Below are 72,089 nucleotides of genomic sequence, written 5' to 3' on the forward strand. Positions count from 1 at the left end.
AAACAAAGCATAGGATAGCAAAACAAAACTTAGCATAGCATAACAAAACATTGCATAACATGACAAAACATAGCATAACAAAACACAACAACACATAGCATAACAAAACATAGCAAAACATAACAAAACATAGCATAGCTTAACAAAACACAACAAAACACAGCCCAGCAAAACAAAACATATAATAGCATATCAAACACAACAAAACATAGCAGAGCATAGCATAAAAAAACTTAGCATAGCAAAACAAAGCATGGCATAATAAAACACAACATATAGCTTAGCATAACAAAACATAGCATAGCATAACAAAGCATAGCATAACAAAACATAGCATAGCATAACAAAACATAGCATAACAAAAAATAGCGCAGCAAAACAAAGCATAGCATAGCAAAACACAACAAAACATAGCATAGCATAACAAAGCATAGCATAGCATAACAAACACAACAAAACATAGCATAACCTAACAAAACAAAGCATAGGATAGCAAAACATAGCATAGCATAATAAAACAAAGCATGTCAAAACATTTCATAGCATAACAAAACATAGCATAACATAACAAAACATAGCATAGCAAAACAAAACACAACAACACATAGCATAACTAAACAGCAAAAAGCAACAAAACATAGCATAGCTTAACAAAAAACAACAAAGCATTGCATAGCATAACAAAACAAAGCATAGGATAGCAAAAAAACATAGCATAGCATAACAAAACAAAGCATAGAATAACAAAACAAAACATAGCATAGCATAACAAAACACAACAACACATAGCATAAAGAAACATAGCAAAACACAACAAAACATAGCATAGCTTAACAAAACACAACAAAACATAGCATAACAAAACAAAACATATCATAGCCTAGCAAAACATAGCATAGCATACCAAACACAACAAAACATAGCATAGCATAACAAAACATAGCATAGCAAAACAAAGCATAACACACACAACCACACACACAACTATCTATCTATCTATCTATCTATCTATCTATCTATCTATCTATCTATCTATCTATCTATCTATCTATCTATCTATCTATCTATCTATCTATCTATCTATCGCCCTCACTCTATCTATCTATCTATCAATCTATCTATCTATCTATCTATCTATCTATCTATCTATCTATCTATCTATCTATCTATCTATCTATCTATCTATCTATCTATCTATCTATCTATCTATCTATCTATCGCCCTCACTCTATCTATCTATCTATCTATCTATCTATCTATCTATCTATCTATCTATCTATCTATCTATCTATCTATCTATCTATCTATCTATCTATCTATCTATCTATCTCCCTCACTCTATCTGTCTATCGATCTATCTCCCTCACTCTCACTCTATCTGTCTATCGATCTATCGCCCTCACTCTATCTGTCTATCTATCTATCACCCTCACTCTATCTGTCTATCTATCGCCCTCACTCTATCTGTCTATCTATCGCCCTCACTCTATCTGTCTATCTATCGCCCTCACTCTATCTATCTATCGCTCTCACTCTATCTATCTATCGCCCTCACTCTAGCTATCTATTGGCCTCACTCTAGCTATCGCCCGCACTCTATCTATCTATTGCCCTCACTCTATCTTGCTATTGCCCTCACTCTATCTATCTATCGCCCTCACTCTATCTATCTATCGCCCTCACTCTATCTATCTATCTATCTATCTATCTATCTATCTATCTATCTATCTATCTATCTATCTATCTATCTATCTATCTATCTATCTATCTATCTATCTAGCGCCCTCACTCTATCTATCTATCTATCTATCTATCTATCTATCTATCTATCTATCTATCTATCTATCTATCTATCTATCTATCTATCTATCTATCTATCTATCTATCTATCTATCTATCTATCTATCTATCTATCTCCCTCACTCTATCTATCTATCTATCTATCTATCTATCTATCTATCTATCTATCTATCTATCTATCTATCTATCTATCTATCTATCTATCTATCTCACTCTATCTGTCGATCTATCGCCCTCACTCTATCTATCGATCTATCTATCGCCCTCACACTATCTGTCTATCTATCGCCCTCACTCTATCGGTCTATCTATCGTCCTCACTCTATCTATTGCCCTCACTCTATCTATCTATCACCCTCACTCTATCTATCGCCCTCACTCTATCTTGCTATTGCCCTCACTCTATCTATTGCCCTCACTATCTATCGCCCTCACTCTATCTATCTATCTATCTATCTATCTATCTATCTATCTATCTATCTATCTATCTATCTATCTATCTATCTATCTATCTATCTATCTATCTATCTATCTATCTATCTATATATCTTTCTATCTATCTGTCTATCTATCTACCTTTCTATCTATCTATCGATCTATCTATCACCTTCACTCTATCTATCGCCCTCAATCTATCTATCTATCGGCCTCACTCTATCTATCTATCGCCCTCACTCTATCTATCTACTGCCCTCACTATCTATCTATCTCCCTCGATCTATCTATCTATCTATCTATCTATCTATCTATCTATCTATCTATCTATCTATCTATCTATCTATCTATCTATCTATCTATCTATCTATCTATCTATCTATCTATCTATCTATCTATCTATCTATCTATCTATCTATCTATCACCTTCACTCTATCTTTCGCCCTCACTCTATCTATCTATCCCACTCACTCTATCTATCGCATCACCACAGCATCACTCAGCACCACCACAGCATCACTAAGGGGCACAACAACATCACTATGCGCTACCACAGGATCATTGAACGCCACAGCATCACTCGTCGCAACCACAACATCACTCAGCGCCACCACAGCATCAATCTGTGCAACCATTCAACAACAACTCGGTCAAATATGGTCTCTCAATGTTTCAAGCTTTATTACAAATGTCACAAAAAGAGGTTAGTATTTCACTTCTGTTCTTGGATTTTCGTCACAATAAAATACACTGAACATATTCTTCACAAAAGTTATTTACAAAAGTTTAAGCTATTGCCATTATAAATTACAATAACTTTTATTTAAGTATTAATTATTAAAAAAATTTAAAGCCATTGTTATTTGTAATATCAATACATCTAAGTCACGTGAATACAACACATATTGCATTACAAATGCTATAGGTGTCACAAGTTGTAACTATTGGCATTGTAAATGACAAAGCTATTATTTTTGCTATTTTCAAAACCAACACATAAATAAAAAATGTGTCATTTACAATACCAATAGCTCAAACTTTCCTAAAGCGAGACCTTATGCATTGCAAATGCTTGTTTCAATAGATATTGGCTTACCGGCGATCCAAACGTGGCGGCTGAGAAATCAAAGCTCTGTAGACTACTGAGATCTGAAAATCGGGCTGCTTGAGGCTTGGTTTTGCTCTTGATGAGCGGGTGATGTCTGTGGCTGTGCTGGTGCCATTATAGAAGCCGCGACGCGCCACGGCAGAGGACCGAGGACCCTGCGGGCCGAAGATGGCGGTGCGGAGCGATTGGTGGAGAGCATGATCTCATTTCCCCCTTTATGGAGCTGCTCTTGAGGGAAGCTGGGAGCTGTGACAGACGGGGCTATGTGTTGCGGAGCTGTGCCGGACCTGGACTTGGCCCAAAATGGCAGAGGTGCGGTAGGCTCCAGCTCCCGCCAGGTGCTGATGGTGAGGAGGACGAGCGTGAATCAGAGACATGGTGCACCCCTTACTTGGTTCATTGTAGGGTGGAAGGCCAAGAAATTCCACGGAGACTGGCATGGACTGAAAGTTGCCGGCAATCGGACTGCCCTGGGAGTGTGATGTGCTGCGAACACAGGGGAAAACCAGAGGACGTATGTTACTGCACAGTGGCTATACACAAAACACTGAGTAACTGTAGGTCTAAACGTAGAGTGTGGAGGGAAGTCTGACCACTGACCTAATCTTTACTCAAAGCATGGTGAAAAAGAATCAATAACAACAGTGCATGATACTTCTTCAGTTGAAAAAATGCCAATCAGTCATCTCTCGGTTCTGCCCTTGTCGTCATCTGGGACTCCTTTCACCAAGGAGAGAGCTCCTGCATTAGTTGTAAATGCACAGTATGGACATGGATGAACCAATGTAACTAAATGTATGGGTGGTGTAACCTTCTGGAGGTGACTGAAAAGCAATGTGTGAAAATATGGATGAAAAAGTGAAATAGGTGAAGGAACATACAAATTGGATATTAGAGAGCTAAATAGCTTTATTAGGTGTCTCTCATATTTCAAAATCTAAAAAACCAGTGCGGGATCATAGCAGTTTCAAACAAATGTCTGCAATATTGCTGAAAAAGGTCAACATGTTTCTGCAGCTGGTGGACCTCAAATAGTGTCCGCTGCTTTCTTCAGGACCGTGACTTCGCTACTGCATAGTGGTTCAAGGAATTAGTTAGGTGTTTTTGAATCATTACATGAACAAAAAAGATGTCACCTGGGCGTCTTTGTATAATAATCGTCCTTTTAAAGGAGATGGCGTCCATGTAGAACAGGTCAGTGTATTGGACAAACACAACAACACATAAAAAGAAGAAACAAAGACACATTGGTAATTGTAAGGCAACTTCACATTGAGTGGTAGGTACATGTATGAATCTTTCAGTACCTTCAGTACCCAGCAATAGTTTACTATGCCTCACTCTAAGGCTATCGTACACTTACCTTATTGGTGGGATGTAAGAACTGTGCCTCACCTGGCTGCGGCTCAGGTAGCTAGAGCACCGCTCTATTAAAAACAAGCAATATTAATCAGGACAGTTAGTTTCTGATCAATTGTCCCTATTCAGCGTTGTTCAAATCTTTAGTGAATCAGGTGGAAACACCTAGCCGGTGGCACCGGCCGTTGTACCTCCGTATCAGTATCATCTCTTATGGCCACCAATCAATTGGACTGCCCCTTTGATCTAGTTAGGGCTCATCTATCTCATTATTACCATGCAGTTGAGCCACAGTATTCCGTAATCTCTTAACAAAAGTTACATATCTAACATTAACGTCCCACAGTACTTAGGGATGTCCTTAATACGATGTTGGGTGGATATAACTCAGTCAAATCCGTACCTTTCAACATATTGTTTGTCTAAGGCAAAGAGGGCTGCGGCTAACATCATACGTCATGCGCGATCACTCATTCGCAGGCGATAGTATCACCACCCAGTCACACTGATGGCCTTCTTTATAGATGTCTGAGATGGTGGTGACTCTGGCCACAGCGTCCGCATGCGTAAATCATTCGGACAATCGTGCCATGTTCCTCCAATTTTTTATAAAGTAAGTAAATAGAGTTCACTGTCTCGACTTATATGTCTCGACTTGAGCAAGCAAGGACAAGTCACAGGTACTTTTGTCCAGGCGTTGGCAAAACCATAGTTATCAGCTTTCTTACGTGCCTATGGCGGTTACCATCTCCTTTAGAAGGACAATTATTTTACAAAGACATCCAGGTGACATCTTTTTTGTTCATGTAACGATTTAAATACACCTAATTCCTTTAACCACTATGCAGTAGCGAAGTCACAGTCCTGAAGAAAGCAGCAGACACTATTTGAGGTCCACCAACTGCAGAAACATGTTGACCTTTTTCATCAATATAGCAGGTATTTGTTGGAAACTACTATGATCCTGCACTGGCCTTTTAGATTTGGAAATATGAGAGACACCTAATAAAGCTATTTAGCTCTCTATTATCCAATTTTTATATTCCTTCACCTATTTCACTTTTTCACCCATATTTTCACGCACTGCTTTTCAGTCACCTCCAGAAGGTTACACCACCCATACATTTAGTTACATTGGGTCATCCATGTCAATACTGTGCATTTACAACTAATGCAGGAGCTCTCTCCTTGGTGAAAGGAGTCCCAGATGACGACAAGGGCAGAACCGAGAGATGACTGATGGGCATTTTTTCAACTGAAGAAGTATCATGCACTGTTGTTATTGATTCTTTTTCACCATGCTTTGATTAAAGATTGGTTCAGTGGTCAGACTTCCCTCCACACTCTACGTTTAGACCTACAGTTACTCAGTGTTTTGTGTATAGTATTAACAGGGAATGTAACTGTCTATGGTCTTTAAATACTTTCCCTAGAACCTTCTTCTTATCGGTTTCTTTATAGCTGCCCGTGGCTGCCATAACTGTAGTAAGTGAGCTATACAAGGCGACCTGGGGAGGGTGAATGGCCTGGGGCTACATGTGAAGGAAGAGGCTGGCAGCATGTTGGTTGCGCCTATGATAACACGCTGGACACCGGGACTTAACTTACTGGGCTCGAAAACAACCAACAGTGACTGGGAGGGTGCCACACAGGCGGACTAGTGGGTTCAGCGCCCTCAGGTACATAACAGCAGGCACTCTGGCATTTTCTTTTGAGGTTGTTCGCACACCTCTATCTGTGTGGCTGCCGGCCCATGGGTGCATTGGGTTGTAGTGAGGAGCCGGACAGGGCGAAGCTGTAGCCTGGATCTTACCTGCGTGTGGTGAGCCTGTGCCATTCTCCGACTGAGGGGAAAGTAGACTATGCCTATGTAGGAAGAGGCTGAACGCCAGAGATAGCAGAAAGTTTTGATGTGCTGGCAGTAAGGTGGGCCCAATATTGAGACGGTGCATACCACGTGATACCACTCAGTGGCATTACTGTGGGTTTTCTACTAACATACTACAAGTGGTGCTGGGAGGTGAGAGGTGAGAATTGAGCTGTACACTATTTCTGACCCCATTAAGGATATGGGGCGTCCCAGGATTAAACAATCGGAACCCCCACCCCCGTTGTCCCACCGGAAACAGTACCAAACATACAGATGGGTGGTCCGGTCCTAGATGTGGTTCCGCCCACGGAGCCCACTAGTACTGAAGGCAAGCTGGACTTAATATTGTGAGAAATACGAGACTCCAGGGCCGTTATGGAAACGCAAACAAGCACACTGACTACTAGTTTTACTCTACTGAACACTGATTACTCAAAATTGGCGGATAAAGGGAAAAATAACAGACTTGCACTAGATGATCTCATACCTCAACAGACTACACACTCATCCCAAATAGAACAACTACAGTGCCAACTGAAAGTTCTACAGGACAGGGTGGATGACGCAGAGGAACGTTCTAGGCGCAATAATGTGCACATTTTGGGAATGCCAGAGAGAAGTGAGGGGCCCACCCAACCCAATTTGTCAAGCAGTGGCTTCAAGAGTAGGTGGCTACGATGGGGCTTACGGACCATTTTAGAGTGAAACGCACTCACAGAGTCCCGCGCAGGCCTCCTCTTCCTGGGGCCCCAGCCCGGCCAATAATAGCGCGGATTCTGAATTACAAAGATAGAGACACGATTTTGTGTGTGGCAAGGGAGAAGACCCCGATAACATTTGAGAACAAAACAATTTCTCTTTACCTGGATTTTACTTTGGCAGTACAAAGAACAAGAGCTACTTTCTAAGACGTCAAAAAGAAACTTAGCTTGCACCAACTGAAGTACGCCTTATTGTTCCCGGCTCGCCTCAAGGTGCTCCCCAAAGACAGCAACCAAAATCATAGCAGATGAGAAGAGATAGATATGACAAAGGCAAATGCACTGAAACCAGTAGAGGAGGAAACCCCTCACAAGAACAGATATCAGACAACCAAAAGGACGCAATCCTGACGGGGGTAGCACTGGCGGCACATGATGCAAGATCAGTGGCGGAAACTCTGGACTCTTCGGAAGATGTGCATGCACAATCTGACTCTGAGTCTAGCATGGCACTGTTCCCCCTTGTCACCCCTCAGACTGCCAATGATTAACTGGTGTGACAGACGTGCTTATATCCTGCTGCTGAAGACAACTGTCAGATGAGTATATATATGTATACGATTTATGCTGAATATGCCAATTATGTAATTATCTATGTACTATGGACATGCTGCTTAATTTGAGATGTTTATAATAATGCTTAACAACGTAAAATAGGGTGTTAATGGGGACTTTAAGGTCCCTGACTTTTGTGTGGTCCGGAAAAGGTGTTAACTGCACTTAGTTATGGAAATTATGGAGCTCTTCTTGAGTTTGTTCTGTTGGCTTGGTTCTCTTTTGTTGTGTGGGGAAACCTAGTATTGGGAAGTTTAATGGGGTTAACTGGCTCGGCTTCATGTGCTATGTGGGGCGCTCATTGTACAGGGAACTACATGATGATCAGCTTGTATGTTTGGAAACCTGATGGCGCAACCTAATAGATATAAATATATGTCCTGGAACGTGCGAGGTATGGGGTTGATACACAAATGACATAGAGTTCTGGCACAATTAAATCGTAGGAAGGCACAAATATTCTTTTTACAAGAAACACATCTAATACAGGCAGAAGCCCCTAGGCTCCTTAAGAAATGGAGGGGTCAGCTGTTTACTACTTCTTATTCAGCATTTTCCCAAAGGGCGGCCGTATGGTCCAGGAATGGCACCCCCTTCTAGCTTCTAGAACAAAGGACAGACTTGAATGGGCGAAATGTGCTCTTACATGGCTTGTTGGAGGGAGAGCAAATAGTGACAGGAAGTTTCTATACAACGAACATGGAACAGGACAAATTTCTGGCAATTCTCAGTACGGCGTTGGTGGGATGGGAAGGGTACCCATGGATACTGGGAGGTGATTTTAATGCAGTGTTCGGCTTAGAACTGGACAGATCAAACCCTCCCCTACAGGGCGCAAGGTGTAGGAAGCAAACAGACGTGCTTCAGGCATAGGCTGGAGGATGGGGAGTGGGAGATATTTGGAGGGAGAAACACCCCATAGACAGAGAATACTCCTTCTTCTCTGCACCGCATAGCCTACACACTCTTATAGATAGGATATTCTGTTCACAGAGGCTTTTGGACACTGTTATGGACATCACACACTTGGGCAAAACGTATGAAGACCATAACCTAGTGAGGCCACATTACTCTGGGGGAAGGTCCCGACGCTGATCCCATCATGGAGATTAAACCCATCGTTACTGGAAGACTCTTGCTACGCAATGCTCTTTCCATGGCCATAATCCAATATTTCACTGAGAACACAAATACAGCGAGCACTCGTCAGATTGAGTGGGACGTCTTTAAAATGGTGATACGGGGTGGTGATTAGTACTAAAGTGGGTGTGCGTGTGACGCTTCTTGACAAACTCACAGATGTAGAAGACAGACTGGGCCAGCTGGAACAGGAAGCAGTAGCAAATAACACGAGCAAACCAGAGTTACAAGAACTACATATAACACACGTGGAGCTGCTGGAAGAACTCCGAGTCCTAGATCATAGATTATATACACAGAAACAGCACGTGAATGTGGATAGGATGGGCCCCTTACTTTCTAGGATTATCAAAGATACACCGCCAGTGTCTCCCATTCTGGAAATAGATGCCGCCGGAGGTGAGGTGAAGAGCACCCAGTTGGAAATTAACGCTGATTTTCGGCAGTACTATGAGCAACTGTATATGTCCCCGGACAGGGTAGAGGGGGAGGAATACGAGGCATTTTTTGAAGGATTGCAGATTCTTACACTAAGCGATGACCAAGCAGCAGACTTAAAGAGGCCAATCACACACATGGAACTCAAAACAGCAATAAATGCCCTCCCCCGTAAAATTGCCATTGTCCATTGTATTTTATGCGGTGTATTCTGAGTTGTTGATTCTCTGATTGATGGAACTCCATCGGGTAGCACTGGAGGATGGCTCACTCCCTCACACTACTGTGCAGGTGATGGTGATCTCTTTGCTGAAACCGGGTAGAGACAACAGAGACATGGTGAGTTATAGACCCCTATTGGTCCCTAATACGGATTACAAGATTTTGAGTAAACTATTAGCAAATAGATTACTACAATATTCTCCCAGATTGATACAAACTGATCAGTGTGGATTTGTACCGAACAGGAGTAGGGCGCTTAACATCCGGAGGCTCCATAGGGTGATGTCACAGGTACCTACAGATGCTGCTCCGCGTTGCTGCACTTCTTTGGATTTGCGGCAAGCGTTTGATTCACTACACTAGGAATATACGCTGACTGCGTTAACTCGTTTTGGGATCCGCCATAATACATGAACTGGGTGAGACTGTTATACACGAATCCAATGGCAAGGGCTCGCACAGGGACCCACATTTCAAGCCAATACCAGGTAGAGAGGGGTACTAGACAGGGTTGCCCGCTCTCGCCCTTATTATTTATTTTAGCGCTGGAACCTCTCCTGCAAAAGCTGCGTGTAATGGCAGGCCACAAGGGTATACGTATAAATGAGGAGCTGCATGTGGTTTCGGCATATGCAGATGATATCATTTTATTTATTAAAAATCTAGACGTTTATGTGACCCTCTGCCTGAGCTTTTTTCGACGTTCCAAAAACTTTCATGACTTACAATAAATGAGAACAAGTCTTAGGCCTTCTTTTTTATTGACGTAGCGAGGACTGAACCAATTCACTTTGGTTGTTGGAAGTTCCAGACCGTGCCAATTACTTTTAAATATCTAGGTACTCATATATATAGAGACGTGGAGGATATTTTAGATGGTAATTTGACTCGCTCTATAACATCACTTCGAAAGCAGATACATTTTTGGACTTCCTTACTGATATCGGTGGCTGGGCGAGTAGCCTTAACTAAAAGGGTGATGCTATCAAGACTGTTATATTATTTTGTTAATCCGTCCTTCCTTACACGACTGCAAAGGTTTAAATTACTGGACAACCTGCTAATTGAATTAATATGGGGATCGGGACGTAGGCATATAGGGCTTGCTAAACAACAATTAGCCACAAACCAAGGGGGTATGGGAGTCCTCGACATGAGAGCTTATTGCTATGCAGACCAACTGCAGTGGCTGGCATACTGGATAACATGCCTGGTGCAAAGCTAGACAAAGGAAATGGGTGTAGCCACCCCTCTTTCCAGACCCTCCCACAGGTGGGTCCCCATGGTAAGTCCAACCCCTTCCTTGGGTATAAGAAAGGAACCCCTGTCTACAGGACGTTAGATTATACCTGGATGAAACTCTGCTCCAGAAATCACGGAACTTCGACGATCTACATGACTAGATGACTGAATAATCTCTCTTGGAGTAAAGGAGTTACTCCCCTGCTTGGCGGGCACCAAAGACGCATCTGACCGGTTTGCATCTCCGCAGCTCCCACCGGACTCTGCAGTATTTGCAACCCAGGAGGTGGATTGCAGACTTCCCCGAGGCCGACCTGAGTCCCCAGCAAAGCTGAGACCCGTAGCCATTGTAGGTACAGTGGAACAGGAACCCCTGGACATTTGCAAGTGCATTAACTTGTCAGCGTTCCTTGATGCTTTGCATTGGGTTACTAGTAGCCAAAACCCGAGCACCTTTTCCACCGAAGATTGCTGGCCTACACTCCACGAGTGTTCCGTGAGCCAGCCCTTTGTGTTTTCGGTCGAGGTACCTTTACGATCCCTGGTCTGTTGACTGTGGGTCCCTGAGAAGGCAACTTTAAATTTCCTTTCCATTTCCCTTGTTGCTCCAGATGTGCCCTGACTCTTCACCACTTGGTGAGTCCCTCGGACCTTGCTGGTCCGCACCGAAGCATCTTTTTTTTCCTGCATGGGTTGCTGTTGCCAAGGTTTGTTGGGTCCAATTCGGGCACCAACACCACAGCACTCGACATCCTTTGTGGGACAGCTCAAATCCAGCTCTAGGTCCTCGTGGCTGCAGAGTCAAGCTTCACCTCTTCACACCTGAAACACCCGACATCGGTGGGCATTCATCTATCATGGCCCTGGTCACTGGCAAGTGACCCAGACTCTGTCCCCTCTGCTTTCAGGTTTCTCACATCTTCGATCCAGGCTTGGATCACACCAGACACTTCTCTTCTCGACGGCATCAGCACTTTGCAGCAGATCGCCATTGAAATCAACAACAAATCCCGACACCAAAAGACACTTATGCACCCGGTTTCCCAGGGGAGGGAACTCAAGTACTCCGATGCTCCCATGGGTGTTGGCCCTAGAACCCCTTAAGTCTAAAGGGGTTTGCTCAAAGTCCTCTCCTAAGTGTTCTTAATCTTTAAATTTCCAACCACGACTTTCCCCCATAGAAGCTAACAGCGTTTCGCGGTTGTGTTCTCATACTGCACGCTTCCCCCGTGGGTCCCCTTTGTCACTACAAAGGGGACCCACGTGGAGAAGTGTGGCTCAATGATTAGAGCGGCAGACCCTGATGCAGAGGTCTAGCCCGGGACCAGGGTTCAATTCCCCGCCACGGCGGGTCTTGGGCTTAAAATTCCACGAACCTGATCATTCTCGCCTCGGTGCCTTATCCAATCATGGAGTCCCACTCTGCAACTCTGGGCAATAGCTTGCTTAATCTACACAACGGCCCCACAACGCTAAGGATGCCTGGCCTCCACCTTGAGTGGACGCCTCACAGGGAAAGCCAGGATGGGTTCCACAGCGGTATTTGTACAAGCACCTTGAGACCCTTGCGGGTGAGTAGTGCGCTATACAAGTATCAATTTTTACTACCTTGGGTGGTTCCTTGTGGTCCCAGCGATTCTACAGGCTCTAGGCCTTGTGTCTAGTCAAGTCATGGTTCTTTAAACCCTTAATATATGGTTTGGTATGCCCCTAGGGCTCAACGTATATTGTGCTAATGTACTGTGATACATTAAGTGTAAAGTATGTGATTTGACCTCTAGCCTCATAAATAGACAAGTAGGGTGCATTTAGAATACATACATATATTTTATATATATATATATATATTCAATGAAAAAACCATAGGTTATAGAGAATATATAATTAGGAATTAGCATTTACAAAACCTTGAAAATTCACTGAAAAAACCATAGGTTATAGACCATATATAGTTAGGGATTAGCATTTACAAAACCTTATTTTACTCGCATAAAACCATTGAAATTCCATATATAGTTAGTTGCACTAACTATATATCGCGCACCCGCAATCCACTGCTGATGATGTCACATATTACATCATTCATGACATGGTCAGTGACATCACTGATGACATCACTGATGACATCTCAAATGACATCACTGATGACATCACTGATGTCAACATCCAGTGACTGTATGTTTCTGTAAAGTTAAAATATGTCTTACATATTGAAGAATGAGTGGATGTATAAGTGTCTGGATGAAGGATTTAGTAGGTGCATGACTGACTGTATTAGTGAGTGATTAAATGTGTCTCACTGAGTGCATGGGTTAGTGACTAAACTGTCTTAATTTGTGCATCATTATGTCTGTTGTTCTGTAAACTGCTGCATGTGTTAATCAGTAGCTATATGAGTAACTATATGGGTTATTGATTGGTTGTCCAAGTATTTGTATGGGAGACTGAGTATGTGTGTGGGTGGCTGGGAGGGGTATGACTCTGTGCATAGATGTGTGAGCAGTTGATTCACTAGATGTATGAGTTCAAAAGTGCATGTGGAAACAGCTGTATGGGCAGTTGACTGTGTGCATGAGTGTATTGGTTAGTGAATGGATATCTCAGTGCTACATGTCAAAGTAAGTACATATGTAAAACACAGTACATGTGAGAGTTGACATATATAAATAACTGTGCATAAGAGCCAGTGAATGTGTTAGTGGCTGTATGGATCATTGTGAACTTCAATCAAGGATTGTATAAAAGAGTAAATATGTGTTAGAATATGTTTGAATAAGTTAGGTGTGTATAACTGTATAGTTGAGGAAATGGAGGTGTGATTGATTCTTTGCATGACTGACTAGGTGTGTGAGTAACTCCATGGATGAGTGACAGTCTGTGAGTGTCTGTTTACACTGAGTGTATGTAAGGTTATATTAGAGTCTGAAGAGGTTCATCGTATTATCACATGAATGATATCATCAGTGATGTAATCAGTAATGTCAAATGAGATGTCATCAGTGATGTCATCAGTGATGTCATTTGAGATGTCATCAGTGATGTCATCAGTGATGTCACTGACCATGTCATGAATGATGTAATATGTGACATCATCAGCAGTGGATTGCGGGTGCGCGATATATAGTTAGTGCAACTAACTATATATGGAATTTCAATGGTTTTATGCGAGTAAAATAAGGTTTTGTAAATGCTAATCTCTAACTATATATGGTCTATAATCTATGGTTTTTTCAGTGAATTTTCAAGGTTTTGTAAATGCTAATTCCTAACTATATATTCTCTATAACCTATGGTTTTTTCATTGAATTTCAATGGTTTTTTGAAAGCTAATATCTGTAGCTGTAAAATGTATTCTTCTTTAAATCTTAAAATATATTTTACATGTTTTTATACATTTTTTTAAAAAATATTTTTTTGTTTCGCTCCCAGTCCGCGAACCGGTCAGCTTCCCGTTAGCTCAATTTAAAGCCGCGGCTCGGTCCGCGAACCGGTAAACGTTCCTTTAGCGTAACTGTTACGTTAGCATGACGTTTTGCGTTGTCGCGTAATACGTCATTGGACGCGCCAAGTTAGCGGACCCGGAAGCGGACCGGAAAGCGGAGCAAAGCGCGAAATTGAAACACAGCAGGTCATGTGACTTGGTAATAACACTTTTCATTGGTTCAGTTCACTTTTGGTTTCCTAATGATGTAATACTAGGTCATGTGATCTAAAATTAACACTTTTCATTGGTTTAGAACTTTTGCTTATCCCAAATGATGAAAACCCCTCCTTCTTTCCTCACTCTGACTTTCATCTTGGTGAGAGAAAGACCCTTTTACATTCTAGAGAAATGGCTTCAATTGTTGCTTCTGCTAGTGTTCCCCCACCACCACCTCCACCTCCTCATGGGAAGAAAGGACCACCTGCTCAACCAATCTTTGAAGAAGAGGAAGATCAAGAAGAGGAGGAAGAGGAGGAAGAGCCTGAGTTTTTACCAGAGGAGCCCAGGAGGTACAACAGAAAGGAAAACTTCATCTGGCAATTTTTTACATTTCCAGCAGGGCAAAAGAAAGTCAATGCCAGATATGTCTTTTGCCGTATTTGCGACGATCGACTTTCAAGGGGGACGGACAAAAAATATAGTTTTGGAAATTATACGATGCACAGGCACATGAGTAGGTGGCACCCAAAAAATTATAGTGCTGCCCAAATTCGTGATGAGCAGCAAAATCCCCCGGCAATGGCGAGAAGATCTGTCGTCCCAGAAGTATCGGGACCAGAGGCGAGGGAGGTCATCCCGAACATTCAAATGGACATGGGGGAAGTAAAACAAGTGTGCGTGTGGTGCAACCAATTAATATGCTACCGAGAAAGTAGCATTACTCTTATAATAAAAGCTATCAAAAATCATGTTTGCCCGAAACGCCCCAAAAAATAAATTCTTCTTTTTTTCGTTGCTCCTGTTGAGCCCTCTTCAATGAATCATTTTTGTTTCCCCCCTCCCCCCCAAAAAGCAAAAAAATTAAAAAATGTTCAGAAAAAACAAAAAAATATAAAAAATGTTCAGAAAAATAATAAAAAAAATTTAAAACAACAAAAACCAAAAAAAAAGTTCTTTTCAGAACTACCTCCCCATTATAAAAAAAATTGGTAGAATTTTTGAAACTCTGCCAACCTCTATTTCTTTTAGTTCGCTCCCAGTTCGCACTCCGGATACGCGAACCAGGAGCGAACCAACATTTTTTTTTTAAAAAAAAGAACAGTAAGTATAAGGAAAGGAAACAGACAGTTATGTTACAAGAAAGACAGCTATAGGGAGTAAAGAAAAGATACTGTTACCCGCAATTCACTTCTGATCATGTCACATATTACATCATTCTTGACATGGTCAGTGACATCATCAGCAGTGGATTGCGAGTAACAGTATGTTTTGTTTACTTCCTATAGCTGTCTTTCTTGTAACATAAATGTCTGTTTCCTATCCTTATACTTACTGTTCTTGTTTTAAAAAAATTTTGAGATCATTCAGAAACAGTAACATTAATAGAGACTAAATGAGTGAATAATAATGAAGAAGTATGAGAAGAGAGGGACTGAGAAAAATACTGGAAGGAGTAGAATAATTAAGTAATAGAGAAAGGAATAAGGGAAGTAGCAAACGCAGGAAAGTAAGGATTAAAGAAATGAAGCAGTAGAACTAATAGATGTTAAATGTGATAGATTAAATGATTGATTCAGGATGACGATAAGGTGTGTCCTCTCCAAAAGTTTGTTTACGGTGAGGCCTACTCAGGGTTGCATATCAAATTTATGCTTGTTGAAGAATACAGAGGAGATAATACATGTGAAGGCCTACCATTGAAGTAAAACATGTCTACTTCACTCTTGAACAACGGCCAGACCTCTTCTGTGTCCATAGACAGACCTAAAGTTCATCTGCACAATGTCATTCGTAAACTTAGAAAACACAAGTAATGTAATTTGAAAAACGTGGAGTTTCTTTTGCTCATTTCACAATCACATCACCTGTGTTGCCTTTGCTTAGGTATCTCATAGTGCAGATGTAGTTCAGCATATGAAACAGTATGCAGAAGTGCAGCAGTGTATGCATTAATACATGTGAAGGCCTACCAATGAAGTAAGTCATGTCCACTTATTACATCATTCATGACATAGTCAGTGACATCATCAGCAGTGGATTGCGGGTTAAAAGAGTAGAAAACATTTACCTTATAATTCTTGTTAATTTTTTCAAATATTTTTTCATACTTTCAATCTGTAAAAGAGAGATGAAACATTTCAAAAATATTAAAACATGTATTTAAAAATGTGAAAAGACAAGGGAAAAGGTTCAAGAAGAAACAGTTTTTCAATAACTTTGACATTTACAGAAGCCTCTGCTGCTATACGTCCCCTACACAATCTTAAAGATATATATTTTAAACAAACAGTATCTTGATGCTGATGAAGTGAGGCCTATTTTGGAACATGGTGCATCTTTTGCACTGCTGATGTCTCACAATAGTGATGCAATAGCAGCGCAAAAAAGATGTAAAGCCATCATAAAATTGTGTCTAACATTTTAAATGATTCTTTCAGGATACAAATAAGATATGTCCTTTCTAGAGGTTTCTTTAAGGTGAGGTCTATTCAGTTTTCCCAAAAAAAACAGTACCCAGAAATGCAGCACTGTAAGCATTAACGTTGACACTTATAGAAGCCTCAGTTTCTCCATATCTACCTCAGATTTCTAAATGTATATCATAAGTACAAAAAGTAGAACATTAATTATACATGTTAAATGGTTTATTTTTGCTGTTCTCAGAATGTATCAAATTTCACTTAAATCAGTGACTTGAAGGTATTCATCATGTAACAGCGGGGAAAAAAAAACACAATCAAAATGATTGTGTTTAAAAAACCCATACAACCTAAGAAATCTGAATTCAAAACTCCTTAAAATTAACTTACTTTCCATAACGTCGAAGGATGTCCTATGAACAGCATCCACTCTGTTGTGCTATAAATATTTTCTGCCCGCCACTTTCTGAAAGAAAACCTCCATCGTTTTGAAAAATATGTTACATATAATAAAATACTTCTCACATTCTACCACATGTTTCCACTTGGCCAAATCATGTTGCAGGGTTTTTCAACTCTTGTAATTCTTCTAATGAAATCCCGTCATTTTCTATTTTCGCAACTTTCAAAAAGAAAACATTTAAGATTACTTTCACAATCCTGGACTACTAATATCTTACCCTTCTTGCTCACTCACGTTCTACTTTTCCTATGACACTGATACTGCTTACTATGAAGCAGACTTACTTGCATCAGGTTTATATATTTGGATTTTTAAAATGACATTATAATTAAAAGTTTTGGACCAATAATCTAGACAGCATTGCCGACTTACATTCCCTCTACTTCATGAACCTTTTGCAATTCCTCAAAGGAAATTCCGAGATTCTTCCCTTAAAATTTTGGTTTTAAAAACACCAGGTAAGAATTTTTAAGGTCAAACGGCAATTTTTTTTTGAAACTTACAACAGAATCGTTGCAGAATGACCAGCCGTTTCGAGACTTTAAATAAGCTGTGTAATGTCCTGATGTTGTTGAAGGACCATCGTGATAGATAATTGCTACAGTTACAAAAGTCCTTCCTGATATTGACAGCTGAGAAGCAACACATTTTTTTATTAAAGTTGACAATTTTGATCCATCAGGCCTACATCGTTGGATCATTAAAATGACATACTGGCCATATCTTCGAATAAATAATGTTGACATAATTTCAGATTTACATTGGCTACACTCCATGTTGTGATCCGCTGCATTTACTAGCTTATTAAAGGAGACTGATTTACTATCTGGCAAAGTTAAATATATAAATCTTTCTGAGTCTACACTAGTAGTACTTGATACCATACAGTTCTCGCAGTCATGCTGCCATTGATAAGAAAGCCCAAACAGGTGATCTACATCTCCACCCTCATCTTGTAATACATCAAGCATATACATTAAAAACTCCTGACAATCCTGCTGATTATTTTCAGAGAAGTCTGTTTGACCTGAACATTCATCTAACAGATAACGAACTTCAGACACACTTTCTACTTTTGTTCGATCAGTGCTACATTTCTCTAATACAGAATTCAACAAGCAGCATAAACTTTGTTCCGAATTGAACACAATCTGTTCTTTTAAAGTCTCTAGTGAAAAGAGAACATTAACCACTACATTTGCATAGCAGTTGACACCAGAACTGTTTTCAAATTGAAAACCGACAACATCTTGAACAGAATCCACTTTCTTTCTGCATACAATTTTCGGTTCATCGACTTTTGGGCTTTTTGCTACAACCTCCCTACTGTTACTGATATTTCTTCGTTTCCGGCCTACCACACGTTTCTCAAACAAAGGATATTGAGGCAAATGTGGCGCATACTCTTTTCTTAACCTATTGTATTCCTCAACACAATCTAGATCCGCACAAATGTTTGTGACATCACAGTCAATCAGGTACAATCCTGATAAAGTTCTAACTCGTGACAATGCCACATATGCCATACCCTCCTTGAACACAGAACTGCCAATATTCACCAATGCACTATCTACACTTAAACCTTGCGATTTATGGATTGTCACCGCATATGCCAAGCAAACAGGAAACTGTTTACGGCGAACATATAAATCTTTAACAAGCAAAAACCTAGCAGAACAACGACCAATTAGCTGTACTTCCTCAATGCCATCAAATTTAATTTTTAAAAATTCAATACCATCTCTACTTCTGTATTTCTCAAAATCAACAACATTACCCATTGATCCATTTACCAGACCTCTTTCAACATGTAAATTCCTTCTCAAAATGATTCGGCAATTTAAGCATACATTCAAAGTCTTTTCAAAACCCGCTGTTTTAGATATAGTCTTCTCTAATGAATCCAATTTTGATTTCAAATTCTCTGACAAAATAATTGTTGATCCCATATGCTCTATTTTGTCAATAGCTTCAAGTTTCACAATCTCTTGCTTTTCTAAATTCAACATTTTGTTGTTGAAGATGGCACATTCTGCAAGAGTTGGCATCAAACATATTCCGGATTTCTTCTCAGTAATTTTCTGAAAAATATTCTCAGACACAATGTCTTGTTCGGGATATAAATTTGACAGTAATCGTGCATTTAAAGCTTCTTTCCCATGCTCGGTCACTTTTCCAATTCTAATATCTTGTAGAATATTCTTGTAATCTTCATCCTTCGCCTGACGCATATTTTCATGCAGTTCAGCATAATTGAAATTTAACCATATATTAACGTTGCCAATGCTCCCTAGGCACTTCCTGGTATCTTCATGCGTGAGTATTTTGAACACAGGTTGTCCTTTCACTGGTGTCAGCTGCAGAAGATCTCTAAAAACAATGATGTGTTTGCCACCAAATAACACATCATATTCAGTTTTAAGAACTTCTTGCATTCTCAAATGCACAAAGGCAAGCATGACATTGGAAACCATGCTTACTTCATCAATGATAAGAAGTTTCATTTTCCTCAAGATTCTTGAAACTTCACAACAAGCATCTCCAGATAACTTGTGGTATTGTAATTTGTTGTCATGCTCCACCGGCAGCATCAGTAGATGATGCAAAGTAATCCCTTTAATGTTATGTGCTGCCAATCCAGTAGGAGCAGTAACAACACAAGACAACGATGTCTCAGTCCTTTCCTGCAAATAACAAGAAATTGCCTTAATGAGGAAACTTTTTCCAGTTCCCGCTTCTCCACTCACGTACAGTCGGACTGGCTTCAACGATGTACATGAGCACTCTTTCTTCTCATGACTTAATCCATGCTCAATTTCCTTGGTAACTTCATCATATATTTTCCTCTGCTCAACGTTGAGTTGTTTTTCCAAGTCTTCTAAGTTAACTGCATCCTCCTGAGCATGTGCCATGGCTCTTTCCACTTCATTCATAGCAGTGGCAGCTTCATTTTCGATAATAGGTCCTCCTAGTGGATCCTGACTCAATGAAACAGAACTCTGACTATCCTGAGAACTGTCTCTGGCAATCTCAGCTGCAATCGTCGCTTCCTGCTCAATTTCCAAAGTCAACATTTCTTGATATTTGGGAAAAGCAGGACATTCTATGGTCTCCTTAGCAGCAGTGAAAGAGTCTTCGTAACAGAGGAAATCTCCAAGCAGTTCCTCTTCTGCACGCCAAGGCTTGAAAAGTTGCAAAAGTGCTAAATAGAAAAACTCCTTTTTTTCTGGAGATTCGCCACTCAATTTTCGATGGTTTACTAATTGGCATTTTCTTTGCTTGACCAGACATCCCTCACTTCCAATTACAGCATACACTCCTTTCTCAATATCTTCTTTCATGTTCCTCTTGAATATATAATTTTGTAGAACCTCATATAGACAAACATTCTCAAGGTGACTGCTTCGATTTGGATAATATGTGTCCAACATGTTGGTCTTCAAAATGTCGGTACTGTTTGGTTCCTTTTCTGCCAAATACTCAATTTCCCGGACAGGTTTTAGAACTCGATTTCGCGTTGCAGCAAGACCAAGACTCGCCCAAACAATACTCCTGGATTTGGCATAGAGACTTGCTGAAGACAACCGGTCACAACATTCGTAAGCTCCGATTTCTCGATGCGACAACATCTTCAGACTGAAACTGTACAACTTCTTGCTGAGGCTCTTTTCATGGGAAATGTCCTCCCACATATCCTTCAATTCTGTCTTTTCTTTTTTGGTGATGTAAGATGTCACATACCGAGCCACAGCCATACAGTTGTCAGCCACAAACTGTATATCCATGTTAGCATTCCACATGGACAAAATCACTGGGTTGTAGTCGTTGATGTACTTGGACTCTTCGTTCCTTTTCAAATTGTATGTATTTTTGGGTGATTTCCTCGTCACATTATGTCGCAGAGAAGACATCAAACTGTTCACTCTTCCTTTAGAAATCACCGGTCGTGGAAAGTTGAAACGACATTTGGTGTAGAACTTGTCCTTGTTTCTGAATTTACGACGACAGTACTTTCCACAACGATGGCTTTGGAAACGTAGAACTTGTTCTCTTAGGCTTTTCTTCACCGTTGCGTTTGGAACAGCACACGTAGAATACTGTTCTATGAAATTCATCACTAAGTCATCCGGATCTGTTCCAAATTTAGGTGCATCCTTGATCCACAACAACATATGTATATGAGGAGCACCTCTTGCTTGGTACTCCTTTCTCCAGAAGAAATCCAACACCTCTCCAAGAGGTGGATTCTTCTTATTTGTGATGAAAGACATCATAGCTTCAAATCTATGATTGAAGTACCTGCATACATTCACTGGATCCAAAGAACACAGTTCTCCAGGTGTCTTGAATTCAATGTTTTCAATATTTCCATTTGCCTCTCGTAGAAATTCAAGTAAGTCTTCCCAGCCATACTCGGCACAGCTCAGAGTGAGGAACCATGTCGGAGTTCCTAAGTTCCTCAGCATACATTTTAAATCACCATGACGACGGTACCAGTACTCATTAGTACCACGCTGACACGCCATGAGATTAATTAAGTGAGAATCCAAAATACTGTCTTGGACATTGACTTTATGCATAAAATCACTTGCCGAGATGTTTCGCATCTGTATACCACTTTTTAAGATGTGGTTCACTGCATATGACAGTCCAGACAGATCGCTTTCAAACAGGAGATGAAACAAATAGGGAATGCATTGACGAAACCTAGGATCTTCTGCATACAATCGTAAAGTCCGGTATTCAGACGCAGGAATTTGATGAGGTCGCTCATCATATCTTCCTCCTCGACCTGTGGGAAATAGCTGTGGGAAACACCGAGCTTAAAAAACTTTCCTCCCAAACACTAATGGCACTCCCTTTGGCTTGTTTCATTTGAAACAACTCAATTGCATTCCCCATGACTTCCTTGGAATGCAAAGGATGAACACTATAATGTTCATATATTTCTTCACTTTTAGAGGCCTCTACTTTCTCAATTTGGCCAACACACAAATCGCTATCCTCTTCATCACTTACTTCCTCTTCTGCAACATATACATTTATATAGTACTTATTATTTTTCTTCAAATACAATGTTGCTTTTTTGACTTTCCTAACATCCACTAAATCTTGCCATATTTTCTTATTCTTTGTCGGAACACCATTAACCAAGATAACCAAAGGTTCCTCTTCCACTTTTTCTACTCCAATTGTGTTAATGTTTTTGTTCAAATCTAGAGGCAAATAAACAACTCTTCCCTTTAATCCTCTCTGTAGATCTGCTGGAGGCAACTTCCCTGTCTTTGGCTCCATTCTTACAATAGCCTGAAAGGGATGGATACTTTGAATCAAAATAGATTCATAAGTATTTAAATCCTTCAATTCAGAAGGAATCTCAACCAATTCAAGATTATTATGAACCGCCCTAGCAGGCATCTGGTTTTTGTTTAATTTGTTACAACAATAAGTACACACACGTTGATCCGATCCCAAATTAAAAGAATTTTCTACCATCAAGTATGTAGCAAAATCCTTCCATTCACTATTATTTTCCCTTTCACTTTTTGCATATAAATCCACTAACTTAGTCTGATTCTTATAATAAGTGCGTCGACAACATACACAAGTGAAATTAGGCCTCTCGCTTGATTTCATCTGAAACGTGGCAATTTCCTTCTGAAAATTATCTGTACTGGAAACCTGTACATTATCTTCAACATTACCCTCTACTTCTGGGTCAATTTGAACATTCTCATCTTTACTACCAAAGTAACAAAACTCAATTTCTTCACAAATATTCTTCACATCTATTTCAGAACCATGCAAAAGAGCAGCACATAATTGTTTAAGCATAATTGCTGGACTCTTAGCATAATACAACATTCTCACTAATTTTCTCACTTTATTATGATGCACTGCTAGCATCCTGAAATGATGAAAAACACTCTGGCATACTCTCCTGGAAAGACAAGCCAGTGAATGACCACGCAAACCTGTCATTTGTCTCACTCTGCAAGGATCTAAATCTTGCAACAACTTCATTTTCTGCTTCAAACTTTTCTTATTAAATGTCCGTATAAACTCACAAAGCAAATTGATGGAAACCTGTCGCACACTGCAAATAGAACTACACTTCCAAATGTACACAGGACCCTTAGGACGTCTTCCTAAAACCTCATCACTTAGCGCCTCTTCTGTCTCTGTTGTCACAAGTTTTTCTTTTTCAACTGGACAACCATCCTTCACTTCATAAGCTCGACCACTGGTGTCAACTGCAAACACCAAATCATTATCCTGAAAATAACTCTCCTCATTAAAAAATGCCTCACAACTTGAACTATGCATCCATTCTCCGGAAAAAACTTAACAAAAGTTACTACGATTAACTACTCTCTTCCATCTACTTTTTGTTTTGAAATCAGAAATTACCTTGCTTAGTTTCCTAATTCTATTGATTACCAAAATAAACAACTTTCGCTTAATTTCAAAAGCATGATCAATAATTTTCTCTACATTTTTCTTCTTCTTATAAAATGCCACTTTCTGTTGGCCTTTCTTAATATTTTTTAATAAATTAACTATTATCCTATTGCGGAACATTCGTTTTTGAATGTCCCTAAACTGTTCTTTCCTTCTACTATCATGCACAGAGTTATCTCTTGCTCTACCAGTAACATTTTTGATTGGTCTTTCCTTACCATTTAAATTGCTTTTCTTTTTCTGAACTGAAACATTTTTGGGATAAATACTTTTTTACTACAAATATTTCTTAAGAATGATTTTGTGCTCTTACCCGGAGCTTTCTTGGTGTTTTGAAAAGTATTTTGGGAAGAGGACTGCTGCAATAAAAGATCATCCTGCTGTCTTTGACGTTTTCTAGCCTTTCTAATTCGATTTTTCGTTGGCATTTTTCAAATTTGGAAAAGATCTGCAGTTGAATCTGTGGAAAAATATAATAAAACATTTTATTAACCACTATTACCAAACAGTAAATGAATAACAGTCATCAAAAACTTAACGCCCTACTTATTATTTAACATAGCAAATCTTTTGCACCAGCACTGCATCACAAAAATGTCACACAGTGGTACAAGACAGGCATAAAACAATCATAAATCTAATTCAGGATGACGATAAGGTGTGGCCTATCTAAAGGTTTGTTTAAGCCCAGATCTTTGGACTGGGGTGAATGTGTGTCATTGATCCACATTCGGTCCATCACCTGTTTTATTTGTTTGAGGTGAGGCCAACACATGGTTGCAGATAAGATTTTCACTGAAGAAAACAAAGGAGATAATACATGTGAAGGCCTACCAATGAAGTAAGTCATTATTTGAAATCAATTACATTTCTGGATATGTACTGCTAGAGCTTCATAGGTTGTTTATATTTATAAGGCATATGAGTGTCTATGATGTTATTTTTCCCTTTTTAAATGGAAAGCATTCCTCATGGGGCAAGTTTCTTGTAAATAGGCTCCCACCTGTGCTTGGCAAATTTAGATTTTGATTATGGGAGTTACATAGCCATGTGAATAATGTCCAAAAAATGGTGCTAGGGCATTCCAAAAAACGCTTTCATGTGTCTCAAGGACATTTTCAGTCATTTCCTCTTGAATGCAGGTATACAATTGATTTATATGCTGTGTTTAAAAACGATTATTTGAAATCAATTACATTTCTGGATATGTACTGCTAGAGCTTCATAGGTTGTTTTGGGTCATATTTATAAGGCATTTGAGTGTCTATTATGTTATTTTACCCTTTTTAAATGGAAAGCGTACCTCATGGGGCAAGTTTCTTGTAAATACGCTCCCACCTGTGGTTGGCAAATTTAGATTTTGACCCCCCTTTTTTCTCGGCCCCCCTTGCCAAACCCCCCCCAAATTTTCAGGGGCTGCTCAGAAACGAAATGTGCCATTTTCCTGAAAATTTCAGCCGATTCCGTCCACAAACGCCAAAGTTATTAGACATAGAATTTTCAAAAATCCCATAGGGAAAAAATCCTAACTATATATACCTACTGGCGACCGCCAGTAGGTAATATATGTATATATATATATATATATATATATATATATATATATATATATATATATATATATATATATATATATATATATATATATATATATATCTGACACAACCTCCAGAAAGAACGAAGGAAGGAGCCACAAATGGGGATTTGTCGAGAGGTTCTTTATTTGTAAGCAGATACGGCGTGATGCATTTCGGCGTGAGCCTTCCTCAGACGCCTCTGCCCAACTGAAAGTTCGTGCGTCCAGCTGATGTGAGTCTTTGCAGCACTCTTGAATGCTGAGTGCACGCCCCTCCCCAAACCATGTGGTCGTTGGTTGCAGCGTAGAACTACTGTCACTGAAACTCCCAGCATGCTCCAGAACTGGGTCAGTGTAACGTGGGGAAACCAAGGAAAATCCTAGAGTTTGTGGCGTATGCAAGGCTGGGCGAAATGAATTCAGTCACTATGTACATGAGAGCCTCTCGAGTCCCCGCAACCATTTCACCCTTCAGCGCACGGGTCCGCCAGAACGTGGGCTAGTAATAGTGTACCAGCACCATCCGTGCAGTCATAGATTGCCGTAAGCAACGTCCCATGCTGTCCCGTTTTGCTGCCGGTGGACTGCCTGATGCCAACACCTTGACTCGTAAACAAACTGCTTGCGCAGACACCAGAAAGCAGGCAGCCAACTTGTAGAAACGTGTGCTCCTTAGCGCGTCTCTGGTCGACGCGAATCTATCTGACACAACCTCCAGCAAGAACGAAGGAAGGAGCAACAAACGGGGATTTGTCGAGAGGTTCTTTATTTGTGAGCAGATACGGCGTGATGCATTTCGGCGTGAGCCTTCCTCAGACGCCTCTGCCCAACTGAAAGTTTGTGCGTCCAGCTGATGTGAGTCTTTGCAGCACTCTTGAATGCTGAGTGCACGCCCCTCCCCAAACCATGTGGTCGTTGTTTGCAGCGTAGAACTACTGTCACTGCAACTCCCAGCATGCTCCAGAACTGGGTCAGTGTAACGTGGGGAAACCAAGGAAAATCCTAGAGTTTGTGGCGTATGCAAGGCTGGGCGAAATGAATTCAGTCACTATGTACATGAGAGCCTCTCGAGTCCCCGCAACCGTTTCACCCTTCAGCGCACGGGTCCGCCAGAACGTGGGCTAGTAATAGTGTACCAGCACCATCCGTGCAGTCACAGATTGCCATAAGCAACGTCCCATGCTGTCCCGTTTTGCTGCCGGTGGACTGCCTGATGCCAACACCTTGACTCGTAAACAAACTGCTTGCGCAGACACCAGAAAGCAGGCAGCCAACTTGTAGAAATGTGTGCTCCTTAGCGCGTCTCTGGTCGACGCGAATCTATCTGACACAACCTCCAGCAAGAACGAAGGAAGGAGCCACAAACGGGGATTTGTCGAGAGGTTCTTTATTTGTATGCAGATACGGCGTGATGCATTTCGGCGTAAGCCTTCCTCAGACGCCTCTGCCCAACTGAAAGTTTGTGCATCCAGCTGATGTGAGTCTTTGCAGCACTCTTGAACGCTGAGTGCACGCCCCTCCCCAAACCATGTGGTCGTTGGTTGCAGCGTAGAACTACTGTCACTGCAACTCCCAGCATGCTCCAGAACTGGCTCAGTGTAACGTGGGGAAACCAAGGAAAATCCTAGAGTTTGTGGCGTATGCAAGGCTGGGCGAAATGAATTCAGTCACTATGTACATGAGAGCCTCTCGAGTCCCCGCAACCGTTTCACCCTTCAGCGCACGGGTCCGCCAGAATATATATATATACCTGGTGTGGCTCTCCTTTCATTTAGCCATTCAAGAGATTATAGACTGGTAATACAAGCTGCTTTACATTCCTTCAAGACGTAGCCTTAAGGCTGCTCTCCATAACTACCACTAGGATAGCTTTCAAATAAGGTTGCCTTTAACCTATCACCTCTAAGGGGTTGTTTGGACTGGTGCAAGGTGCCCACTATAACTAGTGGATAGCATATGCAGGGCCAACTTCTCACAGGCTAATTTCTGCATTATTGGCCAAATTCAGATCTCACCCAGGTGATCAAGCTTCCAAAGTATCTGCCTCTCTCTTGTTTTTTGGCGGGACTATGGTAGGTAAAAATCCGTCCATATAGGGGTGCTTGAAATATACCAAGATTATTCACTAATATATATTTTTTCAATTTTGGAACGCACAAATATTATCAACTCTTTTGTAGTATGTAAACATTGTGGGCTGAAGATTGTGCCTGTCCTTTAGAGGCCCGGTGTTGTGGATCACCAGGTCTCCAGTACGCACTACTATGAAACAATTCCTTCTTTTAGTACATTCTATTTATTTATAGGACGCCACTACGCCGCGCTGATCATTAACATCTCGGTAAGATTAGTTAGTGGATTATTAGAATATGGTCATTTTAAACGGCACCCGACTGGTTGTTGCTCGAATATTAAATGGAGGTTATTTTGTCATTGGCAGGACATCCGTGTTGAGATTCTGGCGAGACCACATACCAAAAGCAAAGGCTCGCAGGTAAAGCTCCGTTCGTGATTTCAGTTAGCTGGCTCTGTAAACTAGATTCAATGTAGTATATTGATTATGGCTTTTGTTCCATTCAGGCTCTCAAGGCTTCGGTACGCTGTAAAGGTGAGCTCTTGGTGTGAGCATTCAGTGGAGTGTTTGAATGTCGTTTTTTTCAGAGCAATGATTTACACATACTTTCCTCTTTTTCATCGTTTCAGGACATTCATGCAACAAAACTCAGGTATAAGGTAGTAGGAGGGTGCACATGTATAGTGTTTTTCTAGCCGCAAGTGATTGCGTATATTAAAATGTTACAATCGTTTCCCCTTTTTCAGAAAGTTTAGAAATTTTGAGCACGATGACTTTAATTAAGCATCTTTAACACTTTCATCTCTTTGGTAAGAACCAATTTATCCACAGATACTTTGCATCAATGGTTGGAATTTAGCATCATGAGTAACAAAGATTTTTCATTCTTCCTTTTTTCTTTCTTTTCTCTTTTCCTTTCTTTGTTTCACAGACCCCTGATGAAGGGGCTTCAGCCCCGAAATGCATTGGGTGTTGATTAGTTATGTTGTTTTGTTGGACAAGGTGATGAGTTTTGTTTGCATTTATGCTAAAGTGATAATGTAAATGATGATTGCATTGTCAAAAAGTGAAGTGAAAATTTATGATCTATTGAATATGTTTTGATGAAATAAATAGAATGTACTAAAAGAAGGAATTGTTTCATAGTAGTGCGTACTGGAGACCTGGTGATCCACAACACCGGGCCATATTCATTTGTTAAATACAGTCTGCAGGCACTAGTCCAGTACTGCACACATACCGGAGGAAGTTTGTTTAGTAGCATTCATAGTGTGCAGCACCCTTCCACATTCATTTTGTCCTTTAGAGGCCACAACTTTATGTTAAATTGTTGAAGAAGGACTGGCTAGAAAATAGAAGAGGTGGTCTAGGGGTTACTTTTCATTAGCCTCACACTCATTTCCTCCTCCTGTGTTTGTCTTCCTAGAAGAACTCATGTTTCAGCTTTCGTACTTACAGGAACAGCTAGTGTATCAATCACCAGACTTTCTCAGAAACTTTTTTCATAGAAATGACCTAGTTGTCTGTGGTGATATTGTAATGGAATACATTTCAAAACTTTTAGTGATTGTCTGCTTATCTCAGAATAACTGTCCTGCTACTCTTCCAATGCGAACTAACGAGGATGTTTCCACTCTGATAAATAGTAGTAAGCCCCAGGACCCCCTCTGGATGTTTGTCCAAGCAGGTTTATACTTTCAGTGAGACCGACTTTTGAATGAGATTTGCTGTAGGTCATTAACTGCTTACTGAAATCGGCATTTGTCCTCCTACCATTTAAATCTACAATCATTCAGCCATTGTTGGGAAAGGAAAACTTTCTCAGTCTAAACAACATCACACCAATCTCTTTTCTCCCCTCTCCTGCTGAACTGTTAGAGAAGTTTCAGGAATTTGTTAAAACAACTTCTTTACTCCATCCAATTAAAGTTGACATTGAGTTGATTGCAACCTCGATCCTAGATACCATACAATACATTGCAGATGTAAGCATTGTCAGTGCCCTGATACTATTAAACTTCCAACTGCATTCAAGACAGTTGATCATCATATCCTCCACAAGAGAGTTTTTGCAATATTTTGGGAAAGATTGAATCACTACTTTCCTATGTGGATGCTTGTATTTGGTATAGTTGCAGTCATTCGCCCCACCATTCAAACCAGTTGCTCCAAGTTAATATTTCATGTCGATCCAATGTTCTAAACACCCCTGTAGTACATCTGCCCTTGGATTAGGTCTTCCTGTTTCCATGTATGCAGATGGTATACTGACTTTACTTAACGCCATGTATGAGTGTTATATGAGCCTGACTATCTTCCCCATTGCTCTCAAAGTGGTGCACTGATGGATGAATGTCAAAGGCCTCAAAATCAATCCTAGTAACTTAGAGATTATTCTGAAACGTAATTCCCCAATGTGTGTGTGTCAATTCCTGACCCTGTCTATGAAATATTTTCCATCTTTTCTGTAGTCTCCTATCTCTGCTCAGTCATGCTGTTGTAATACAACATTTTTTTACTCTTGTTGACATTTTCTCAAGGGTTTTGGCAATGAATGTTTTTGTGCACTCTCATTTTGACTGTTGCAACTCTGTATATCTAAAATAAATCATCAGGCTTACTTATGTTCAGATTAATGCAGCCAGAATACACTTTGATCTGGAAAGGTTTAAACCACTCAGCTCCAACAAAAAACAAAATACCACATGGGCCCGATGTAGGTAAATCTACATTTACCACTTCATAAATACCGAATCATACCGAATCGGTATTTATGAAGTGGTAAATTAGAGGGGGGGAGATGTAGGTATTTCAGATTCGGTAAATACCGAATCTGTAAGATTCGGTATTTACCGATTCTGTAAATACCGATTCGGTATCCCCCATTGCTTCCTATGGGCCTTGAAGCCCATAGGAATCAATGGGCATTACCGAATCGGTAATTACCAATTCGGTAATTACCGATTTGTGCAAGGGTGCAGGGGGTGTCACTTTGACACCCTCCAGCACCCCAAAAAAAGGCATGTGAGCCATGTGGCACACAGACATGCCCTAAGGGCATGTCTGTCTGTCACATGGCATAGGTGTGCATGCACACATGTGCAGGCACACCTGGATTCGGTATTTTAACACCCAATTGGATTGGGTGTTAAAATACCGAATCTGAAGGGCCTGTGGGACTGAAAGTAGTCCCACCTACATCCCAAATTTAAAAAATCGGTAAAATTACCGATTCGGTATTTTTGCGATTCGGTAATTTTACCGAATCGGTAAAATACCGAAGCGGACAAAAAAAGGTCCCCTACATCTCAGTAGGCCAAATACCGGTCTGAAACGGCCGAAATCAGCCGTTTCCGACCGGTATTTGGTACCTACATCGGGCCCCATAACCTTTTGGTAAAGGCATGTGAGTCATTGTTAGCAGTTATGTGGCTTATCACTGCTGTATAGTTCTTCATATTCAGGCAATAGGTTCTCATTAACCAAATTTACAGCCCTCATTGATATGTAATGCAACTAACAAAAAATAACCCCCACCCTCAACTTTATTAACAACCCCACAAACTCCTAACCACTTTTATATACTGGTTCTTGTGCTTTCTTAACAAAAAGCTTGCTACGTCCTCTCCCTAGCATGTGTTAAGATCATCATTAAGGTATACTGTCCACCATTTCTAAATTACAGAAGTTGTAATGAGGGGAATGCTCTTTTAGGATGCAGAGTTTCAAGTGGTGGAAGACCTTATCCCTAGTGCAAAGAGATAATGTTATCTACATACGTTTGGAAAACAGCAAAAACTCCAGTTCTTATATTCTTAAACCTACAACCCAAACTACCAAACGGTCTTTTTTGGCAGTGACTATAGACCTTCTAAGAGAATCTAAGTATGCAGTTAACTAAGAGCCTATTAAGTAGATATATAATTTCCATCAATTATTAAAATCTAGCTCATTTTGAAATAACACTAAATTGCTCTAATGACCTCAATTAATTAACACTTTCATTAAAAAATATGAGTCTAGAGCCCCTTTTGCACAACAAATCAAGCATATAACAGATGAATCAGAAATGGAAAAAGTTAAAAAGAAGGATTGAATGTAAACAATGCACCTTAACTCATCCCTTTATCTTTAATATATCTCATTCCTTTATAGTCTACAATCACCTAACATGATCACACTGCAACACCTACATGTTTTGGTTGAACACATGGACAAATATGAGATCTGAAAAAAAGGCCCAGTCCAGTTTTCCATTCTCCAATAATAAACATACATTATTTAAAGAGTGATTAGTAGTCCATAATCACACACCTATGAGCAAAATTTGATTTGATGGAGCAGAGCATGAGGTCCCAACCAAATATGTAATGTTTCAGGAATATTTTTTTGTGGCAATAAGAATAGCGTGTATCCAAATTAGCTATCAAGTAAGCTTTTTACCTGAGTGGAAGTAGAAAAAACATGGAGGAATTAAAGACGAATAAGTATTTTTTTGTTTGCCACTTCTGATAAATAATTTAGAACTAACCATGTATTTCAGCAAACTTCAGTATCAAATGTCCAACATTTCTCAATGTGTAACAGCACAATTATTGTTTTGTGTTGGTTAAAATGATCCACCTACACTGTGTGGTACCAAAATTTTGTGTCATACATATTGTTTACTAAAATATCACCATATTGGAGTTAATAATAGAAAATCTACATCCAAAAGAGTAACATTTTGCAAATAATATTTAGGGCATGAAATCTATTTTAGACAACGTTTTTGTAATTGATATTCTTTAAAAAAATGTTTAGTCCTCATTTCTAGGCCTGGGCAGAGGTTGCGGAGTTTCACTCCTGGGAATTCCGCAAAGTCATTGAAAAACTCAATGGAGTTCCCCAGAGTTCTGCCGGCAGGTGGAGTTCCTGCTATCACAGTCCAATGTAGGACTATCAGTGTTGGTGTGAAAGAGGGAGAACATTCAGACCTCTTTCTAACCACTTCATGTGAATGGATCTATGCAAATGCACAGGTCATCATTTTCTTCCTAATTTTTAGCCATTCATCTGAGTTGCTGAGAATTGCCTATTTGTGAAGTCATTATTATTTGGTACTTTGCTACTTTTTTACGTACAACAATATGGAAGTTAGACATTAATTCTACCAAAATTTACATATATTGCTCTAACTGTGAACTAGTAACAAGAAGAGGGTACAAAGTTCCCCGGGGAGAGTGATAAAGTAAAGAAGTGTGTGTGCCAGTAAGAGGGGGGAATCCCCTAGTTGGAACTAAAACCCTCACACACCCAGCAAGCTAGGTGTCATGCTTCATCATATGGGTTCTGCTCCTCGTCAGACTGGCGCTGCAATGTCTGACGGGCTCCCGAAACCAGGGCTCTTTATCAGAGATCTTTTGTTCCGGCCATATGGTGCATGTGTGTGAGAGGGCAGGGGGAGTGTGGTCGTGACAGGAAAGTGAGGATAAAAAAGGTGAGCCAGTCCACAACCTATTTTATTCTCGTGGTTGGCTTCCTTGAATAAAAGGGGTGTAAGGGGAGGTAAGTTGCCCTGAAACTATCAGAGCCGGCTTAACTACTACCCTTAAGTATGGTCAACATGTTTCATGCCTGATGGCAATTCTTCAGGACCTTAGTTAAACAGTACCACACAGTGAAAGCTAATAGTGAAGGATCAATTTTGTAGTGAGGTATACAACCTTATGTTGTCGATAATACTGGATTGGCAGGCCAATTGGTCCGGCTGTAGTATTAAAACCTGTAAGGGTAAAGATGAAAACAATTCACAAATTTATCAGCGTCAGTGAAGTCTTCAAGAGTGGAGGATTTGCCCAACTGTAGTGCAGGCACACACACAAAAAACCTTTTAGTGAAAGATTAAAAACCGTGCATATATCAAAACAAGTTGTTGTTGGATTTACAGGATCAACTTATATGTGACACACCATGCAACGGTAATGACGATGAAGATATATAGGCTAAAAGTGCTGCAATGAAGGAAAGGATTGTTGTAGGGAAAAGGCTTACCCCAGAAGATTCCCTGAGGTACCTCACAGTCTGCTCCCGTGGGATCGGCTGAAAGGTAAGGTACCTGGTAGGGGGGAATCATTGTGACATTATCAAGTAGTTATTAGTACAGGGAAATGGGCTGTTGGTTGCTAAGATTGTGTGGCTCCCCACCAACACGGGCATGTAAAGTGAGGTTTGGCAAGTTGCCTCTCACTTTGGCTGGCGAGGTACTCCCATACAACCCATGCTCCCCGGCTCAGTATAGGCAGGTCTGAAAGAGTGGCTTTTGGGGTCGAGTGCGCGCCGCACCAGGCGCCCGCAGCAACTGAGTCGTGCCCCTAGACAACAGCGTCAAGGAAGCGCAACGAGGAGCCGCGGCAGCCCCGCACAGCGCACAAACCCACCCCGCCATCGCACAGGTCTACAAACAATACTGCGGCTCGGTCGCGACGGGCTACACAAGAGACCCGGCCCCCCCGCGGAAACCGAGAGAGCAAGTGGTCAAGACTCACCGCATATCTAACTGTGACAACTGCCCCCACCTCAGTCCTCCTTACCTGAGCTCAGAGCTGGACGCAGAAGCACTACTGAACCCCCCTTCTCTGCATGGTCCCTGGTTGTTGCATGTACATTGTGTAGCTGCCCATAGCAGTAGCCACTATTATAGTCAGTAGCTACCCGGGAGCCGGCCAGTGTCAGAAAGGCTGAACAGTGGGCACTTTGTTCAGAGTCTCCCCCAGGCCAGGGTAGATCAGCGGGAAACATACTTTACAACAAAACTTTTACAGCGCAAAGCTATTACAACGCAGGTTTTACTATGCATACCTTTACAACGCAATACACTGGGGGGCGCTCTAGGATAGGGAATAAGTTTAATTTACTATCCCACACCTTCCATATTGTCCACGGGGACTGGAGTTGGAATAGTAAATTAAACTATTCACTATCCAGCACCCCAAAGTGTAATGCGTTGTAAAGGTATGCATAGTAAAACCTGCGCTGTAACAGCATGCGTTGTAAAAGCATGCGTTATAATGTCATACATCCTAGATCAGCGGGCCATCCTGGTGCAGCAGCACTGAGTCCTAGTCGCAGGGCTACGCTGGCAGAAAACATCACCCACCCAGAGGCTGTGCAGAGGAGGCTGCCCTGTCACAAGCATGCATGAGCTCTGATGGATGAGCAGATCTTTCATCCATGCATCTCCACTCTCCTCCCAAACTCCTCTCCCGTGGACTGAACTTCATCCCAGTGTCTGCTGCAGTGCCACATGTTAGTCCCAAAAAGACGGAAGTGGAACCAAAATTCTAAGCGCTGTCTCCTCTCAAAGAAATTGAAAAAAGACGTATCTCCACCAGTGCATATCTGTCAATCCAGGCATTACAACTCTGTGGTGCTTTCAAACCTGGGGGGTTTATTGGTTAGCAGGTATGGACGCCTTCTAAAGGGAAGTGGAATATATTTGAAATGTATGCTGTTTGCAGTGACTGGTGCTTTTCACTAGGGGGGCTCTTGGGGGCAAGCGGACGCATGCCCTGTAAACTCTGCTCTGGGGGTGGGTGGAATTGTTTGCCCAAACTCTGTGCTCCGGGAACACCACCAGCGGAACGGAGTTCACCGCCCACCCTTGCTCATTTCACCATAGGGTTTCCACCATTGTCTCATGCCTTGATACATTCATAAACCTTAGGTCATTTATTTTTATGAGGATTCTATCCTCACATTGTAAATGATATCTCAGGTATAATCATTGGACCGGTTTATTCTATCTCTCTGCCACTGCCCAAAGACACTCACCATCTTTCTTTCTTCTCTTTGGATCTTACTAGGTCCATTCTGTTTATGTATCTTGCAGACTCTACCCACTCATTGATCAATGGAAGCTCAGCTCATGTCCATTTTTTGCAAATTTCCCCTGGTGCCGTTAAATTAGGTATAAAACTAATTTATCTCATCTGAGCCCATCTCTACCACTCCCTGGTCATCCACTTCAACACCAAATAGGACCAGGGTAAAACTTACCTTAATCTCATCCCAAGGATCAATGACAATACTTTACCCACAGTGTTCGAGAATGCATTCAGGGCTGGACATTTGAAAAACATGTGGATGTTGTCCACAGTCTTCCATAGGCATCGTTTGTATTTCGGCATCATATGCTTCTAAAACTTAGATTTCTTAGCCAGACTCCAATAACATCTGTAGAGGATGTAACGTTGATTCCATATCAGTGTAGCAGACTGCACAACACCATACAACAAACTCAAGGATACTTCCCATATGTCTATAATCTCTATATGTGGCAAGTCCTTCACCCAGTGCTTTATTTTCACTTCCATAGCTGCCACTAACAGTCAGTACCAACTGGAAACTTCTTTTTTCCTTGGTTCAGTATGCTGTAGACCCTGATCCTGTTAGTGGAAATGATGATTCATCTGAAATTCAACTTTCTGTTTGATAATATACATTAACTTTCCATGGGAACAATCTGAGAAGATTTCAGGGAAATAAAACCAGCTTTGTTTGGGGCAACAAGATAGTGAGGATCTCCTGGACAGAGTTTAATGAAAAGGATGAACAGAGGTGGTTTAGCGGTGACAGATTTTCAGATCAATTGTTGGGCATTTCAGCTTAAAAATGTGAGGATGCTGATTGGGACACCAGGTGATTGGGAGGCCAGGTGCAAGTATAATTGGGGGTATCTTGCAATGTATGACTAGTAGATCACCGGAAACCGGTTTCTTGTATACATTTGTCTCCCCAAGATTTTAGATAAGTGAAATTGTTTAAAATTAATAAGACAATGCTAATTGAAAAGCTACAGTAATACTCCAGACAATAAGGCTACTCACATGCAGAGGGGAAATCTATGAGATTGCTTGATTAAATAGAGGGATCAAGCCTCTAGTCTCTTGGAAGAATTTGATGAGGTTTTTGGCCACTTACTCATTGTGATGCATCAATCCACTTGTTTCAAGTGGAATCAAACAATCAGTAACACAGCATTTGTAAAGTGCAACGCTCTCACACCTGGGGGTATCTGGGTGCTGTGTCTCCGTTGAAGAGCAAAGTCTTGAGTCTCTTACTGAAGTCTGCCAGCGAGGAGTCTATGTAGAGCTGGAGGGGCAGGTTGTTCAACGTCTTGGCAGCAATATAGGAGAAGGAGCAGCCATTGCTGCAGCTGTGACAGATGGAGGGTATGTGTGTGAGGGTGAGTGAAGAGGAGCACAGCAGTCTGGAGGGTTGGTGGAAGTTCAGTCAGTGGTTGATGGTAGAAGGTCCGAGGTCCGAGGTTGTGATGGCTTTGTAGGCATGTGTGAGGATCTTGAACTGAAATCTTTTCTAGTTGGGGAGCATGTGAGGTCTCTCAGGTGGGGGGGGGGGGTGATGTGGGTTTATTTGGAGAGGTCCAGGATGAGTCTGGCTGCAGCTTTCTGTGTCGTCTGGAGTCTTCCGAGGAGCTGGGTAGAGATGCTGGTGTAAAGGGCATTGTGGAAGCCGAGGTGGCTGATGACAAGGACCTGAGTGACTGTATTTCTGTTGCTAGTTGGGATCCATCTAAACACACTGCTGATCATACGAAGTGTGTTGTAGTAGGAGGAGGCTTCTGCATTGACCTGTCGATTCATTGTCAGTTGGCTGTTGAGGATGATGTCAAGGTTGTGTGCATGGGTGGGTCAGTGTAGTTGTAGGTCTAAATTCCAAAGTCCACCTGCTGTGGTCCAATGCGGATGTGTTGCTCCCGAAGATAAGTACTTCAGTATTGTTGGAGTTAGGTTGAAGGCAGTTCTCTATCATCCATTTGGTTAAGTTGCTCATGGTGTTACAGAAGTTGTTTTTGGCATTGGAGGGGCCTTTCGGTCAAGGCGGTCTTGAGTTCCCTGATTTTAAAATATATTTTTGGTCAGCCTTTTTTGGCCGTTTTCATAGTCTTATTAATCCTGCTAGTACTGCTTTTTGTTATACATTTATGCTGGGGGGGAGAGCAATATGTTTCTTTACAGAATCAATGATCTGAATTATTTCAAAAGGGTAAAATATAAGACTCTGAGGGATAGTATATTCATATGGTGTGCTATTCTGTGTAGGGGCACTTTATCTACATATCACAATAAATACCCTCTATGGTACAACCCTGGTATCCCGGGGATATTTCACGGTGCCGTGGGCAAAAATTGGGCCAGCAGCGGAGTCGTATGTTTAGGTGATCTGTATGACTATAGCGACTTTCTCTCATTTGAGAGAATGCAGATTATGCATAATTTATAAGGTCACATGTTGTTTAAGTATTATCAAATCCGGGACTACTTTATAAAACACTTTCATTTGATGAATATAACTGTTTCCGATATGTGGGACTGTATATATTCTGTAGAGCTGAAATCTATGATCAGCAGGGTGTACAAAGGGCTAAGTAGCTACAATTTAGATGACTGTGAGAAATTAGCTGACCACTGGAGCAAGGTGCTGGAGACATCAGTGACGGCTAGTACTATATCGAAAGCTCTCATGTACTATAGATAAGGCGGTACACTCTACAAATCTGCGATTGCAGCAACATCGTATAATATGTCTTTCATAATATACTCCAGAAAAAATAGCTAAGCGGTCAACTAACAATATAATTACTGATCGGACAAAATGTCCAGGATGCAATTTCTATTTAGCAGATATTAAACACATGTTCATAACATGTCCAGAATTCACAACATTCTGGCAGAAGGATGGGAATGTCCTATCTCAGAAATTGGGGATAGACCACTGACTCATTGTCAGTGAAATTGCTCTCCCACCCTCGCAGCTCCACCATTAAGTGAGGTGCCCCTGCCCCTGCACTCTTCAGTGTTGGTGATCGAGGCCCTCCTCCACCCGCAGGTTTCCCTGCGCCTCATCCCTGGTGGTCCAGTGGACCTCTGTCTCCTTTCTTTCTTTCTGCTCCTTCACTCATTTTTCTCCCCTTCCTATCTTTCACCTTTCTGCACCTCTGCTCTTTTGCGCCTTATTTCTGCCAATTCTCCCTTTCTCTTCCTCTGCTCCTTCACTGGTTTTCACTCGTTTTTTCCCCCTTTCTATCTTTCACCTTTCTGCACCTCTGCTCTTTTGTGCCTTATTTCTGCCCATTTTCCCTTTCTCTCCCTCTGCTCCTTCACTCGTTTTCACTCGTTTTTTAGGTCTCGCCTGTCAATGCGTATGCGCATTGAGCTTGCAAGACTATGGGGGCTTAAACAGACTTTAACCAACTTGCAAGGAATCGATGGCGATTCCTTGCAGTGCCCGTGAAATTCAAGCTCAATGCGCATGCGTATTGACATTAAAAGCGCGTGCACATGCCCCCAGCCGCCTGCCTTGCATGTCTTTTCCCTCAGCTGCACTCCTCCCACACCCCCGCTCCGCCCCTCCTCTGCCTGCCGTGTCACATTTCTTCAGGGCACCTCCCCTCATCAGTTCCCCAGCAGCATCTGTTCCCCAGCCTGCCGAGAGCAGCTCTTCCTGCTCCGCCCTCTCCCCACTCTCTCTCCCCTCACGGATTGGTGCCGCTCCACCCCCTGCCGGATCAAAGGCTTTCACGGCCGGCCGGCCGTGCTTTCAGTTTCGGCTGTGTCGCATTTCTCCTCCCCCCTCACCACAGCAATGCCCTCTGTTTTGTTTCTCTCTCTCTCTCTCTCTTCAGCTCAGGTACCTGACAATGACGAGCAGTTTGTGCCAGACTATCAGGCTGAAAATTGTAAGTACCCCATGACTCATCTCTCGTGTGTGTGCCTTTGTGAAATGTTTTATTTATTTAGACTTGAACTCGGCCCTTCGTCTGGCGTCCTGGGAGAGAGTGCTGCGCTTGTTTTTTTTATGCGGCTCGTCATATTCACTATGTTGGAGCTGCTTGCACAACAGAGCACCGCCCTTTAACACATGGGTCTTTACTTCTGCTCGGCGATGTGCAACTCCTCCCTTGTTGTCGGTTGCTTTTTTATATCCCACTTTGCCACCACACTGTAGCAGGGCTCCGTATCTCTTCACGTTGGATGGGTGGACTTTCACAGCCCTGTACAACCTAACGTGCAATGCATGATATAATTTACAGTGCTGTATGTACATCAGAGTGCACTGCACACTCTTTATTTTAGAACATTTATTTCATGTACGTTACTAGTATTTCTGGGTATTCCCCCTCCCGCTTCACGTTTGGGGCCCTTCCCCTACCCTCTGAGAACAAACGCAGCATTGCCCCCCCCCCACCCCCTCCTTTGCCTGTGTCCTTCGAGTGAAGCAGAAAGAGGCACTGCCCTCCGCTCAGACCTGTTGCTTTCACGGCGCTCAGCCACCCACTGAGATGAGCTTCTTGGCCTCTCTTGTCTGCTGCACCATTACCAATACCCTGTCCTTCCTTACTATCCTTGCGATCTTTACTTTCACCCTTCTGCTCCTCATCTATAGCTAGTGCAGTTCCTCTTACGTTACCTGGATACTCAACTCAGTGTTTGGTTTAGGTTATTTACTGTTATGTTTTGTTTATTTCCTGTTAGCATTTCCTTTTTAGTCCGAGCAAAGCTTGTTTTTGTTCCATTGGCCTCTTCCTATGCTCACTCCATTGTGCTGCGGCATCATTATTTAGCCTTTCTCAGGCTTGTCTGGAACAATTACCACCCACACCCTTTATTGTATTTATTACTCAATTGTGTTTATTATACAAATGTTCCATGTAATGAACTTGAAAGAGCTATAATGCAGCGCTATGCTGTATCGTTTTACACCATTTCACAATGGCGGTGACTGTTCTTTGACACAGAGTCCTAAGTTAATGTTCCTGACCATTAGCCTATATACGCACGATACTAACATCTGTAAATGTATTAGTCTACCATGCCGGCAAACTTGGACCTCTGAATAAACATCGATACACCTACATTATATGCATACGCACGGTAAGGGTAACTTTTTTTTTAAATAACATCTCGTTTCTTGCTGAACTCTGGCACAGTAATGTACAACAATGCTTGGCACTCAGGGATGTAATGTTAGATATGCCACCCCTTCACCCCTTGCCCCGGATCTATCCCCACCAGCTGTCCTTCTCCATCCTCCATCTGCCCCGGGATTCCTCACCAGGATTCTGCCTATTCCACCACCACCGCTCCTTCAGCAGCGTTTCAGCGGCGTCCGTTAGCAGGGCAACAATCAGGTTGAAGGGCTGTGTATGTTATTGAAATAAGATCATCTTTTCTCTGTCACAAACCCTTATGGAACCCACAGGACCACCACACCCACCACCACTACATCCACCACCACAACCACCACCCCATCCACCACCACCGCATCCACCATCACCACATCCACCGCATCCACCACCATCGATTCCACTGCATCCACCACCACATCCACCATCAACAACACATCCACCATCACATCCACCACCACCACCACCTCCACCATCACCTCCACATCCACCATGACATCCACCATGACATCCACCACCACATCCACCACCACCACATCCACCACCACCACATCCACCACCACCACCACCACACCCACCACCACTACATCCACCACCACATCCACCACAACCACCACCCCATCCACCACCACCACCACCGCATCCACCATCACCACATCCACCGCATCCACCACCACATCCACAATCAACGCCACATCCACCATCACATCCACCATCACATCCACCATAACATCCACCACCACATCCACCATCACATCCACCATCACCTCCACATCCACCATGACATCCACCATGACATCCACCATGACATCCACCACCACATCCACCACCTCATCCACCACCTCATCCACCACCTCATCCACCACCTCATCCACCACCGCATCCACCACCACCACATCCACCACCACCACCACACCCACCACCACATCCACTACACCCACCACCACATGCACTACAACCACCACCCCATCCACCACCACCACATCCACCACCACCACCACATCCACCACATCCACCGCATCCACCACCACCACATCCACCGCATCCACCACCACATCCACCACCACATCCACCATCACCACCACATCCACCATCACATCCACCACCACATCCACCACCACCACATCCACCACTACTTCACCACCGCATCCACCACCACCACATCCACCATCACATCCACATCCACCATGACATCCACCACCACATCCACCACCGCATCCACCACCACATCCACCACCATCACATTCACCACCGCCACATCCACCACCACCACATCCACCACCGCCACATCCACCACCACATCCACCACCACCACATCCACCACCACCACCACATCCACCCCACCACCTCATCCACCACCTCATTAACCACCTCATCCACCACCACCACCACCACATCCACCACCACCACCACACCCACCACCACATCCACTACACCCACCACCATATCCACTACAACCACCACCCCATCCACCACCACCACATCCACCACCACCACCGCATCCACCACATCCACCGCATCCACCACCACCACATCCACCGCATCCACCACCACATCCACCATCACCACCATATCCACCATCACATCCACCACCACATCCACCACCACCACATCTACCACCACTTCACCACCGCATCCACCACCACCACATCCACCATCACATCCACATCCACCATGACATCCACCGCCACATCCACCGCCACATCCACCATCGCATCCACCACCACATCCACCACATCCACCACCGCCACATCCACCACATCCACCACCGCCACATCCACTGCCACATCAACCACCACATCCACCACCACCACATCCACCACCGCCACATCCACCACCACATCCACCACCACCACATCCACCACCACCACCACATCCACCGCATCCACCACCACCACCACATCCACCACCACATCCACCACTACATCCACCACTTCCACCACATCCACCACCACCGCATCCACCACCACCACATCCACCACCACATCCACCACCACATCCACCACCTCATCCACCACCTCATCCGCCACCTCATCCACCACCTCATCCACCACCTCATCCACCACCGCATCCACCACCACCACATCCACCACCACCGCATCCACCACCACCACCACATCCACTACAGCCACCACCCCATCCACCACCACCGCATCCACCACCACCACCGCATCCACCGCATCCACCACCACCACATCCACCGCATCCACCACCACATCCACCACCACTTCCACCACCACCACATCCACCACCACCACCACATCCACCACCGCATCCACCACCACCACATCCACCAGCACATCCACCACCTCATCCGCCATCTCATCCGCCATCTCATCCACCACCGCATCCACCACACCCACCACCATCACTTCCACCACCACATCCACCACCACATCCACCACCACTTTCACCACATCCACCACATCCACCACATCACCACCACATCCACCACCTCCACCACCACCACCACATCCACCACTACATCCACCCCACATCCACCACCATCACCACCACATCCACCATTACCACCACCACCACATCCACCACCACCATATCCCCCAGATCCACCACCACCACATCTATATGTGTGTGGCTCTGTGTGTGTGTAGGTGCAAATGCAATGTTCTTGGATTTTCGTCACAATAAAATACACTGAACACAATCTTCACAAAAGTTATTTACAAACGTTTAAGCTATTGCCATTATAAATTACAATAACTTTTATTTAAGTAATAATTATTTACAAAATGAAAAGCCATTGTTATTTGTAATATCAAGACATCTAAGTCACGTAAATACAACACACATTGCATTACAAATGCTATAGGTGTCACATTTGCAAAAGTTAAAACTATTGACATTGTAACTGACAAAGCTATTAATCAAACTTTCCTAATGCGAGACCTATTGCATTTCCAATGCTTGTTTACCCTTTCTATCTTTCACCTTTCTGCTCTTTTCTGCATCTCTGCTCTTTTGTGCCTTATTTCTGCTTATTTTCCTTTTTTTCTTTATCCCTTCTTTCCTCCCTTTACCTTTCCCCGCCGCTGCTGCCCCGCGGCCCCTCCCCCCCAGCACGACGGGCCCAATCCAGCTCCCCTCCCCGCCTCCCAGCTGTCCAGCCCTTCCTGACCCCTACTTAATGGCGGCCACTGCGGGGACAGGCGAGCAAGACCACTGACTCATTGTCAGTGAAATTGCTCTCCCACCCTCGCAGCTCCACCATTAAGTGAGGTGCCCCTGCCCCTGCACTCTTCAGTGTTGGTGATCGAGGCCCTCCTCCACCGCAGGTTTCCCTGCGCCTCATCCCTGGTGGTCCAGTGGACCTCTGTCTCCTTTCTTTCTTTCTGCTCCTTCACTCGTTTTTCTCCCCTTTCTATCTTTCACCTTTCTGCACCTCTGCTCTTTTGCGCCTTATTTCTGCCCATTCTCCCTTTCTCTCCCTCTGCTCTTTCACTCGTTTTCACTCGTTTTTTTCCCCTTTCTATCTTTCACCTTTCTGCACCTCTGCTCTTTTGTGCCTTATTTCTGCCCATTTTCCCTTTCTCTCCCTCTGCTCCTTCACTCGTTTTTCACTCGTTTTTTTACCCTTTCTATCTTTCACCTTTCTGCTCTTTTCTGCATCTCTGCTCTTTTGTGCCTTATTTCTGCTTATTTTCCCTTTTTTCTTTATCCCTTCTTTCCTCCCTTTACCTTTCCCCGCCGCTGCTGCCCCCGCGGCCCCTCCCCCCCAGCACGACCGGCCCAATCCAGCTCCCCTCCCCGCCTCCCAGCTGTCCAGCCCTCCCCGACCCCTACTCAATGGCAGCCACTGCGGGGACAGGCGAGCAAGACCCCTGACTCATTGTCAGTGAAATTTCTCTCCCACCCTTGCAGCTCCACCATTAAGTGAGGTGCCCCTGCCCCTGCACTCTTCCTGGAGAAACACCAAATCCACAGAAGCCCACAACAACTTCAGAGCCGCCACCAATGCCCACCATCAACTCATCAGAGAAACGAGGAAAAAAGCGATTGAAGACAGAATCTCCACCCACGCACACAACAGCAAGGAACTCTTCAGCATCATCAAGGAGTTCGCCCAACCCACCAGCGAGTCTACCGACATCCCTCCCTCACAAGACCTCTGCGACAAACTCAGCATCTTTTTCCACCACAAAATCAAGAGCATCTACGACAACTTCGACGAAGACAACCAACACACTGAACCCTCACCAACCACCCCCGACACCCGGAAACCAGCGATTAATGACTGGACAGCCCTCACCACCGAAGACACACTGAAGACAATGAAGTCAATCTACTCAGGGGCCCCCAAGGACCCCTGCCCCCACCACATCTTCAACAGAGCCGCCAACACCATCGCACCCATACTCCGCCAAACCATCAACTGCTCCCTGGCGACCGCCTCGTTCCCCGACGACTGGAAACATGCCGAGGTCAACCCCCTCCTAAAGAAACCCTCAGCGGACCCCTCCGACCTCAAAAACTACAGACCCATCTCCCTGCTCCCGTACCCAGCGAAAGCCATCGAGAAAGCCATCAACAGCCAACTCGCCAAATTCATTGAAGAACACAACATCCTCGACTCCTCCCAATCCGGCTTCAGAAAAAACAACAGTACGGAAACCGCCCTCCTCGCCGCAACAGACGACATCCGCACCTTACTGGACAAAGGAGAAACAGTAGCCCTCATCCTCCTCGACCTATCAGCGGTGTTCGACACAGTCTCCCACCGCACTCTAATACGCAGACTCTACGATGCAGGAATCCAGGACAAGGCCCTCAACTGGATCTGCTCCTTCCTCTCCGGCAGGACGCAGCGGGTCAGACTCCCCCCTTTCCTCTCGGACCCCACACCAATCACCTGCGAAGTCCCCCAGGGCTCCTCCCTCAGCCCGACGCTCTTCAACGTCTACATGGCTCCACTTGCCCCCATCGTCAGAACCTACGGACTCAACATTGTGTCATATGCAGATGACACCCAGCTCATCCTCTCCCTATCCAACGAGCCCAACACCGCCAGACGCAACTTTCGAGAAGGCATGGAAGCCGTCGCCAAATGGATGAAAAAAAGCTGCCTTCAACTAAACACCAACAAAACAGAAGTACTCATCATGGGCCCAAACCTCGACGCCTGGAGAGACACCTGGTGGCCCACCGCCCTCGGAAACCCGCCAACCCCCACAGACCACGCACGCAACCTGGGAATCATCCTGGACTCCGAGCTCAAAATGGACCGCCAGATCAACTCTGTCTCATCTTCCTGCTTCCACACCCTCCGCCTCCTTCGTAAGACCTTCAAATGGATCACCCTCGAACACCGAAAGACAGTCACTCACGCCCTGGTCACCAGCAGACTCGACTACGGCAACGCACTCTACGCCGGAATAAACAAAAACCTCATCCGCAAGCTACAGAACATCCAGAACGCCGCCGCAAGACTGGTCCTCAACCTGCCAAAACACTGCCACATCTCCCAGCACCTGCGCACACTCCACTGGCTCCCCATCGAGGTGAGAATCACCTTTAAGATGCTCACCCACGCACACAAGGCCCTCCACGGCACCGGACCAGCATACCTGAACAGCCGACTCAAATTCCACGCACCCCAAAGGACCCTACGATCAGCCCAGCTTTCCTACGCCGTGGTCCAACGCACCAGAAAGACCAGATCGGGAGGCCGCTCCTTCTCCTTCCTCGCGGCCAAAGCTTGGAACGCCCTTCCGCTCCACCTCAGACAGACAACATCGCTCCCCATCTTCGCAAGAAACCTCAAAACCTGGCTCTTCGATAGACCCCTCCTTGATGGAATGGAACCTGCACCCCCCCCCCACCCCTAGCGCTCTGAGACCCTTACGGGTGAGTAGTCGCGCTTTAACATACTCCTGATTGATTGATTGATTGATTGATTGATTGACCTACCTTTGTCAATTTCGGAAATAATGCTGGGATGTAGGACTGTGAGTTCTAAAGGTAATGGCTTACTCTGCTATTTGTCTGGTTTCAGCAGGACTAACAATTGCCCTGGTATGGATATCACCAAAATCTCCCTCTGTTATGGATTGGTGGCTCTCAACAAGACAAACGTATTATATGGTAAAGGCACTGGGTAAGACAATAGGTATTCAGTCTGTCGCCAAATGTAATGCAATTTGGGGATCTTTGTTCTAGATCGTATAATTAGCTATATAAGGTGTTTAGTCCCCTTGTTTGCTCTGATTGTGAGGCATCCAGTAGCTGGTTTTGTTCTCCAAATTCAGTGAGCTGCTGGTTGATGGCTTTCTAAAGTATTTTGGCAGAGCAGGTAAGCAGAGGGATCACAATATAATTTTTGAGATCACTGGAGTCAGTTGAGGCTTTCTTTAGGAGGGGTCTGAATTCTGTGTGTTTCCACCTGTACAGGAAGGTTGCTTTGGAGATGGAGGTGTGGAGGATGCTGGCAAGTTGTGTACTGACTGGGTTCATTGTGAGGTTGTAGAGTTGGTGAGGGCAGGGGTTAGGGTGCCCAGGAGTACATGCAAGGCATGATGGCTGAGGTGGTCAGGTTGATGAGTGGATACCAGGTGGTAATGGTTTGACTGATTTTCTTTGGTTCGTTGAGATCATTGGGGTTGAGAATGGCAGGTTGGGCGTTGAAACTGTTGCAGATGGTGATCTTGCTGTAGAAGTAGCCTCAGGTTGAGAGGTTGGGAGGGCATGTGACCACTGAGTTTCGGTGACCTTTGCTCCAGCTGCATTGGGAGGAGGTTTGAAATCTGATGATGGTGAGATGGGCATCGGTGATGGTGAAGTGGACGTTGGAGTGGTCAGTCAAGGTGAGTTCTGTTGTGTGACTGAATTTTATTCTGGCACTGGAGGTGAAAATGGAGTTGTGTGTTTGTCTGGCTTTGTGCCAAGTTAGGTGAGGCCGCTGTTGTTCAGGTGCTCCAGGAGTTGGGTTGTTGATGTGGAGGTTGAGGTCACCGAGTAGGACTTAGTGATGAGAATTGATTGCTAGGGGCTGATGAGCTTGAGAATGGTGTCACAGAAAGTTGCGGGGCCTCTTATCGTGGTCTTCACGTTTGTTTGTAGTAAGAAGTTGCGGTGTTCCATGAGAGGTGTGGAGTCATCATTGGTGATAGTGCATCTGATGGTTTCCTTGAGAATTATGTAATTGCTGCTGCCTTGTTTGCTGGGAAGATCTCTGTGTACCATTTTGTAGCCTTCGTGGGTGGCGGTGGTGATGTCGGGTTTGGAGGAGGTGTTGAGCCACATTTCGTGATGAAGGTCATGTCCGTGGAGAGAGTGGTAATGTCCCTGTTTGCACTGTTGTGCACTTTTTAACAAGGTACGCTGGGTGCAACCAGGAACTGTGCACATTATTCTATATACTTCATAGTACAAGCAGCACTTCAAAGGAGTGATGGCAAGTGCCTGCAGTGGGATGTTTGGGGGGGTCCATGGGATTCCCTTCACTCTTTCATAGGGTACACTCAGGGTGCAAAGACTTTGTGCCACATCTGTGTTTTCACACGATACAATAGCACTGATATTATATGTGTGCCATACTATCAGCATTACAGAAGAGACCCCAGACACATCTGCGGCCCCTTCTTTAATACTACAGTTCCTGGGAGGCACACAACAAAAACACATATGCATGTTTCATCCCCAGGGGATTGTGTTCAATATGGTCGCAGGTTGAGGATGTTGTTGCAGCCTAGTCAGAGCCAGAGGATAAGCGAAATGTACATTTTTGAAGGGATGAATGGAGTTTTAAAAAGTTTGAAACGTCCAGCAATAAGTGACAGTTTCTCAGCGCTTCTGGATCTTGGCCATGTGGCAGAGCTTTACATAGGCACAAAGGGGCTTATTTACAATCCCCTTGTGCCGCCGATAATTCACTTTTTGTGAGGCACCAGCAGCACATTTTGCTGACTCATATTTACAACCCTGCGTGGCTTTTTGTGTCCTTGTAAATACAGCCCATTTTCAAGCAGCACTTTGCATGAGAGGGGCATGCAATAGGTGTTGCTGTGGGTTTTTCCCACATAACACCCATTACTTCTGCTGCATTCCCCGATTTACAACCTTTTGTAAACTTGGTAATGTGTCAGAATGTTACGCTTCCCAAGGAGAGGCGTAGGGAGGAGCATTCTGCACCACACATAGAAAGAGGAAATCACCTCTCCCGTCCTGCACAAAAACAATCTCCTCCACAACACAGGCACCCTTGTACCATGGTGCAAGGGTGCCTGCGTTGGAACATGGCAGACAACTGTGCACCAGCGCAGGGGAGAGCACAGGTATCTGTCATATTGTTGTAGATATGACACATCCCTGTGGTTTTAAAGGGACTAAGTGCTTCACAGCAAAATGGCTTGCAGCACTACGCTGAGTCACTTTCTCGTAAATAAGGCCCTACATACAGAAAATCAGCTGTGTGTCACCAGTATAGATCAGCAGGGAAAATGCCTTAACAATGCAGCCTTAAGCACATGTGCTCTTTCCCCGAAAGCTGAACAACTCTTGCTTTAACTACAGATACACATTAACCACACATATGTGTGGTTAAGGCAGTCGGTGTTCTAGTTTTCTCAGTAGTGGAACCGGAAGGCATGCAGCAAAAATAACTGGGTCGTGGCTGGGTAAATTGGGCTGGGGCCCAGAGAGGAGGCTGAGGTTTTGGGGGCTGGGGCTGGTTTTAGGTTTCAGGGAGGGGGCTAGGTTCAGAGTTTTTTTTAAGGGGACTTCGTTTTATGGCACAGTGCAGGGGACAGGAAAGAGAACGTTTTCAGGCCCAGAGGGCAGTTTTAAGGATCAGGGAGGGCAGGAAAGGGGCAGTTTTCAGGGTTAGGGAACAGTTTGAAGGGCTCAGGATGGGGGTGCTGGGGTTGGAGTAGTTTTTTGGGGCTAGGCGGTCATATTTCACAGATAGGGATCCCTTTACCAAGCATGTCTTTACCATGAAATTTCATGGTAATGGCTTGTGCGGCAAAGAGGCAGTTGTGTGTGAGACCTCTGCCTGCTCTGAAAAATGGTTTTACAAACATTCACAAAGGAGAAGGGGTCCCTTGCGAATGGGTTACCACCTAGTTGAAATAGGTAGTAAAATGCGACCACAATTACGGTCACAAAACATTCATACATACCGATGCGATTCGGTATCAGGAAGGGCCGCTCTAAACACGCCCCTTCTTAATACCGAATCGCAAACACATTTTGCAATTCGGTAACAGGTTACAGAATCGCAAATTTAGGTTTACTACATCGGAAAAGCAATTTTTGTATTCACAAACGGGCAGAAAAAAGACTTGATACATCTGGCCCCATGTACCCCTTGCTATACATAGTAAGGATATTGCAAGCCATTGAGAAGTTCTATAACCATATACTATAACCATAACCATATAGTGGAACAAGGTCTCAGGACATGTCCCCTTATAACATTATGGAACTCTGAGGTAACTTGCAATATCCTTATCATGTACGCCAGGGGGCACTTTATCCCACATAATACTTGGTAATACATCATGTTTCCCTAAAAAACACTTAAACCTTGGTACATTGCTCTTTCATATGAAAGAGTGGGCATGTTTGCAAACATTAAGAACAAGAGAAAAACCTCTAATGCAAAAGTAAACACATTAAAACATGTTAGATAATTGTTGCAAACAGATTTTAGAAGCAGTTCAACACAAGTCAGTTTAGGAAAAAAAAGGTGCAGTCTTAACGTGTAGAAACAAGTGGAAAGATTCTAGCTTTTTTCTATCTATGGGGAGCAAAATAATAAACATTCTCCATGCTTATTATAGTAAGCTATTAAAATATACTAGAAGAGAGAAAAGCAACTTTCTGGGGTCTATTTACCAAGATTTAATTCTGTATTTGAAATAAATAACTGATGCTTAATCTTTTTTTGCTAATTTATGTTCCAGAGTTGAGCTTGTCTAGCACTGGAAAACAATCAAAAGTAGCGCAACACGGCACATAGCACGGCTTTGCATTACTTAGCACCAAGTGGGATACCAAGGGAGGTGCATATGCGTTCCCATGCAACCACCCAAGGTTTCTGATGCTAAACCCTATTTACTTAAAAAAGTGGACAGGGTTTAGCAGCACCCATTGTAAACAGGCTCTATGAAGGAAAAATGTTAACATTTCTTCTTCCTTTTCCGACTTTATATGTGTGCTGCACTACATAGCAAACGTATAAAGTGAGAAAATGTTTCAAGTTAGTCTAAGCATGGTGGAGAAGTGTGGCTCACTGGTTAGAGGAGGCAGACCTGGAAGCAGAGGTCAGCCCGGGACCAGGGTTCAATTCCTGGCTCTGCAGGGTCTTGAGTCCCAAAATGTCCATGGACTCGACAATTCTCGCTCCGGTGCCTACTCGATTCATGGGTTGACGCTCTGCGACTCTGGGCAATAGCTTGCTTAATCTCCACAATGGCCCCTTGCGGTGGGATGCCTGGCTTTCACCTTGTGGATACCCTGCTGGGGTTATCTCACAGGGGAATACCAGGACGGGTTCCCTAAGCAAGCGCATAGAAACCGCTCGATGATTTGCACTATATAAATTCCTGTACATTTACATGGTATTCCAGTACAAAATGTATGCTAGACTGACGGAGACACCCTTAAACTTTAGCGCAAAGGTGTTTCCGTGGGGCACAACAGAATATTTTTTTGCCAGCGCTAGTGAGAGGAGAGGAGAGTGCCATATTTCTGTAACTATGGCGCTCTCCTGCTCTCTCCTTCTCACACAGCGCATCACAGCATTTACGGCTGCTGCACTGCACTTCGTAAGAAACTAGTAAATCTGCCCCCAATTGTTGCTTTAGACAGCTGCCTTAATTATGTTCCGTGACCTGACCTGTCTTTCATCTCTGCTGCTGGCTCTGGCAGCAGGCGCTGTATTGTCAGACTTCGACTGCAGTAACCTTATAATGGCCGAGTTCTAAGTGGTTTCTTTATAATCATTTGGTGCATCTCAAGCCGCTGATTATAAAGAAATTAGTGAGTTTCTTTTATACGGGGATTACAAAATCCCATGTATTATAATAAGATATTTAAAAGGTAGTGATATATTAGCATTGATGGAAACAAATCTTATTTAATAATTCAACTTAAAATATTCAACACATACTTTAAATTATGGTTTATAATCTATTCATAATGTTTATTTCATTCAACAAAATTTAAGTGTCATAGAGGATGAAGTGGAGAAAAATATGATGAAAATTGCTGCTGATGTGTCAGTTTGCCTAGGGCTGCACAATTTAATTAAAAATTATATTTTTAATAAAACAGTTTTTCATGCGTGCTTGTTAATAATTGCTACAAAAATATAACATGCAAATTAAATATGTATGTGAAGATGCTAGCTGTTAGGACTGTGCCATGGCAACATTTCTTCCCTTAAGCCTTTGAATCTAAGTAATAGGGCATCCAGACACATTTCAGCATTTCGTTTCGCCAAGTGGTATGCATAAATCACATTCAGTGTTATTTTTGTACAAACCAATATAAGGTTATGTGAAGTGCAGTGGTGAGCAAAAGCACACTAGTTTAAAGGTAGAAAATAAGGTTGCCCCATTAAAAGTTTTCTTTTAGACTTTTATCCAACCCAAATCAAGATTTGTGTTGTAAAGTAAATCCAACCATAACACTTCGCACATGGTTTGCATAATTTTTAGAGACCTGGGCCTAAGCTTTCTAACAATGCACCACAACACCAGGGGCATCATTAGGATCCCTACGGAAAACGGGACCGCCCGCCATATATGCTGCAGTCGAGTGGGGGAGATCAGGATGTGGCCAATGTGGCGGGCGCATCATGCATTTTTATCATTGCGGTGGGCAGTGCTTTCAGCAGCCCCCGCCGCAATGGTAAAAATGCATGTTGTGCATTTGCATGCACAAAGTGGCCAGCACCACGTGGTACCTGCTGCATTGTACATGCAAATGCAGGGGTGTACTATAGGTATCCCCCATGTGCACCCCCCAACTCTCCCAACTTCCTGGGGGCCAGCAACGGTCCCCCAATTGTGAACTCCCGAAAGGCTGCTCTCCGCCTGCATATTAATATGGATGGCGGTGTTTAGCAGACACCGCATCCATATTAAACCCTTTTCTGCCCTGTCGACTCGTCAACCGGGCGGAAAAGTGGCGGACGATCTTCCTGTCTGCCTCGATATCCCCTGCCATACTAATATGGCAGGGGGAAATGGGTGGCGGGCGGAGGGAAATGTAGGGCGGATGGGTATCGCCATGCGGGTGGAGGCGATCTGCCTTACATTGTAATCAGGTCCTTAGTTTTTGACCAACCAATCTCTCAAAATGAGCAAACATAATATTTCTATTTGCATTCTCTGAATGACACCTCAGTCATTACGCTGTTATTTGCCTTATTAAGCTACTTTTGAGTGTGTTGCATAGAAATCATATATCGTCTTATATTGTTGTACTTTAGGTCTAGCGAGTGTTGTCTGAGACAGGTAATGACTCTTCTGGAGGATGATCACCATTTAAAGTCTGTGATTTTACTTCATAACCATGGCTGCCTTTTTACAGTACATTTCACTAAGTCGCCTGAGTTCGCTTCTACAAAGCAGGAGTAGAGTTTTGATGTGAAAGCGATTGCAACTTTAGCAAAAGCTAACAAGAATTGGCAAAGAGAATAGGTCACACATTGGTGTCATGGTATTTACGTTATTATTTTATGTGAAAAAATATACCACAAAAAAGATAAAATCATGGTGGCAATGCACCTGCAATGCAAAAAATAATATTTAAACAAATGTAACTATTGCCAATATTTCGAATAGAGCAGTACAGGGGATTCCTAGAAGGCAATGAGTACATAGAGCAGGTATGGAAAACCGTTTTACTTTTAATGTACGTCACAGGAAAATGTGAGTCATAATGATGTAAAAAAAGGTACAATTGTAGTGTAATCACACCTGGATGATTGAATTAGAAAAGGATGGCTGATGTATTGGCAAATCAAAGTATTGGAATCAAGAACAAGGAAAACTCCCCTAGAACAAAATATATGAAGAGGCAAACTCTCTAATCTTTGATTCAAAACATCATCATTGTCCCACACAGAGAGTATTTATTTGAAAAACATATGTCTATTTATTATTATTTTCTGAAGTTTTCATTTGTAAATCCAAAAGCAATAAGGACATCAATATATATACATACTCTATTTACATTTCAAAGCATATGTGAAGCATGCCCTCTCACAGCTTCAATGCAAACACCAATCACACCCATCCAAACCATCATCAATCATACCACTCGACAATATATAAAACGAACACAAGTAGATTACAAAAAATTGACCTTCATATATATACACCATTTAAAACTAACATACAAAAAAGAAGCAGCATAAGTAGGCAGAACAAAAGGCGCCGACGCGAGTTTCGGAACAGGACCGATATCCACCAATCCTTCATCAGGGCGCAAATGGATACATGTAATTCCTTCTGTATTTTCTCAGAACATCAGAAGTATACCAGTAAGTTCAAATTCCAAATATAATTCAATTTGTATAAAGTTTGCGTAGAGAAATGAAATCAGGGCTGCAGCTTCACATCATAGTATTGGATCTTTAGAAAATATCCCTATCTTCAGACAGGGAATAACATTGGCGATACACGTATAGAGAATAGTGCTTCTTGAAGGGCTGAATACGACTCACCGACCTGCGATGTTTGAGTTCAGGCTCATATTCTTGAAAGTGTCTACAGCTAGAGAAAGCCTCAGAATCGGGAAATCAAGTATCCCACAGAAAATGGTGGATTAGAAGCGATAGTCTTGTTGGGGATAGACAATGGGCCCAGATTCTTGTGAAGTCCCCTGATGAGAGAAGTCCCATAGCGCATGGGGGTAGCGCGTCTCCTTTCAGATACATCGTGGTGTGAATCCAACGATAGAGCTGAAGCGGTCAAGCAAATCAAAGTTTTGGTCCACCATCATTGCATTTCTTTTTAGGTGGATGTGCACAAGAAAGAAGTTGTTACTCACCATGCAAAAGAGGAAAAGTCTTTAGTGGGCTGAAGTAACATGTGAATGACAGTTTAACCGACCAGTGGATGAAGATGGCTGAACCAAAAGCCACTCTATGTATGTATAGAGCTATTTTTATTTATGCTCTTATATTTCATGAGGCTAAAATATCTATCTCCAGGCTAGACCTAAAAAGGATATGGTTCAAGAAGAGTAGGCATATGTGCATATTGTCGAAAATAGTTCCTAGCCTGCGGATATTAAAAATAGTTTTTATGAGCTCTGAAGTCCACTTGAATTAGATCAAATGATCTAAAACTTTGGCCCGTTAACAAATGGAAATTTTCTGAATCCCACAGTCTTGCCAAGATTCACAACATTGAGTGTGAAAAGCAGCCACAGCCTGTGTAAGTAAGTGCAGTGGGGCCGAGTAGGGGGATTTCAACAGACGCAAACAAGGGAAAAGTAAGTCTTTTTTTTATTTTCCCTCATGGTCGTCTGTTGAATTCCCCCCAAATCGGTCCCACCACTCCTGCTGCACGGGCCGCGGCTGGTGAAAAGTCGAGGAAAATCGACGTTTTTCTATGCACTAAAGTTTACACGTACTGTGAGAATTTTAAGAAACCACAATATTTCAATGCACTGTATTTAGAAAGTTGATATCAAGCTATATTTCACTATTGTAGTAATGTAGATACAAGTGTTGTTTGTCCATAGAAGCCCAGTAATATGGTCTCTGTTCATGAGAGGCAAAACCTACTGTGATGTGCAGAAGTTGTTCATATTCATATGGTCCTCACTAGTTCCTAGTATTCTAAAGAAGTAACTGGAATAGGCAAAGGTAATATGTATATTAAGAATAAGATGTAGGCAATGTGATCATCTTAGTCATATTAATGAGCAATAATGGTAGATATTTCAATTTTGAACAGTAAGTAAGCTTGATTCCCAGATATCGTACTACAGCTAATGCACAAGGTGCAGTCAATTGTATCAGCTCTTAAAAACCACAGGTGAAATATAACTCATTAAACATGAAACACTGTCATTTACAGTATTAAAGGGGGGCGCTAAAGCACAGCATACTTAGTCCCACACTTAGGGGCTGATTATGATGTTGGTCGGAGTTTCCTCCTCCCTACATTGACTGGAATTGGGACTGAAAAACTCACTGTCAGCGGTCCCTCCCAACCGATTACGATGCTTCCAAGCACCATTCAGAAGGACTTCTATTGACTTCAATGGGAGCCTGTGTTCAGACAGACAACACAGGTTCTTTTGAGGAAAATGGCTGTCTGCGGAAAACCTTGCACCCTGTCGCGGGCACCCCATGGTGCCTGCTACACAGTTCAAGGTTTTACAGGGGTGTCCCTCAGGTACCCCCACTGCCCCCAAACGGATGCCTCAGGGTGAAGGGGGGGCTGCTAGGGGCCTCCAGAGTCAGCTCTGACAGCCTTTTGTGTCAGACAGACCGTGTTGGAAAGGCTATCAGAATCCGACATCATAATCAGTTGTCTGTAGAGCTGTGCAAATCGGCTCAGACCGACTCTCGCAGTGCCAGTCAGAACCGATTCAGAATGACTGAACGGTTACCCTTCTGACAGTGAGCATCGTAATCTGTTGGTCGGAATTGTTTCTGACCGAGTCGGTGGATGGATTCCGACACAGTCTAGGAAAATCTGAATGTCGGTCAGATGCTTTGCAACCAACATCGTAATCAGCCCCTTAATAGGTATTGTAGATAACATTCATTTAGGTGCTGGTGGATAAACCACTATCCTGTGGAAGTGCAGATGACACACTGCCACCCTTCCGAGGGCCATACACCCTATTCAGATATCTATCCACATCCGCCTTGCCTGCATCTCTGTGTTGTAAAGTGAGTGTTATGATTAAAGCACTTGTTCAGTATGTTGTTTAGAGAAAGCAAGTTCTCAAAGTGGAAGCTTGTTCTTTCTAAAATAATCAGCCCAACACTCAAAGAGTCCCTCCCTCTGCATGAGGCCCATTCTGGGGTATCCCTGCCCATGTATGCCACGCATCGCATGTCAGCCATGGGATGGGAAAATTAGTGATGGTTACTGTTGGACCTGGACCTTTTTGTGGGTCTCCCTCAGATTGTTGCCTTCTGTTGCTTGACTCGTTTTTGTTGCGATTAGGACTCTGTGCACTTTTTCTCTGGTGAACTGCTTGTGCTCTCTCCCTAAAACATGGTATAGATGGCCTACACCTAATTGGCACATTTCATTTACTTGTTAATCCCTGGTATACAGTACAACCAGTACCCATGGCCTCTAAATTAAATGCTTCTAGTGGGCCTGCAGCACTCATTGTTCGAACCACTAAAGTAGCCTTTTAAAAGATGTCTCAGGCCTGTCGCTATGGTCATAGTGAAGATTAACACTGCCATTTCGACCTGACAAAATAAACCTTTTGCCAGGCGTACACCTTTTTTTAAATTAGATATGATGCACCCAAATGGTAGACCCTAATGACCCCTGCCTGAAGTTGAGTCTACCCTAGTAGTACCATCTTACCAGGGTGGGACAAGGTGGCAAATGATGAAGCATGTCACATTAAGTGAGTGAGCCATCCTCGTCCATTTCATTGAATTGCCTTGACACTGGGATAGGAGTAGGTAGCAACAGTAGGGATTTTTTATGTTTGCTTGCTTTTTTTGCTGAAAGCCAACTGGGCTCAGAGCGAAACCCAAGGGTGTCACGCCATATTGTGGTATGTTATGTGAATAAGAGCAGGTGTGGATCCATTATTGGATTTCGTCTCTCCTCTTGTGTGATATACCAAATAAACACAAGCCAGAGCCTGTCTGGTGGTGGATTTACCATAGTGTTATCCTTCATCTGCAGACAGATGTCACATCTCAGTACAAAGTCACCGGTCTGTTTGTAAAGACCTAGGGGCAGATTTACAATTACTGGCGCATCCCTGCATATCGGCAGGATGCGCCAGTAATTGTGCACCGCAGCTCTGCGGCGCACCATGGGGCAAAAACGGCAAGGATGCATCACACATCTGCGCCGTAAAAGCGGCGCATTGCTGGAGTTGCGTCGCAAGCGCGATGCAGCTCCAGCAATGAATAGGGGGGCCCTATGTGCACAATGCTGCATCAATCCTTACACCTGCTTCAAGCAGGCGCAGGGTTTTGAGGAAGCATGGGCCCAAAAGTGACTGAGTGAAATCTTGTAAATTTCACTCAGCCACTTTTGGGAGGCGTTCCTGCGCCGGAACGCCTCCCCCTGAGATGGTACGCCTCTTCTGGCACAGGGCTTTACAACGTGATGCATCTGGGAGATGCGTCACGTTGTAAATACCCCACACCATGGTGCATCTTTTGCGCCGCCGCTGCATCACAAAAGTGATGCAACGGCGGTGTAAACGCGGCACAAGGGGCTTGCAAATCTGCCCCCCAGCCACCAATAGAGTTGCTGCAATAGTGAAATTGTAGCAGCCACACCTGCATGTGCAGAAGCCAGACCTTTATCAGCAGCCAGAATTAACCCCAGCCTTAGATCACTGTTTGGTATTACTCTGTCCCCCACTTATGAAATCTGATAATTCGGTGTATCTTGTGCATCTAGCTTGTAGGAGTACTTGAGTGGAAAGCCTTTTGTTCGGTGTGTTTCCTTGCATGCAGCATTGATGGCCATCATGATGAATCTGTCTATTCTCATTCTTGAACGAGTTATTGGAGCAACCGCTACATTGAGAACTATCGCCTTTGCGGCTCTATCAGCCAGTGAATTCCCTATAATATGAACGCCAACACATTGAGGACTCAGGCTTTCACCAAGAATGTATGAATGAGTTCCCTAAGCAACTTTTGCTTCACTGTGCAATATTTCGAGTCCCTGAACCCGCTTTGGCTCCAATAATGAAGATATGCATTATATGACTGCACACAATAATACGAATCACACACTATAAGTGTGGGAAAATCCAGCATCAGTATTCTGCATTGCCAGTAATAGAGCCTTAAGTTATGCCAGCTGTGCTGTGCAATCACTTATTGCCTGCATTAGGTTTTTTCAGGATGGACGGTTCCATCATGCATACAGCTTTTTACACTGTGCACATGGTTGAATATTGGTGTTTGGTCCCTACAGCAAACTGAGCAGAACCATCAATGTACATGTTATATTCATAGAGTTCTAGAGGCATGATTTCATTCAACAGAGGATATTCTTGCTCAAATTCGAGAAATGCTTGTGTCTGTAATGTAGTGTCAAATCTGTAGTCTACATTTGTTGCAGTGAGGAAGTATACCCATTGTATCCATATTGAATGTAGAGATTTAGCATTTGCAATACTTGTTCTGGTAACCACCTCTAAGGTGGCTACCAGGGTCATGACAATGATGCATTCCCCTTGATACAGGGCAATCTCTCTTACTACTACGGCATTGTGTACTGCTGTCAGTATTTTTTCAGTAGGTGCAAAACGTACTTCTGCATTGGTATGGAGATACTATTTATATGCATTTGGTACTATGTTACCTTCATTGGTCGTGACATATGTGTACCCTGATTACACGGATCAACAGGCTCATAGCTTTTAAACATCTACACACATTTGTAAAGACTATCATGTCAGCTTGGACAGAACATAAACTTTTAGTGTGTTCTTGTGCCCAATGTGTGCTTGAAAATTCTGGATGAATAAGCCTATAGAAAGGTTTAACCCATTCTGCAAAATGTGGGATATATTTTCTGCCAACATTTAAAAATCCTGATATGGATTTTAATCTTTCTAGAGTCATCGGAGGTTAGAGCAAAGCACATATTTCTAAAAAATGCATTGCCAGATATTCCCTTCCCTTGAAAGCTTATATCTCATAAATAGGACACTGAGTTGGGTAATTTTAGATTTTTTTAAATTGAGGCTATAGCCCACAAGAGCAAACTCCACAATTATGTGGGGCACTCTGGTCAAGTGTTCCATCAGGTCATCGTCCATTAAGTATATGTAATCGACATGTGACAATTAACCCTGGGCGTAAAGTGCATAGTGGGGCTATGTGGAGTGCCACAGAGTGGGAAAAAACTCTGCAGACTCTGCGTAGCCCCACTATGTGCCACCCACCACCCTCCTGCCCTATTCACAATGAAATTGCAAGGGTTAAAAGCAATTTAAAAGTAAAGTAAAATGGCTTACCTGAGCTGCAGCATCCCGGGGCTCCCTCTTCTTCCTTTATCGCGACTTCTTGCTCAAAACTGCGCCTGCGTGGGAGAGAGGCGGGCCGGCCAACTCAACTCCGTCGCGGAGTTTGGAGAGTTTTGCCTACTTCGCGGAGCCCGGAGTAGGCAAAACTCAGCACACTCCGTGGGCGGAGTGGAGCTATCCGTCCACCCCTAGTGACAATGCCTGGTCAACAAAGTTTTTGAGTAATTCTGTGACTGGCTGAAAACAGCCCAGGGCTAATCTTATACCCCTGTGGTGAATGGCAAAATTGTTTATAAGAACCTAACATTGTGAAAGCTGTCAAATATCTGCTTCCAGGCACTACATTTTGGCAGAAAAATCCATTCAAGATGTCTAGTGTTGTTTTATATTTTTTCCGCACAATGTTATTCATTAGTGCGGCACTGTGTGCATTTTGTACTGCAAATGTGCAGGTAGCTGAGTTCAAATGTCTGTAATCCATAATTGGACAATATGATTGATCTGGTTTCATTACCAGAATCAGGCGATTATTCATTCAGGGGCAACTTTTAACTCCACCTTGATATTCGAGTTGTTCAGGATTTCCTTGACTTGTTGTTTTGCTTCATTTTTTATTGGGTATTGTCTTTGAGGTTGTGGGGCTGTCCTCAATGGTATATCATGATAGGTTAGTCGCCATTCCACCCCACAGGATTGTGATATAATGCAGGAGCCAGTGCTATAGCCCACTATCTGGAGTATGAGTGTTTAATTGATTCTGGAACGAAGTCGGAGAACCCTGTTAAAGTCACAGTTTACCCTCGTGGGTAATCCATTACAAAGTCAGGTGGCAAATCTTTTTTGGGAAATAAAATATCATAACTTTAAGTGAGTTCCTCCCAAAAGAGGACATTTATCAGTCTGGGCACATCTCATACCAACCGTAGTTGGTACTTAGTAAAAATTATGTGGCATGCTTACCCTGGTGTCTGGTGTTTCCACCATCATATACTCACCTACAGCTGCTCCCACCAGACAATCCATCAGGTTCTGGCAAACTATTGTGACTTTTGCCATGCTGCCCAGCATTGTCACTACCCATTCTCCATTCAGAAGCAGAGTCCTCTAAATCATCCGTGGTATGGCTGACCTTTAGTCCACTGCCTTATTCTTTTTAAATTGAGGTTTTGATGTTTTAGTCTTCTCTTCCTGTTTTATGATTCTATTCAGATGTGAGTTGTGATTCATTCTTTTATTTTACGTGTTCTTGTGATCTGTGCGCTATTCGTACTTCGTTCTCTAAATGTTTATTGAATAAATCCTTAAAGGAATGAGAGGAACATGTATCAGTACCCTGATACCTATCAGGTGCTTTAACCTCATTTGTCTGTGGATTCCTGTGTGGGAGACCCACCCTGTGATTATTTTCTTATTTTATTTATTGCCCCACTTCTTTGTTTTCTTTCTGCGATCCAAAACAGAATTTCTTCCCTTTCTGGTGGGGATTTTTCTTATTATTGCATTCAAGATTTAAGGGCTGGTCTAGCTAACTGTGGTGCTACCACTTGAACAGCCCAAACGAGAACATGTGTTAATGTTTGCATCACAAATTGTGTGAGACTTCTGTAAACTGTTACTACATTATTATATAATTCCTACAGCTGGCCTGCAGACAAACGATCAACAACAAGATGAGGTGTGTAACCGGCTTGGACTGGCCATGTTGCCACCTCATTGCTGAGTGGGCCTAGTCTCATGTCTTGTATGCTATGGGGAGGGCACCTTTAAACCAATTAGTACCTTCTTGGTCGGCTAGAGTGATTTCTATCACCTCATAAGGAGTACTCTCTGTTATTTTGCAGACTTCAAATTTGTGAAATATCTGTGTAGTATCAATTGCAGCAGGGAATTTAACCCAGGAGTTAAACACCTCTGTTCCAAATTCCTTGTGTTCCTCTTCCATGAAGGTAACATCCCCACCTTCCAGTGTGATCCCATGTTAAAGAAGTTTTTGAATGACTGCATGTCTGCAGTTCTCTGAAATATTTGGTGCCATTTTATAGGAAATGAATGAAAGAGTTCAGCTAACAAAGTAGGAAGTATATTCTCTCAAACTTGAATTTAACCACAGCCAACACATTGGGTATGCCTACTCAGCTGAGGAGGATATTCCCTACCAAAGACATCTCCCATTTAAAAGGTGTGTGGGGATCTCTCAGGAAGCAAGCTTGAACTACTCAGTTGACCTGTACAAAATAAGAAATCAACCAACGTTGGCGGTTCCATGTTGTGTAGTTTCCACAAATCAGTAGGAACCTCACATTTGTGGATGGCATAAACTTGGGAAGGTGCCATACTGATTCCATGTACCCCTCAGGATATGTTGTCCTATGGACCAGCTAGCTTAGAGTGCTGCCTTTAGCCCCCCAAAACTAGACAGGGAGTGAACAGTTCTGGCAACTACTGAACGTGACAACTCTGTTCCTTCAGGAATCGTGGTGACAGACCTAGAACTTTTTGATCAGTCGCTCGTGCTCTCTTTTCCTCAGAGAAATATACAAAGAATAAACAGAGGGATATTTTTCAATATTTATTGAACCGTAGTGATTCTTGTATAGAAATGATTAATAGGCAGAAGCAGACAAAAGTTACAATGACTGAGTGTCAAAGCAGTGAATAAAACAAAGAGTTCCACCATCTTGTTGAGACAGCTTATATATGCATACATATATAGTATTATAACAGTCTAGCATACTCCTACGATGCAAACCCTAACCTACGAGTCTAGGGTATAAATGTATGGTCTGCCAAGAAACCCCCTTCTGAATGTTCTAAGTAACCCCCTTACCTGGTGCGTAAGAGTGTAGGGCCCCGTCTTGGTCACAAACTGGACGCCCCTCATGGAGATGCCAATCAGCTGTTAGGCAAAAGTGTCAGCATGCAGGGACCCCCTCAAAGTAATCAGAAGCATCTCCTCTGATTGTATTTGGAAACAATTGGATATGCATAGAAAGGGGCATCTTTGCTTCTGGCTGTGATTGTGATCAGACTGACCGTTGTTTATATTCCACAGATAGCTGTGCAGCCATATGGACGTAATATTAGACAAAATTGTGGCACACATGTGAAGGCCTTGCACATAATGCCAATACAGCATGATAAAGGTCTCAAGAAGTTATTTGTGTCGGTTTCTTAAAAACGAACCCAAGTGTCACGAATGCAAATGTGTGTCACAAGTCGATGTGACAAAGTGAAGGCAACTTTAGGAAATTACTGCTTACATGTAAAATTGCACTATTTCCTACCAGGCCTTACTCAGACATATGCCACTAATTATTTGTGCCTTCTGCCAGGGTCACATGTCTGTGAATAGCTCTGCAGTTTAGGTCTGTATATTGCATCCAGATACTAACACAGAGGGGGCTTAGGTGTGGACAGGATAGCCTCACTTACATTTCAAATTACTTTGCCTCCTGCACACAAAGGAATCTGAAATCAGGCCTGCCCTCTCCTTTGTTTCCTGCAACAGTTTAGAGCCTTGACAGGATAAGAATGAAGAGCTTTCCATAACAGGGTGCGTGCATAGTACAGAGGCTTTCACCAGGAATAAATATCGGAACTCCAGGTCCACTATCCAGAACACTCCTGGATCTGTGGAAGTTACAGAAGGACTACCCTGCTGCCAGATGATTGCCCTTCAGCTTCTGGACTACCCTGCTGTCTGAGAAGGAAGGCTAATCCTACTTACATTTATCCCAGACTAACCCAGAGTGACTCCAGAGGTCAGTTCGCTGACATCCTGTGTGAGCTACAGGGACATAACAAGGTCCAAAGGCCTCCCTGCAACTGAGTTACTGCAACTTTACATATCTAGAGCTGACTTGACCTGCCTAACCCCTGCTGCGTCCCTCTATCTGGAGTGAGTACTGGTCCCCAAGAGATGCTGCCACGGTCAACCCTTGGCTGGCATCTGAGTGTACTCCTCCCTGCCCTAAACATGGGTTCCTTAAATCAAACAGAGCACAATACAACCGGACGCAGAACCTCTCTTTGCAATACCCTGCAGCTCCAGATTGGTGACTTCTTCAGGCCCATGCAGCATGATGTAACACAATGCAGGACCTTGCATCACAGCTATCACAACTTCCAATTGGAACTGACCAGGGTGATGAAATTCAACCCAGGACCTTCCATCACAAACCTCACAACTCCTGAAGGAACCAGAGCAGTCTGATGTAACTTGATGCAGGACTTGGCATCGAAGCACTGCGCAGCTCCTGATCAAAACTGATGTCAATCGGTGAAAAGCCTTGCTTAAAAAAATAAAGTACAACACTCAACGGGACTAACCTGGTCCCTGTATCCCCCCAATGCTCCATCGCAGTCAGGCTGAACTTGTGACTTTCTCCTGGTCCAGCACGACCAGATAACCATAGTTGGTGCTTTGTGCTTCTTGGTGCTATTTTAACTTGAAACTGTAAAATTCAGTACATCCAGGTGTAATGATTGGATCTGTATGGTTATGGTATTATCTTATTTAGTCAAATGTTCTGGACTTATTTAAATTGGTTTGGAATTTTTCTTGTGTTGTCTTTTCACGTTATCCTGTTTGAGTTCTGCATATATATGTTACACATTGCCTCTAAGATAAACCACAATGCTTTTGTACCAAGCAACCAAAATGTAAAGCACAGGGAAATTGAGTAACTTTTGTGGTTCACCCAGACAAGGATTGTTGTTGTTTCCTGAATGAGGATTCCACTCCCCTCAACCAATCCAATTTCTAACAGTTGCCTCACCGTCAACAGGGTGGGACAACTTCCAACTTGACCGCTCAACTAAGTGGGAGTGTTCTGCAAGTTTTGAGATGTTGGTTGATGGAGCCAGTTGAGGCTCGGTCAGAGCAAATCTGGTGCTCTCCTGACTCTAAATAGAGAAGGGGAAAAGTGAGTTTGATGATGCAAGAGCACCACTTAATATTCAACAGTGTTAACACTCTACCAACATCTAAATCGACCATTTGAACGATGGATGCTGAATGCCCATAGCCTACATTGCGTCTTTCAGAAACCACCATAAGCCACAATCAAATGCATTTTCTGCATCTATCGATATCATCACTCGCCTTTTTGCAAGGTCTCAGGCACTGTCTATGAAGTCCACAGCTGAACATTATGACTACCTTCCTCTGCACCTATGTTACTGAATGCTAATTCAATGTATGCAGGTTTTTCAATAGACAAGTTTGCTTTGCACAATAAACAACACACAACAAAGGAGCCTCATGTAATTTGAAGTAATTCACTGTTTTTCATTTGACATTGAAATGCCTAGATTATATCAATGCGTTTTTATTTACCATTTTTTCATTACCTCATAAGAGAAACATTTTACAATATTTTGGCCAACGTAAGTACTTTGAAAAAAATTGGTTTAAGAACCTCATCGCATTATTTAGGGCTGGCACTATTTATTAAAATGTATCATGGGAGCACAATAATACACTATCATTTTCTAGTTGCCTTTCATGACTATTTTTATATGCAATGGGCAACTACCCAGACCATGCACATATGGTACATCTTTGATTAACATGGGTTCAAATGCTACAATGCAATCAAAAATAAACCAAAACTCAATAATAGTTTATTTTTAAATATCTGAAGTATACCAGGACTCTTTATCAGCAAATCACCATTTATTCAAATCTAGTGATAGCTAGTCTGCCAAATAATACAGAGATTTATTATTGTGTTATGGATAGTGTTGCACTGGGTTCTACCTCTGTGGTATGCCAAGATTTTTTGCTTTTCTGATCACCCAATTTTTGGACTTTTTACTGTGGGTGAGTCTCAGTACCGGAGTCTCACCCACGGTAATCACATGGCATACGGACTGTGCGTATTTGTCACCAGTGTCCTGCTTTTAAAGTAAGTTATCTGTGTTGAAGTAAGGGTAAGGAAAGCAAACACAAGGAGATGATGGACGGGTCACTGAAACTTTTCAGATACTTACTACCAGTCACAGATCTGGGTTTAATTCATCATCGTTCTTTGACTTACTTGGCCACCCCAGTTCAGACACATCTATATGAAAATATTTCTTGACCCTGAGCCTCATGGAAATTGTTCAGCAGAAACTGCCAAGCCATGTTTCCCTGGACCAGAAACAAGCATCCTTAGACTGGTTTCAGGCTTACAGGCATCAACAGGGTAAGGGGCACATGGCTGGTTATACGTGAACACATGAACACACTCATGTGCACACGTGTGCAAGGCTGCGCATGTGAGACTACTGTTGTGCACAGCCTGGTAACAGCACACAGGTAGCCTGGTGCAATGCAGACTCTCCAGGGTTAGGTATTCACCTGGGATAGGCATCATGAGGGTAATGCACCCTATAAGGGAAAGTCATTGTGCTTCACTGTTTTAACTATAGTGGAACGCCAACATACGCTTAGGGAGGAAACTGCCTTAAAACATATTTTCAGTTCCCCTTGGCCTACAGAGACCATTTACATCTTGAATTGGAGTGCATCCTGAGCAGGAAAACAAAATATGTAACTTCCAAAATAATATCTGTATACCTTTTGGGTCATCCAGAGTTTCCAGTTTTCCCTGGTTCTGCTCAGTATCAGAGTACAGACCTTTTGTCAACCTGCTGTGTCCAGTTGATTCCTTTATCTCCTGGAGAACGAACAAAGGCTACCCCATTCAACAAGAGCAATTAGCAGTAATTCTTCCAGCTTCTGGGGAGAAATGGGGTGGGGCAATATGACCTACGTCAATCACTCAGCTGTCACACTGTATCAGGGATGGGCCAGCTCAAGCCAACTGAACAAAGGAGAGTGCCCAGACAACTGGAGCCAACCCACCAGGGATTCTCTCTTTGAAACTCTAGTGTGCAAGTCCCTGGCAGTAAATTCAGAGAGGAGTGGAGCTAAGACTCCAGGTACTGATGTAACCAGTGGCTCCTGCATGATGCCATTCCGGATTGTCTCAACATGCTGTGCAGGAGGGTTGGGACAGGGATTGAGAGGTCATGTGGCATCACAGGATTGGCATGGGGTGTCTGTCTTCAGGAAGCTTCCTCTCCCCTTTAATAACTCTTGCACTTTTCTGCTGGATCCTAGGATTGTCATGGGGAACTAGAAGTAGAAAACCCTCGTTCCCCACTCAGGACCAAGTACTCTACCCAGCTGACCCCAGGATAAGTGGGTCACCCCAAGGGCCAGAGAGGCTGGCCCCCTTACGCCCCCTGAGGACCATTTGGGGGAAACCCTGGACATTTCTGTGCCCACCAACAAAGCAACAACGTGCAGGGTGCCAGAATGCTCAGCTTTTTGAGGACTGCATCCTTTTGTAGGTGAGGAGGTTGTTGTAACTACCCCTGGTGGATAGTGCCCACCACCAGGAGTAAAATGAGTGCAGGATTGTCCAGATCTGCCTAACGGTCCTCGAGTTATGACATTCTAAAGTTAGGTGACCTTTGACCTATTTTTCTTCCCTTGGAGTGTGTGGAGTTCTGCTGCCAGTTTGATAATTTCCCCCTGTGGTGGAACAGTGCCCTGGGACAGCGTAAGGAAACAGTGGTGTCTTTTTGGGGGAGAGGGCATGTGTGGGGCCCCTCCTTGATTTCCACCCTCGCCCAGGGACCCCATGCCCGAGTGGATTGATGCTAATGGGGACTAAAACCCCATCCACAGGCCCCTGAGTGCATCCTCGTGCAGGAAAGTGCTGACACACTTCCCCAAGATTCTGAAGGGGACTCTGTCAGGCTCCGCCTGCTGAAGGAAAAAAGGGATTAACACCAAAAACAGGGTCTGGGCTCTCTGGCAATAAGGACAAGCCTCACCAGAATAATGATAAACCAAAAACAGGTTCCAATATTGCCACGTTATTCTACACTGGATCCCGGGTGATCACTCGAATGACTGAATGAAGCAGTAATTCTCAATGAACCAGATTTCAGAATAAATCATTTCTATTTTATTTTTTGATTTAAATGCATGTGTCTATTTCGTATGCGATTTTTTGTATTTTATAATCAAGAAACATTTCATTAGTTCAACTCTATTAAACTGAACACAAATTCAAAACAAATGACATTAGGCAAAAACAGTAATTAGACAGACAAATATCCACTCACACTCGTCAGTCATACCACACAAGACAATCAGGATATATTTACAATTATTTACAAACAATATAGTATCACAGTGGAAAAATAAAGCATTGGAAAACAGCAGGTCAACAAACTAATTATTTTCTAGAATGATCAAGGATTCCTAATGCTGAGTAGAAGAGGTCTACGCGTTTCGATCACCCCTGGTTTCGGGGAAATCTCATCAGGACCAAGTGCCTGTAAATGGAGAACGAGATAGAATCAACACTGGGGGACAAAACCAAACTCCTCACAACGCTACAGTGTGGGGAACAAATGAACTAATCGTACCTCTCAATGGGCGACTTTACTTTAGTGGATGTCACTGTGGGCAAAAAAATGAGGTGGGGTTAGGCCTCTCTGGTGAGAGCGTCTAAAGGGCAGAGATTCAATCATAACCAAAACATTCATTTGTGTCTACTTACATCTTGTTACGCCTAATGCGGCTGTTGGTGCAATTGTTGAGCAGCTTGGGTAGTTGTGGGTTGCTGGGGGGGCAAGGAATTGGTTTTAGTAAGATTGCGGGAAGCGATTGGAGTCCTTATTTCTCATTTCAGGCATTGGCAACTTACTGTTTTGTAGGTAGCGCAGGGAGTTCACGTTTCTCTATGTCGGGCTTGAGTGAATCTGTAACGTGCTCCAGAAGCCTGAAAGTGGAATGGAGCTTGAATCAGATAACCAAACCAATTGAAGCAGTCGCCTAGTTTACGGGGATATCCTAGCTTAAGTCAGCGTCTTACCTGGAAGCGTCGTGTCCGCTATCTGCTACAGGGGGTCTGCGCTCCTCGGTCTCTGTGCGATTGTGTCCAGTGACCGGCGCCTTCCAGTCGGTAAACCGGCTCTCGCGTTCGGTTGAGTTAAAACTCACTTCCTGGTTGTCCGAGGATTCTGGGGATTGTAGTTAGGCCCGTTGCCATGGGGACGGGCCGCGTTCAGGCGTCTAAAGTGTAGTAGCCGTAACTCACGGTCTAGTGGGGAAACAGCAGTCTGGGTCTCAGTCAAGTCAAAGGCGATAAAGTTCAGAGAGTTCGTTGAGACCATTTATGGCGGAGTTGAATTTCACTATCAGCATTGCTTCAGTGTGTGACAATTTCTCCTCCATGTCACCGCCTCTGGGGTCCTTTTCAATTTTTGCAATTACTGTCCATCTTAATTCCTCAACGGTGTGTTTGTGGTTGATCCAATGGTTCACTAATGGGGCAGTTAGCACATTCTTTTTTATGCGTGATTTGTGCTGGGTAATGCGACAACGCACTTCTTGACTGGTTTTACCGATGTAAATTTTGTCACAGGGGCATTTGATACCATATATGACGAACTTAGATTTACAGTTAGTAAATTTGTCATGTTTCCACGATATTTGTTTGTGCTGGAAAAGATTTCCTTCCTCAGTACTGGCACAGCAGATGCAAGAGCCACATCAGCCAGCACAAATCACGCATAAAAAAGAATGTGCTAACTGCCCCATTAGTGAACCATTGGATCAACCACAAACACACCGTTGAGGAATTAAGATGGACAGTAATTGCAAAAATTGAAAAGGACCCCAGAGGCGGTGACATGGAGGAGAAATTGTCACACACTGAAGCAATGCTGATAGTGAAATTCAACTCCGCCATAAATGGTCTCAACGAACTCTCTGAACTTTATCGCCTTTGACTTGACTGAGACCCAGACTGCTGTTTCCCCACTAGACCGTGAGTTACGGCTACTACACTTTAGACGCCTGAACGCGGCCCGTCCCCATGGCAACGGGCCTAACTACAATCCCCAGAATCCTCGGACAACCAGGAAGTGAGTTTTAACTCAACCGAACGCGAGAGCCGGTTTACCGACTGGAAGGCGCCGGTCACTGGACACAATCGCACAGAGACCGAGGAGCGCAGACCCCCTGTAGCAGATAGCGGACACGACGCTTCCAGGTAAGATGCTGACTTAAGCTAGGATATCCCCGTAAACTAGGCGACTGCTTCAATTGGTTTGGTTATCTGATTCAAGCTCCATTCCACTTTCAGGCTTCTGGAGCACGTTACAGATTCACTCAAGCCCGACATAGAGAAACGTGAACTCCCTGCGCTACCTACAAAACAGTAAGTTGCCAATGCCTGAAATGAGAAATAAGGACTCCAATCGCTTCCCGCAATCTTACTAAAACCAATTCCTTGCCCCCCCAGCAACCCACAACTACCCAAGCTGCTCAACAATTGCACCAACAGCCGCATTAGGCGTAACAAGATGTAAGTAGACACGAATGAATGTTTTGGTTATGATTGAATCTCTGCCCTTTAGACGCTCTCACCAGAGAGGCCTAACCCCACCTCATTTTTTTGCCCACAGTGACATCCACTAAAGTAAAGTCGCCCATTGAGAGGTACGATTAGTTCATTTGTTCCCCACACTGTAGCGTTGTGAGGAGTTTGGTTTTGTCCCCCAGTGTTGATTCTATCTCGTTCTCCATTTACAGGCACTTGGTCCTGATGAGATTTCCCCGAAACCAGGGGTGATCGAAACGCGTAGACCTCTTCTACTCAGCATTAGGAATCCTTGATCATTCTAGAAAATAATTAGTTTGTTGACCTGCTGTTTTCCAATGCTTTATTTTTCCACTGTGATACTATATTGTTTGTAAATATTTGTAAATATATCCTGATTGTCTTGTGTGGTATGACTGACGAGTGTGAGTGGATATTTGTCTGTCTAATTACTGTTTTTGCCTAATGTCATTTGTTTTGAATTTGTGTTCAGTTTAATAGAGTTGAACTAATGAAATGTTTCTTGATTATAAAATACAAAAAATCGCATACGAAATAGACACATGCATTTAAATCAAAAAATAAAATAGAAATGATTTATTCTGAAATCTGGTTCATTGAGAATTACTGCTTCATTCAGTCATTCGAGTGATCACCCGGGATCCAGTGTAGAATAACGTGGCAATATTGGAACCTGTTTTTGGTTTATCATTATCGAAGGAAAAAAGGGAAGCAGGACCCTATCACTGTGACCTGTGGCAAAGAAGAAGGAGGAGCACCACCACTCTTCCCCACATCACTAGCTCACCCTGCTCAACTGCACCCATGACTGGGAGAGAGGTGGATGCCTGCCACACTGAGTGTGTCTGCCTGCTTGAGCAGCCATACAAGATTACAGTTGCCGGCTCTCGGCTCTCCCTGCTGCACATGGGAAGACTGCCGGACCTTGGAGCCAGCGAGGGCAGCTGGGGGTGAGCTCCCTGAGAAACCCTCCAACATAAAATGTTGGCATGGGGTGCCCCATTGGGCTGGGTACCCCACAATCAAGAAACATGTGGCGTGAGGCCACACAGGCGAAAGTAAAAGAAAAGGCAAACATGAAGCGCATTTCTCTCCAGCACAGCGGAAGAGCCACAGCTATAACATTCACTCTCTGTGCCAGAATCGCCCCATAATGCTTTGCTGTGCCTTTTATTTAGATAGCATTTCCACCTACATCTCAGCCCATGGTAGTTTAGGACAACAGGACCACTAACTACTTGTTCAGCACAATGTGACCTTCCTATTTATTGTACCTTCTAGGTCCTCAACCTAAGTTAGGGGGACCCCAAAATCATCAGCTATCTTGCTTTGAGATGCATTTTCAGCTTTCCAATGCCTGGAGCATTTGCTCACATGGTTCGTACTTTGTCAGTAAAGCTGTGCTTTTGTTGGACAACATGAATGTCAAAATTGTGTAAGACCGATTCTACGCACACCATCAAGATGTGTTGGTCTTAGTCTTCCTAGCTCACAGTGCATCATCTGTACACCTAACCATGCAAGGTAACAGGTGGAAAATGGCCCCTCCAAATATGACAACCATGACTCCCCAAGGAAATCGGGAAAAAAGATCTGCAACCCTTTTATTTTGGTGACTCATGCAACCTCCAAAAAGATACACAAGAAATACACAACGTGGCGTTTCAATATTTATTGAAGCATCATGATTATTTAAAAATATGTTTGCTGCAAATATCAATTTAAGGAGAGCAATTTAATCAGCATATGAGAATGGTAAAGTAAATAAACAATTCAACCTTTGTGTTGTTACAGAGGGTTTATCCTTGCACATAAATTCTGTTATATTTGGTGCTCCTACCTAGCACTACCTATCCTAGTGTGCCCAAGGTGGGTGAATGTGCCAAAATCTCCGTAGGATGATCTAGCTCCCCATTCACAAGTGGATAAGTGTCATTAGGGGGCCCATCTATGTGG

Source organism: Lissotriton vulgaris, chromosome 1_1 (genome assembly GCF_964263255.1).
Source record: "Lissotriton vulgaris chromosome 1_1, aLisVul1.2, whole genome shotgun sequence".
Classification (NCBI taxonomy): Eukaryota; Metazoa; Chordata; class Amphibia; order Caudata; family Salamandridae; genus Lissotriton; species Lissotriton vulgaris.